Source organism: Pantherophis guttatus, chromosome 9 (genome assembly GCF_059756535.1).
Source record: "Pantherophis guttatus breed Tessera chromosome 9, ASM5975653v1, whole genome shotgun sequence".
NCBI classification, from domain to species: domain Eukaryota; kingdom Metazoa; phylum Chordata; class Lepidosauria; order Squamata; family Colubridae; genus Pantherophis; species Pantherophis guttatus.
The window spans coordinates 8,078,043-8,149,532 of record NC_142071.1 but is presented as its reverse complement, the minus strand read 5'-3'; the positions used below and the strand labels follow the sequence as shown (position 1 = coordinate 8,149,532).

Here is a 71,490-nt window from a genome sequence, read left to right as displayed (position 1 = left end):
TGCCAGCAAATGAGCTTCCTTGGCTGCAGGAGGAAAACAGCCAAAAAGCAGTCAAGGTAAATTGCTTTTTTTTTTTTCCTCCTTCCCCAGGGTGGAAACCTGAAGCTATTATTGTCATCTTCATCAGTGTGCACTTTTTCCAAGGAGCATTTTATTAAAAACCTCAGCAGGTTGCAGAACCTTACTCACCTTGGCTGAGCTTGGATGCCAAGCAGGGACAGGTCTGATGATTAATATTTGGATAGTGGAACCCAGAGGAATTTTCAGAGCTACTGAACTGGGAAGTTAAAAAAGGAAACCTCAGAAAGAAACAAAAGATAAACCCATCCTGAACACGCCAGGAAAAATGGCATGGATGCAGCCATCAGGAATTCAGATCAATTGGAGGGGGGCCCTTTATCTTTATCCCATTAATTAATTAATTCCATTCGATTATTTCCCCCTTTCCATGAAATCCCTAATTTAAAAGCAGAGTGGAATAGGAAATGTTAAGGATATTGTTGTTGTGTTACCAACCAGCAGAGTGTAGAGCACAGAGAAACGTTGCTGAGAGCAATGAATAAGAGATGTGCAAACTGGTTTATCAAAAGTTTACTTTATAGTGAAAAAACTCATAGTCTCATAGTCTTTAAATCAATCCAAGTCTTTGCCAGTTAAATCAGTCCAGTGATACAAAAACTCTTCTTACCACACAAACAGTAGTTGGTTAGAATAACAAACTCACTCTGGTTCACAAACCACGATGGTAGCAGATCCATCCAACCGATGATAGCACAATGATAGCAACTCCGCACACTATGGTAGCTTATCATCAACTGAATACATTACAGTACCTTTCTTAAATACGTTCACAACTAATTACAGCATGACTCAGCATTACAATGAATCAGCAAGAAAACTTTAAAGTCACACAATACATATTCATATTAAAGTCACAGAACACATATATTGCCTGGACAACTTGTTAGGCTCAAAGCATATCCTAAGAGGAATTAAACTGCAGCCAATTTTTTTTTGCCTTCTTGTGGTGCAGGGAAGGAACTCTGCACTTGTTCAGGGTAATGACGCAATCATCTCCCTGTTCCAACATCAGCAGGTTACAATGAATATTTTTTTTACCCAGCTATTCCAAACTGCAAGTTACTCACTGGCAGGAGTTATAAGCAGAGCTTTGGCCTCTGATTGCTTTCTTGGGACTTGAGAATGGCTTGAGAGCTTTGTGGATGACAATTATTCTGACCCAATTCAGTTAACTCTGTTTCCCTTCCTTCTAACAGTTCTTTTTATCTGAAGTTTAAATGCAACAGAAATGCAACCTTGCACCAAAAGCCCATAACCTGCTGGTTACGACTTCTTCTAAGTCTTACAGCAATTCTAGGTCAACAGCCACTTGGTTAGTTTGATGTGATGCAAATCAAATGTTTTTATTTTTAACAGGTTAATCATGGTTAATATTGTCTATTTCCTCCCGCTAAAAGGTAAAGGTTCCCCTCACACATATGTGCTAGTCGTTCCTGACTCTAGGGGGCAGTGCTCATCTCTGTTTCAAAGCCGAAGAGCCAGCGCTGTCCGAAAATGTCTCCGTGGTCAAGTGGCCGGCATGACTCAACGCCAAAGGCGCACGGAACGCTGTTACCTTCCCACCAAAGGTGGTCCCTATTTTTCTACTTGCATTTTTTACCTGCTTTCGAACTGCTAGGTTGGCAGAAGCTGGGACAAGTAACGGGAGCTCACCCCGTTACATGGCACTAGGGATTCGAACTGCTGAACTGCTGACCTTTCAATCAACAAGCTCAGCATCTTAGCCACTGAGCCACTGTGTCTACAAAATATTAAATCCCCCTCCAAAGAATTGTTTAGGTTGCTCAGTTTGCTAGATTACAGTATGATTTACTAGTTTGTGCTTATATACTCCCCACCTATATCTCTTCTATGGGTTTGGCCTACTTAAATTTTCTGCCCAGGTTTACCTGGCTGTGTCTATTCATAGATAATGGTCTGCCAATGTTCTCTTTTAAAATACAAAAGCAATTACAGCTGTATGGTCCATAAGGGAAAAATACACGATATCAACTGATATGAGAACCAAAGTATTTACAATTATTAAACCCAATAAATAAATGGGAGAAAACAGTGTGTAAACTGTCAAGTTCCCCAGAACTGTTTATCAGGACAAACAGGAATGTTACAGACAGAGGAAGTTCCATAAAAGTCTAAAAATGTGGCCAGATGTTTCAGCCGTGAGGTCTGCAGTATTCCCTTAGCCTGATTCAGTCCAAATGACATATTACAGGTAGTCCTCAACTTACAACCACAATTGAGCCCAAAATTTCATTTGCTAAGTGAGACATTTGGTAAGTGAATCATTGCAATTGCTAAGTTAGTAACATAGTTGTTGAGTGAATCTGGCTTTGCTTCTCAGAAGGTCGATCAGAAAAAGTGATCACTTGACCCTGGGACATTGCAACTGTCATAAATACATGCCAGTTGTTAAGCATCTGAATTTTGACCACATGACCAAGGGGATGCTGCAATGGTCATAAGCATGAAAATGGTCATAAGTCATTTTTTTGGGTACCGTTGTAATTTTGAATGGTCACTAAATGGACGTGTCAACCCTGAAGTGAACCTAGCTGAGGCCATCTTAGAGGCTTCAGGGTTGCCACACAACAGAGGGATGGGGGAAATAGTTAGATGGGGTTTGTAGCCAAAACAATAAAGCTTTCCTGTGGGAACCAAGGACATTCTGACAGGTGACTGGCCAGAGGAGGAGTGAAGTAACCAAGCAACCAGCCAGCAACTGGATTGGACAGCGTGACCAGTGACTTGGAGGAAAGGGGAGGGCCAAAAAGCCCTACTAAGCAGGTATATACAAAAGTATGAAGGCTATTGCTTAATGCATTGTAAGCCACCCTGAGTCTCTGAAGAAGGGCGGCATATAAATTGAACCAATAAATAAATAAATAACTTTTATTTTTAATTAGGTGAAAGTCAGGGTAATGAAGATTTAAAGCTGACCAGCTGTTGTAAGGCTGTAAATCAAGATGATGAACTGAGGATGAGTCAGCAGGGTTACTGCCATTTAAGAAGCTGTCTATATAAGGGAGGCCATTAGAGGGCGTCTCTCTTTCCTTGTGTATCACTCTCCTCATTGTGTTCTATCTGCATTGTAGTTCTCCGTGTAGAGTTGAAGATTGATTGCTTGCCAGTTATGTGCCTACCATGTGTGTGTATGTATATAGAAGTCTTGAATATAAACCACTGTTTGTAAGACAAACCTCCATGGCTTGTATTTTGCTCCTGGGTTGTCTCAAAATAGTAGTCACGCTGTAAACACTCTGACACGCGGGAACTTTTAGGGTCGGCTTTCACCAGTTGTGCCAAAATGATCAGTCGTGAGTTGATCCCGGTTTGGACCGGTTCGCTAGAACCGGTAGCAAAACTGGTGGGAGGCTTCGCCCACCGCCCCGGATGTCATCATAGGTGATCTGTGCATGTGCAAAAGCTTCTGCGTGCACGTGAAGCTCAGCGCATGTGCAAAGGTAAGTAGAACCCACCCCTGAATATGATATATCCAATAAATTGTTCCTTGAGAATGTTGCCTGCCTCGGAGTTCTGTTTTTCATGGGTGCATTACTTGGAATGCTGACAGAATGTCTATCAGTCATCTGTATTCATCTCCTATCAGCTTTCGTCCAAGGTTTCGTCTATATAAGATGCCCTATCCCTTGCTAAGAGCTGGCAGCCTGGTTCCATTGGGTGCCCTTAGAGAGTGGAATTGATGCTTTTATCAAACTCAGTCCGGGAATCTCTCAAGCACTTATCTTTCAAGGGGGCCCAGAAGTGCACTTTAATATATACATTTACAAGCTGCCTAGAAAGAGCCAGACACTTCCCATCTCAGCTTTGACAATCGAGCAATCGAGGAAGAAGCTGATCATCCCAGAAATGCATTTGGAAAAAGAGTTGTCCCTGGAGCAATTCTTCATGTGTTTTTTTTTTTCCCACTTATATTGTTGGGCAATCAACCAGATTGTCCTTTGGAAGACAACATTTATTACCATCTGCTCACCGGCAACAACATCCTGTTGAAATGCCAGAGTAATTAAAATGAATGCCTGGTTTCCTTTGGCACATTCAAGGCTGCAATTTTATTTGCTCCAAGAAACAAATTTCCTTCGGGGACACTTCCTGGGGTTGCATGCCATTGGTGGGTGTTACCAGAGCTTTTTCCCCAATCCTGCCTCCTTAAGAAATATTGTGTCTATAAAAGTCTTCTCCTCCATGGGTAGCTCCTGGATCTTTCTAATATAATATCTTTTTAAGTCCATCAAAACTGAGTCCATCAAAAGTCCATCAAAACTGAGTTCATCAAAACTCGGGAACAAACTGAGTTCATCAAAACTGAGTTCATCAAAACTCAGGAACAAGAATACCAATTGGTTCAGTCAAACTTTTCATTTGCCTTAATGAACACCTTAGAGGTAGCCAACTAGTGCTTGGCAGATTAAAAACTGGTGTGTGTTTAGGTGAGGAAACCCAGTAGCAACTTCAGTTTACATTATGTTCTTCTCAATAGGACTATCTAGCATGTCTCCAATGATGTCAGAGATGAGAGAGAGAGGCTGACTTGGTCCTTTCACTACATCACAGTGGCTGCTCTTATATAATTCATATTCATGAATAGAAGCCCACAAGGTGTCTTCAGCCAAGGACCACAGTTTCAATGCTATATTGAACAGCAACAAAGATGATTAGGGGACTGGAGGCTAAAACATATGAAGAATGGTTGCAGGAACTGGGTATGTCTAGTTTAATGAAAATAAAGACTAGGGGAGACATGATAGCAGTGTTCCAATATCTCAGGGGTTGCCACAAAGAAGTGGAAGTCAAACTACTCTTCAAAGCCCCTGAGGGTAGAACAAGAAGCAATGGGTGGAAACTAATCAAGGAGAGAAGCAACTTAGAACTAAGGAGAACTTTCCGGATAGGGAGAACAATTAATAAGTGGAACAACTTGTCCGCAGAAGTTGTGAATGCTCCAACACTGGAAATTTTAAAGAAGATGTTGGATAACCATTTGTCTGAAGTGGTGGAGGGTTTCCTGCCTGGGCAGGGGGTTGGACTAGAAGACCTCCAAGATCCCTTCCAACTCTGTTATTCTATTCTATTCTATTCTATTCTATTCTATTCTATTCTATTCTATTCTGTTCTGTTCTGTTCTGTTCTGTTCTGTTCTGTTCTATTCTATTCTATTCTATTCTATTCTATTCTATTCTATTCTATTCTATTCTATTCTATTCTATTCTATTCTATTCTATTCTTTCCCAAAAGTAAAGGTGGAACTAGGACAAAAACTAAATTTATTTTCAACCTAATATAATTAATGTACGGAATATATTTGAGAGCCAGGCCAGTGCAGTAGTTAAAGGCACTGGACTAGAAAATAGGAGACTGTGAATTCTGGTTCTGCCTTAGGCGTGAAACTAGACAAAAAAAAGATAAGAAGGAAACAAAAAGAACAGAAACATCCTTTCCAGTGACCAGATAAACAGAGATTAAGACCAGACAACAATCAAGTGGAAAACAATATCCTAATCAAGGAACTACCAAGAGGAAAACCATACTCCCACACCAATATTGGCAGGGCAAGCTACTGCATATAAACAGGAAGCAAACCCCACACTAATTCATCTTTCCTAATTGGATCTGCAAGCAAACAACCAAGATGTTTTTGCCCTCCACGGGCTCCGGAGGGTTTCCTCGAGCCTCTGGGAGGGCAAAAATGGCCTCCCCAGGCTCCGGAGGCCCTCCTGAACTTCCGGTAGGCCTGTTTTTCGCCCTCCCCGAATTTCACATGTGCTCTGCACTTATCTGCATCCAAAATGGGCCCCATGGGGACTCCTGGGAGGGGTGGGGTGGGGTGGGTGGGGCCAGCCAGGAATGCGATTTGGGGGTTCTCCGAACTGCACAGAATCTTAGCTAGAGGTTCTCCCGAACCCGTGAACCCCCAGCAGTCCACCCCTGCATCCATCCATCCACCCACCTACTCACCCACCTACCTAATCTATACTATGCATTTACCCTAGCTACCTATCTACCTACCTACTGTTTCAATAGCCGTAGAGATACAAGAGGGGGCTATTAATGTTACAAAGTTGGTAAGATTGGTCATCTTATCTTTTTAAAGTAGATAAAGCTTTCCAGAAAGATTAGCACATCGTTTCCCTTCCTATCAAAGATCGGTGGGAAATCAACTTTCACTACTTTGGTGATTTCCAAAGTGGGTGGGTGATTCTAGGAAGTTCCAAGGAGTCAATAAATACCTGTACCCCAAAGAGCCGCATGCAGGCACCTACCAGGTAATTGCCCATCATGCTAGCTGGATAAATAGCTTAGCGAGGCATTCAGCACCTTCCTAATTCCTTTTTTTTGTGAAAGAATTTGAAGGCCTTGTTAGTTGAGCTAATTAGCAGACTTGTTTGTTTTTCCTACAAAAATATGAGATTTATTACAGCGTGTCAGCCAGGGGTGAAATGTGAATGGGGATTTTGCATTTTTTCTAATGCTTTGAAAAGCCTCTGCCGATCAGGCAACTCAGCTGGGATCGTCAGAGACTTTTCAAAGCATTTTTTTTTAACCACCTCTTCGGCCAAGAGGTTGCAGAAAAAAATGCTTTGAAAAGCCTCTGACGATCCCAGCTGAGCCGCGCGATCATCAGAGGCTTTTTAAAAAAACTTTTAAAAGCATTTTAAAAATGTTTTTAAAAGTAAAAAAAAAAAAAAAGCCTCTGATGATCACGCGGCTCAGCTAGGCATGGGGGTGGGGGGGTGGGGTGCAGGGATTTTTGCTACCGGTTCTCTTAACCACCCGCTGCTATCACTACCGGATCGGTTGATCCAGTCTGAACTGAGAGCATTTCACCCCTGATGTCAGCCACTGTTCTTTGTTAAACTGCTAAAGGAAGACACATTGCACATGGGAAAACAGCAATGTGATAAGTCAGGGGAGCAAAGGAGGATGTTGTTGCAACAGATTTTATCCTCATTTTAACCTGCCTCTTTTCCTAAGCCTAATTAGAATGAGAGCTTTTGGAATGCATCAGAAATGTAATGCCATTTTGTGCTAGTAGATTACAGTCGTCTCATCTTTGATTTGCAATTCATGTTTGCATTTATCTGCTAACACTGCCTCGTAATGATGGCTTTGCATTTATCTCCTCTAGAAGAAAGCAGATCGTAGCAAGATTACAACCTGAAAACTAGTGATCAAGATAAAACTGAAGAGGGCAGGCTTTACACTCTTTTTACAAGATCAGAGTTGAGCTACTTGGTTGAAGGCCTACAATATTCCGTGTTACATTTTTAGCTATTTTCTCTGCTGTTGTATGTTCATGCATTTTTCATTCCTGTTCTACTTAGCTTGCACACTAAGAGGTTTCACGAATAAGCTTGAAGACTGTATTCAGTCCAGTGGTGGGTTCCTCCCGGTCCGGTCCGGTCCGGTTCGGCCGAGCCGGTAGCGGTGACGATATGATGTCACCGAACCGGTTCTCCCCCCCAACCCCACCCACGTTATTCTTACCTTTTATTTGGTCCCACCCCCAATCTATTGCTGCCTCCTGAGTCCCAGCTGATGACTAGAGGGAAGAAAACTGTTTAAACTCTTGCCGCGGGGCTTCAAAGGGCCGTCCTACAGCTGATCAGTGTTAAAAGCAAACAAATGAGTCGGATCGTAAGTGTGAGGACTGGTCGAAAGTGCAAGGACCTTCCAGAAATGACTCTGACCAGCTAGCCATGCCCACCTAGTCACATGACCTCCAAGCCACACCCACAAAATAAGCCACGTGCACAGAACCGGTAGTAAAAAAATTTAGAACCCATCCCTGATTCAGTCCCTTGTCAACGTGTGTGATCACTATAGATAATTCACACGAATGTATAATATCATGCCTGTAAAAGTGTCTCAGAGGAAACACAGCACGTTCTCTTAGCAGCTGCCTACCAGGAATACTTATTTCCTTGCTATTTAAATTGAGGAGGAATGAATCAACTCTTGTTGGAAGTTATGGGAGCTACAGTTCTATGGAAAAAGGTAGACAGGGAGCATCCCAACTTAATATTGATGGAACTCCATTCAAGCCTAACCAGCTGGTGCTTCGAGTTAAATAGGGATGGATAGATGCACGAATGTGTGGGCAAGTAAAGCTTTTAATTCAAAAAGCCAGGAGTGCTATTCAGCAGGTTCTGACAGGTTCTGGAGAACCGGTAGCGGAAATTTGGAGTAGTTCGGAGAACCGGCAAATACCACCTCTGGCTGGTCCCAGAGTGGGGAGGGAATGGAGATTTTGCAATATCCTTCCCCCAGGAGTGGGGAGGGAATGAGGATTTTGCAGTATCCTTGCCCTAGAGTGGGGAGAGAATGGAGATTTTGCAATATCCTTCCCCCAGGAGTGGGGAGGGAATGAGGATTTTGCAGTATCCTTGCCCTAGAGTGGGGAGAGAATTGAGATTTTGCAATATCCTTCCCCTAGGAGTGGGGAGGGAATGGGGATTTTGCAGTATCTTTGCCCTAGAGTGGGGAGAGAATTGAGATTTTGCAATATCCTTCCCCCAGGAGTGGGGAGAGAATGGGGATTTTGCAATATCCTTCCCGCAGGAGTGGGGAGGGAATGGGGATTTTGCAATATCCTTCCCCAGGAGTGGGGAGAGAATGGAGATTTTGCAATATCCTTCCCCAGGAGTGGGGAGAGAATGGGGATTTTGCAATATCCTTCCCCCAGGAGTGGGGAGAGTATGGGGATTTTGCAATATCCTTCCCGCAGGAGTGGGGAGGGAATGGGGATTTTGCAGTATCCTTCCCCTGCCACGCCCACCAAGTCACACCCACAGAATCGGTAGTAAAAAAAATTGACTTCCACCACTGCAAAAAGCAAATACATGTTGTAAATCAGCAGTGGCTCATCTATCTGTGGGAAGACAATAATCTTGAACAGTATTGCTAGGAAGATGGAGATTTGGCTAGTGAGTCAACAAAAGTATTGTGGCTCAAGATCTCAGGAAGACCAGAAGGCAAGACCAGAAACAATGAATGGAAATTAATCAGGGAGAGAAGCAACCTAGAACTAAGGAGAAATTTCCTGACAGTGAGAACAATGAATCAGTGGAACGGCTTACCTTCAGAAGTTGTGAATGCTCCATCACTGGAGGCTTTTAAGAAGAGACTGGACAGCCACTTGTCTGGAATGGTATAAGGTTGAGCAAGGGGTTGGACTAGAAGACCTCCAAGGTCCCTTCAAATTCTGTAATTCTGTTCTGTTCTTCAGATGGAAATACCTTTGAATCAGGGGTGAAATGGTCCCGGTTCAGACCGGATCAGAGGCTTTTTTTTTTTTTAACTTTTCAAAGCATTTTTTCTACAACCTCTTCCGATGAAAAAATGCTTTGAAAAGTTTAAAAAAAAAAAAGCCTCTGATGATCGCGTGGCTCAGCTGGGATCGTCAGAGGCTTTTCAAAGCATTTTTTTCCTGCAACCTCTTGGCCGAAGAGGTGGTAAAAAAAATGCTTTGAAAAGTCTCTGATGATCCCAGCTGAGTTGCCTGATCGGCAGAGAGGCTTTTCAAAGCATTAGAAAAAATGTTTTGAAAAGTTTTTTTTAAAAAAAGTTGGCCACGCCCACCGTCACATTACCCCCCCCACCAAGCCACGCCCACAGAACCGGTAGTAACAAATTTTACATTTCACCCCTGCTTTGCACCATATTTTTTTTTTTAATTTGATTTATATGCCGCCCTTCTCCGGAGACTCAGGGCGGCTTACAATGCATTAAGCAATAGCCTTCATACTTTTGTATATTTTATACAAAGTCAGCTTATTGCCCCCACAAACTGGGTCCTCAATTTACCTACCTTAGAAAGGATGGAAGGATGAGTCAACCTTGAGCCTGGCAAGATTCGAACTTACTTTAATTGCAGACAGCTGGTGTTAAATTACAGTGCCTTGTCTGCAGAGCAATCCAGGCTCCTATGCTAGATTAGGCTCAAATGGAGCTAGATAGTTGGAGGTAGAGCAAGTTGGGCAAAACAGCCACTCAACATTTAGCATGTTGAGTGAATGAGGTCAGCCCATTTCAACTGCATATATGGCCTGTGGGGGCACAGCAGGTTACGTGAGGAGGGCGCTTATGCTTTCATTAATTCAAATTTCATGTTCTTTGTATACCCATTTTTAAAAGAATATGAGGGGAAATAGAAAAATAAAAAACTGAGAGGGACTAATGATGGGGTGGAAGGAAATGAGAACAGGATGCTAGTCAGTCTTGAGAGCTTAATTTTTTTTTTTTAATTTGATTTATATGCCGCCCTTCTCCGGAGACTCAGGGCGGCTTACAGTGTGTTAAGCAATAGCCTTCATCCTTTTGTATATTTATACAAAGTCAGCTTACTGCCCCCACAATCTGGGTCCTCAATTTCTGCTCAACAGTGACCATGAGTTGGGGAAAAGTTTTTTTTCTCAGCCTAAACTTGAGTAAAAAGGAGCAGGGACCAATGCCAATCAGAAAAGATGACTTGCATTTATCCCTTAGTAAAGACCAACAGAGATCGATGCAAATCAGGAAAAAAAAATAACTTGGGTATTTTACAAAGTTGTTCGCCTTTGCCTTTTCATCTTCCACAATTTTCCTGCCTTGAAAAGTTGCACTTTTCAAACCTATGAAAGCAGCCTTGTTACAAGGTCCGTCCTTCTGTCTTGGGACAGATCAATAAGTGGCCATATTGACTCAGGGCGGTGAACAGAATAAGATTTCATATACATATAAAACCTTTAGGTTAGGTTAAAGTCACCTCCAATTTTAGCTTAATAAATCTGAAAGATGGATTGGTATTTACGTCCTTAATACTGGATGGAAAAAAAAGAAAGTTCTGGATGCCAATTGCAAGTCACTTTGATAATGTTACTAAGAAAACTGCAAAGAATTCGGTCATTAGGAACTAAGTTTCAAAAACTTAGAACCTATGAAAGCAGCCTTGTTACAAAGTCCGTCCATCTGTCTTGGGACAGATCAAAAAGTGGCCATATTGACTAAGCTGAGAAGATAAAACATGGGTGCAGCTGGTTGGAAACCTTTAGGTTTGGTTAAAGTCACCTCCAATTTTAGCTTAATAAACCTGAAAGATGGATTGGTATTTACGTCCTTAATACTGGATGGAAAAAAAAGAAAGTTCTGGATGCCAATTGCAAGTCACTTTGACAATGTTACTAAGAAAACTGCCAAGAATTCGGACATTAGGAACTAAGTTCCAACAGAAAAATGCCCTTAATTTCTACCTTCCTAGTTTCAGGCCAACATTCAAACCTGTATCCCACACTGGTTTCATAAACCAAGAGACTCTGTTTGGACTCTGTTCCATTTCCAATGGACATAGAATCATAGTATCAGGTTTCAATGTCATCTCAAATAAATTGCATTTCCAGACAATTAATCTTTGCTGAAATCTTCCATTTATTGAGTACAACAATCTGGCCCCGACTCTGTCGTAGCCGATACTAACCCTCTGACCACCAAACCCTTCCCTTTCCGTTCCCCAATTCTCAGCGTCTCATTGGCCATCTTCCAAGTCAGTCTCCCCCCTTCCTGACTTCAACCCACAGGAATGTCCCCCCTCCCATCCCATCTCCTAGGGGATATTATCTACAGAGAAAATAAGTAGGTGAAAAGTCAAGCCTCTTCGTCTTCTCTTTATGGCAGCATTAGAATGCTGACACATAGATCATAGAATTTTAGGGCTTGAAGGGTCCTTAAGAGGTCTTCTAGTCCAACCTCCTGCCTACATTATGCCATCCCAGACATTGTTCAATATCTCTTCTTGAAAAACCTCCAGCAATGGAGCATCACAACTCCAGCAGGCAAGCGATTTCATTGATTAAATACCCACTATTGGAGAAAAAAAAAAAAGCTATTTCACTGTCACAGCTTGGGACCCCTCTGAATAAGACACCCATATAACTTAGTTAATGAATAGTGACAAAAGAAGGGCCTCCTTCTTCTGGCATGGATCAGAAGCAGCCATGAACTACTGGTAGTCCTTGACTTATGACCCCAATTTGGAACCAGAATTTCTAATTGCTAAACAATGCGGTTGTTAAGGCATCCAGTTTTACAATGTTTATTTGCCACGGTTGTTAAGCGAATCACCCAATTGGTTGAGCACATTTGGCTCCTCCCTGTGATTTTGTGGGTTGGAATCTGGCTGGGAAGGAGGCAAAATGCAATCATGTGACTCCAGGACTCTGCAACCATTCTAAATGTATGCCCATCGCCAAGAACCTGAATTCTGATCACGTGACTGTGGAGATGCTGCAATGGTCATAAGTGCAAGGAATGGTCATACAGTGGCACCTCGGTACACAATGTTAATTAATTAATTAATTAATTAATTACTCCAATTTATATGCCGCCCTTCTCCGAAGACTCAGGGCGGCTTACAATGCATTATAGCAATAGCCTTCATTCTTTTGTATATACCTGCTTATTAGGGCTTTTAGCCCCCCATAAGCGGTGTTTCTACAAAGTCAGCTTATTGCCCCCACGATCCGGGTCCTCAATTTACCTACCTCGGAAGGATGGAAGGCTGAGTCAACCTTGAGCCTGGTGAGAATTGAACTCGCACTAATTACAGGCAGCTGGCAGCTAAGTGCTAGCACTTAACAGCACTTAGTCCGCTGCACCACCGAGGCTCATAATTGGTACCGGGAGGTGTGATGAGTCCTTAAAAGGAAGAGTGCCAAACAAACCACATGACGTAACTGTCTGTCTGTCCCTTTTCCTATGTCATTGATCTTCCCAGCATGGCCAACTTCCTGTCTGTTCTCCATAGCCGTCACCCTCCTACTATTGCAATAGAGTAGAGTAGAGTAGAGTAGAGTAGAGTAGAGTAGAGTAGAGTAGAGTAGAGTAGAGTAGAATAGAATAGAATAGAATAGAATAGAATAGAATAGAATAGAATAGAATAGAATTCTTTATTGGCCAAGTGTGATTGGACACACAAGGAATTTGTCTTGGTGCATAAACTCTCAGTGTACATAAAAGAAAAGATACGTTCATCAAGAATCATAAGGTACAACACTTAATGATAGTCATAGGGTACAAATACAATATGTCAGGTACTAAACAAACACCGGCCTCAAAAAGCGTTGAGTACCAAATTTGACGAATTTTGAAGCAATCAAGTACCGAGGTACCACTGTAATGTCACGTTATTCATGCTGTTGTAACTGTTCACAGTCACTAAATGAATGGTTGTAAATCAAGGACTATTTGTAGAGGGAGGTTCCTGAAAATTTAAGGGGAGCCCTATGAATCTTTGGGGCAAGGAATCCTGGGAAGGAGACTCCAAAGAGTTCAAGGGGGCCGAGTGTGTTCTCTGACCACAGGATGCTAAGTAGGCCTTGGTTTAGGACCCACAACTGAGCCCCGCATTTCTGTTGCTAAATGAGACAGTTCTTAAGTGAGTTTTGCCTCACTTTACAACCTTTCTTGCCACCGTTGTTAAGTGACTCACTGCAGTTGTAAAGTTAGCAAGACGGTCATGTAGCAAATCTGGCTCCCCCATTGACTCTGCGTGTCACAAAAGGTGAACACATGATCCCAGGAGATTGATCAGAAATACATGCCAGTTACCAAGTGCCTGAATTTTGATCACGTGGCCATGGGAACCCTGCAACCGTCGTAAGAGTGAAAAACGGTCATAAGTCACTTTTTTTGTAGTGTCATAACTTTGGTCTCTTAACAAACTGTTGTTTCTTTGGTCTCTTAACGAACTGTTGTTAAGTCGAGGACTACCTGTACCAAGCTTTTGAGCGGAGGGAAGGGAAGAGGGATGGAGAAGGGGCCGGCTGGGAACCCATTTTCCTGGAAGAAAGACAGCTGCCTGGCACAGCTGGCTATAAGGGTTGCCCAGAAAGACGACCGACCCAGTGGTAAAATCCACATTTTTAATACTACCGGTTCTGTGGGCGTGGCTTGGTGGGCGTGGCAGCAGAAGGATACTGCAAAATCCCCATTCCCTCCCCACTCCAGGGGAAGGATACTGCAAAATCCCCATTCCCTCCCCACTCCAGGGGAAGGATACTGCAAAATCCCCATTCCCTTCCCACTCCAGGGGAAGGATACTGCAAAATCCCCATTTGCACCCCACTCCAGGGGGAAGGATATTGCAAAATCTCCGTTCCCTCCCCACTCCAGGGGGAAGGATACTGCAAAATCTCCGTTCCCTCCCCACTCCAGGGGAAAGGATACTGCAAAATCTCCGTTCCCTCCCCACTCCAGGGGGAAGGATACTGCAAAATCTCCGTTCCCTCCCCACTCCAGGGGGAAGGATACTGCAAAATCTCCGTTCCCTCCCCACTCCAGGGGAAAGGATATTGCAAAATCCCCATTTGCACCCCACTCCAGGGGAAGGCTACTGCAAAATCCCCGTTCCCACCCCACTCCAGGGGGAAGGATACTGCAAAATCCCCATTCCCACCCCACTCCTGGGAGAAGGATATTGCAAAATCCCCATTCACACCCCACCCCAGGGAGAAGGATACTGCAAAATCCCCATTCCCTCCCCACTCCCGGGGCCAGCCAGAGGTGGCATTTGCCGGTTCTCCGAACTACTCCAAATCCCCGCTACCGGTTCTTCAGAACCTGCTGGGTTTCACCCCTTTGACCGATCCGATTTGCGGGGGAGTGGAAGTGCATCTTTCACCCTCTAACAAAAAGCCAGGCTGATCGAGGAACGGGCGCAGCTGCTTGATCTAGTGGAGGGGGTGGGTGGGGGGGTGGAGCTGCTTGATCTAGTGGAGGGGGTGGGTGGGGGGGCGGAGCTGCTTGATCTAGTGGAGGGGGTGGGTGGGGGGTGGTGGAGCTGCTTGATCTAGTGGAGGGGGTGCATGGGGGGGTGGAGCTGCTTGATCTAGTGGAGGGGGTGCGTGGGGGGGTGGAGCTGCTTGATCTAGTGGAGGGGGTGCGTGGGGGGGGGGGAAAGGCGTGTGAAGGAGGAAAGGAGAGGATCTTCCAGGAGAGCCAATGACTCCTCCTTCCTTCCTTCCTTCCTTCCTTCCTTGCGCAGCGCTGCTTGGCCAGGGGGCTTGGAAGAGGGGAGGGGGGGGTGGTCTCGTCTGCGTCAGAGGCTCCCCCAGCGGTATAAATAGGAGCAGGCGGCAGTGCCCAGCCGCAGAGCGGTCTCCCTCGGCCAGGTGGCAGCTTCGCTTTCCTCCCTCCTTCCCCTTTCCCCTGCCCAGCAGGACCAGAGCGAGCCGCTGCCATGAGTACCTTCGGCTACGAGACCTACTTCCCGTCCTACAAGCGGCGCTTCGTGGAGAGCAGCCCCCGAGTCCATCTCTCCAGCTCTCTCCGGACCGGCGGAGGTGCCGTCGGGGGCGGCGTCGGCGGCGTCGGCTATGGAGTGGCTCGCTCGACTTACTCCAGCCTCTCGGCGCCCGTCTCCTCCGCCTCGGTCCGGCGTAGCTACACCTCGTCTTCCTCCTCCTTGCTGCTGCCCCCGTCGGTGGAAAGCCTGGACCTGAGCCAGGTGGCGGCCATCAGCAACGACCTGAAGGCCATCCGCAGCCAGGAGAAAGCTCAGCTCCAGGACCTCAACGACCGCTTCGCCTGCTTCATCGAGCGCGTCCACGAGCTGGAGCAGCAGAACAAGGTGCTGGAAGCGGAGCTGATGGTGCTGCGGCAGAAGCACAGCGAGCCTTCCCGCTTCCGCTCCCTCTACGAGCAGGAGATCCGCGAGCTGCGCCTGGCCACCGAGGAAGCCGCCCACGAGAAGCAGGCGCTGCAGGGCGAGCGCGAGAACCTGGAGGAGACCCTGCGCGCCTTGCAGGCGCGCTACGAGGAAGAGGTGCTCAGCCGCGAGGATGCCGAGGGCCGCTTGCTGGAGGTGCGCAAAAGCGCCGACGAGGCGGCCCTGGCCCGGGCCGAGCTGGAGAAGCGCATCGACAGCCTCCTGGACGAGCTGGCTTTCCTCAAGAAGGTCCACGAGGAGGAGCTGGCCGAGCTCCAGGCCCAGATCCAGTACGCTCACCTCTCCGTCGAGATGGACGTCTCGGCCAAGCCCGACCTCTCCTCCGCCCTGCGCGACATCCGCTCCCAGTACGAGAAGCTGGCGGCGCGCAACATGCAGAACGCCGAGGAGTGGTTCCGCAGCCGCTTCACCGTCCTCACCGAGAGCGCCGCCAAGAACACCGACGCCGTCCGAGCCGCCAAGGACGAGGTCTCCGAGAGCCGACGCCTCCTCAAGGCCAGGACCCTGGAGATCGAGGCCACCCGCGGCATGAACGAGGCCCTCGAGAAGCAGCTGCAGGACCTGGAGGAGAAGCAGAACGCCGATCTCGCCGCCCTACAGGTGGGGCCGGCTCGGGGGGATGGGGCTGCTGTCTGTCTGTCTGTCTGTCTGTCTCTCTCCCTCCCTCTCTCTCCCTTTCCCTCTCCCTCCCTCTCCCTCTTCCTCCCTTCCTCTCCCCCTCTCTTTCTCCCTTTCCCTCCCTCTTCTTCTCCCTCTCTCCCTCTCCCTCCCTCTCTCTCTCTCTCCCTCCCTCTCCCTCTTCCTCTCTCTCTCTCTCCCTCCCTCTCTCTCCCTTTCCCTCTCCCTTTCCCTCCCTCTCCCTCTTCCTCCCTTCCTCTCCCCCTCTCTTTCTCCCTTTCCCTCCCTCTTCTTCTCCCTCTCTCTCTCCCTCTCTCCCTCTCCCTCTCTCTCCCTCTCTCTCTCCCTCTCCCTCTCTCTCTCTCTCCCTCCCTCTCTCTCCCTTTCCCTTTCCCTCTCCCTCCCTCTCTCTCTCCCTCTCTTCCTCTCTCTCCCTCCCTCTCTCCCTCTCTCTCTCCCTCCCTCCCTCCGTCTCCCTCTCCCTCCCCCCCTCTCTCAATTTGATTTATATGCCACCCTTCTCCGGAGACTCAGGGCGGCTTACAATGCGTTAAGCAATAGCCTTCATACTTTTTGTATATTTTATACAAAGTCAGCTTATTGCCCCCCACAAACTGGGTCCTCATTTAACCTACCTTAGAAAGGATGGAAGGCTGAGTCAACCTTGACCCTGGCGAGATTTGAACCTGAAGTAATTGCAGGCAGCTGGTCTTAATAACAGGGTGCTTTAGACCACTGTACTACCAAGGCTCCTATTTATTTATTTATTTATTTATTGGTTCGATTTATATGCCGCCCTTCTCCGGAGACTCAGGGCTGCTTACAATGCGTTAAGCAATAGCCTTCATACTTTTGTATATTTATACAAAGTCAGCTTATTGCCCCCACAATCTGGGTCCTCATTTTACCTACCTTAAAAAGGATGGAAGGCTGAGTCAACCTTGAGCCTGGTGAGATTCGAACTTGCAGTAATTGCAGGCAGCTGGTGTTAATCACAATGCTTTTAGTCTGCTGAGCCACCAGGCCTCTCTCCCTCCCTCTCCCTCCCTCCCTCCCCCCTCTCTCTTTTCACGGCCACCGGGTGGTGGTGGGGAAGCTGTTGTCCGAGAGCAAGAGGTTGGACTAGATGACCTCCAAGGTCCCTTCCTTCCAAGTCTGTTACTGTTAAATCTAGAAGCCGCGTCTCCGCGACTGACGCAGCAGTCCCCAGCCGCTCGGTTGCTCTTCAAAAGCCGACGCGGGGGGGGGAGGGGACAATTCCTGAACTTCCCATCCACCTTCCTCCACCTCCCCCCATCCCATTGCTTTCAGATTCCCCCCCCCATCAAAATTTGGGGAATCCCTGCAACCGAAAGCGTGATTGACAGCTGCGCCTTTGTTTCGCTCCCGCGACCGAAGGCGCAGCTTTCATTCCGCTTCGGTGTGTAACTGAGGCAGCAAAAGATAAACCTTGCTTTGGGGGAGGCGCAACCCTTGCTTTGATCCGGTGTTGCGCTGAGATTCCTCCCCTCCCAAGGAATAAGGAATTGTAATCGCCCCATTGCAGCTTTCCATTCTTATTTTTCTTTTCTGACAAAAGGGGAAAAGATGGAATCGCTTGTGCAGCGGTAGCTTTTAGGGAGCTGTCCAAATGGAAGCGCTTGTCTTCTTCCTTTGCATCAGCCTTGATGCAAAAAGCAAGAGAGCAAAAATATGCTCCCTTGTTGGCTAGAAGGACTCCCTTCTGAGTTGTGTCACAGACCACAAGCGAGTTAAACTTGACTGAACTGCCCACCTCTAATCTTAAAGGTGGCGGGGCGAGGTTAAGGAGAGGAGATTTCTAGCCGCTTAGTTCTGAAATCTTTTCAAGCTCTCAGTTTTTGGGAAATGATTGTGATTGTGCAGAAGAATTCATAGAGAGCAGATTTTTCCCAAAACCATTTTTTTAAAATTTGATTTATATGCCGCCCTTCTCCGAAGACTCAGGGCGGCTTACAATGTGCTCAGCAATAGCCTTCATCCTTTTGTATATATTTATACAAAGTCAGCTTATTGCCCCCACAACTGGGTCCTCATTTCACCTACCTTAGAAAGGATGGAAGGCTGAGTCAACCTTGAGCCTTGGCGAGATTCGAACCCTGCAGTAATTGCAGGCAGCTGGTCTTAATAAGCTTAATAACAGGGTGCCTTAAACCCCTGTATTACCAAGGCTCATTTCTGTGTTTTACTGCAGAGCTACATTTTAGAAAATATTTAGTGCAGAGTTGGAATATAGCTGGACTCCTTATAATCCACTGGGCAGAAAAGAAAAAAAAAAAGGAGTTTCACCACGCACATCCAATTAGGTGGCAATATTCACTATGGATAAAATCCTTCAAAAACTTTGTCCTAGGTGACTCGGAGCTGAGAGTTAGTAAAACCAGAGAAAATATGTAGAAGGGTTGATTGTAGTAAAGCTGTTTAGTTGCTTTAAAGTTATCCATATGAGGTCCAACTTGCTGGGGGGTTTCAATAGCTGTGTCACATCCTGGAAAAGCTGTTTTGTGACCTTTGAATGCAACAGACAACAACTGCAGCAGCTTCCAGGCAGGCAATGGTGCAATGCACCAACATGTTCCAGAAGTCTCTGCCCACCTCTGCCACACCCAAATTAACATAGGAGCTGTCCAGCATCCGAGGTGCTGAAATGGATGGCTACTTGTCATTAGCCATGACAGCCATATATGCAGTAGCTGTATCCTTCTAAATGGAAAGGGAACTATTATGCATAAGTCCAACAAAGCTATGTTCTGGAATAGTCGTATACGAATGACAACTATATAACATACTGACAGTTCGTGCCTTTTAATCTATGCAGATTAAGCTCAGTTATAAAACTCACTTCAACTGAAACACCTTTCCAATTCTGATTAATATGAACTTACCAACAGCTCAAATTAGAATATGACTGAGCGGTATGCTTAGCTGTACTCACACATGCTGAACTTTTAATAGCTAGTTTGTACAACTTGCTAAGTTTCAAACATCTAACCAAAATTAATATTAATCAAAATTGGCATATTTTCAAAGTATTACCATTAGGTCTTATATCTTATTTTCTAAGTATATTGTATGGATGTAATTATTAAGAAGAAGTACCTTGTCTTGACAGGGTCTGGTTATAGATATTTTTTTTTTATAAACCTTCAGTATTATAAATACTGATGCGAAAAATTCCGATCAATTTGATAAATGGCACTTTTAAGTGGACATATCTGGCATTAGCTCTGCCTGTCATCTTAAATAATTTATGAGTTTGAATTGAAGGTTAGCTCGATTCTTAACACAGGTATTTTAACAGCCCTGTTAAAGAAAATGATGATTTATGACTATAGATTGGATTCTGGCTTAAAATAGATCCATTACATTCATCGGTGCTTAAGTTAAGAAAGATGAACTCATCTCATTGAATTTGGGAAAATCACTCTGACTATAGCTTAATTTGGGCATATGTTTTGTATAGGAATAAATTGGTATTCTTCTAGCTTGCCTCAATTATTTACCATGTTTTTATTAAATATTTACTAAATACTGAAGTATTTACTAAATACTGAACCAGAAACTATGGCTTTTGAGAAGTATATTTTGGTCTAAGGATCAGAGTCCTTAAGGGAGCTTAAACAGCATATCTAGGAACGAAATCAGTAATATAGGGACACGCGGCTCGGATATTCCAGATGAACCCTTCCACTGAAGTCTTCTATGTGGCTCAGTGGCTAAGACACAGCTTGTTGATCAGAAAGGTTGGCGGTTCGAATCCCTGCTCTCCTGTGTGAGCAGGGGGTTGGACTAGATGACCTCCAAGGTCCCTTCCAACTCTGTTACTGTTAAGTGGAACTAAACTGTTCCTTACCATGGCAAAAACCGGTAAAAAAATATTTGAGCTTTGCAGATCTAAGTGAGATTATACACTTAACCGTTGCATTTTTTCCCCCCAAATAGGATACAGTGAATAAACTAGAAAATGAACTGAGAACCACAAAAAGTGAAATGGCTCGGTATCTGAAGGAATACCAGGATCTCCTGAACGTGAAAATGGCTCTGGATATCGAAATTGCAGCATATAGGTAAATTCCTAAAGAAAGGAATGAGCTGAGAAGCACAAATTCACTTCATTTCACTTTGGGAAAACACACCTTTCCTATTGGCTTCGTTAACTTGTTTCTGAATTCACCCATTTCTTGGGTTCATAAGATTCCTTTAGTTCAGGGGTCTCCAACCTTGGCAACTTTAAGATGGCTGGAGAATTCTGGGAGTTGAAGTCCTCCAGACTTAAAGTTGCCAAGGTTGGAGACCCCTGCTTTAGTTTACCTTTAATTATCCTCGTTAAGCCAGTATGTACTGGGAGTGTAAGTTTTGTTTCCCAGTCTTTTTCTTCCCCAATAGTTTGAAAATAATTTACAAGTCCCATTCAGAGAAATATTTTGATATGCACAGTGTGTAATGACAAGCTGTATATCAGTGCATTGGCCTATGCACTATATGGAATATGACATCAATGCTCAACAGTGACAATATATATAAATATATTGTCGAAACGTCGCCAAGACACTTCCAATTTTACGCGGGAGAAAACCCGAATAACTATATTGCAAATAGTCTCCTGCTCTCGCCAAAGAAAATGCAAAATGTAAGAGGATAGTATTACAGAAGTTTCTTGTTTGACTAACACCCCCATCAGAGTCCAGGCTAACTATGCATTAAACCAGGAAGATCATAACTACCAGCCTTTCTCTTTGTACGCGGTTGATGCATAGATTTGACGCCTTTGATCTTTTTTTCTTGCTCAGATAATTGGAGAAGGGGCTGCCTAACCATTCAAGAGACACGAACAGAATGTCAATCTGTCCTGCACTGTATTGCAAATGTCCCATTTCATTCCCAGAATCAGATTCTTCCATGTCTTTCAGAAAAAGGAATAAAAGGCTATCCTAGGCTCAGAAATTATTCATATTTTGAGCTGAAATCTTAAGATATACTTTTAAATTATTGGTAAATAAGTTTCAAAGAAAGTGTTACTTGGCTTTACTATTAGTCAATTAATTATCACGGCTGATTTATTTATTTATTTATTTATTTATTTATCAAATTTCTATACCGCCCTACTCCCGGAGGACTCAGGGTGGTGAACAGCCAAGATAAAATACAGATAATACAAACATTAAAAGTCCCTTAAAATTATTAAATATTTTGGCCGAAACACAGATTAAAACACCCAATTTATAAAATCAAACGAATTAAAAATTTAAAAAACAAGAGTTAGGCCAGGCCAGCCTGCTAAAATAAAAAAGTTTTGAGAGCACGACGAAACATGCGCAGATCCGGGATCCTCCGTATGTCTGGGGGGAGCTCGTTCCAGAAGGTAGGTGACCCCACAGAGAAGGCTCTCCCCCTGGGGGCCGCCAGTCGACACTGTTTGGCCGACGGCACCCGGAGGAGCCCCTCTCTATGGGAGCGTACTGGTCGGTGAGAGGCTATTGGTAGCAGAAGGCGGTCTCGTAAATACCCCGGTCCGATGCCATGGAGCGCTCTAAAGGTGGTAACCAAAACCTTGAAGCACACCCGGAAGACCACCGGGAGCCAGTGCAGCTCGCGCAGGAGGGGGGTCACATGGGAGTGCTATGCTGCTCCCATAACCACCCACGCGGCCACGTTCTGGACCAGCTGGAGCCTCCGGGTGCTCCTCAAGGGGAGCCCCATGTAGAGAGCATTTCAGTAGTCCAGGCGGGAAGTAACGAGAGCATGAGTGACTTATTTATGCTGTGGATGTTTTGATTGATCCATCATCTTTTAAGTTGTTTTAGAATTGTAAGCCGTTCGGAGTTACTTGGTTGAGTTGGGTGGGTATAGAAAATGAATGAACGATGAACGAAGGAGTGAAATAACGATGGCAGTGAAGAAGTGTGCCTTTTGTCTTCTAGAAAACTGCTGGAAGGTGAAGAGACTCGACTCAGTTTCACAAGCGTGGGAAACATAAGCAGTGGCTACACGCAGAGCGGTTCGACCTTTGGGAGATCGGCCTACAGTGGTTTACAGAGCAGCTCCTACTTAATGTCAGCTCGTTCCTTCCCTGCCTATTATTCAAGCCATGTGCAAGAAGAACAGATAGATGTCGAGGAGACGATTGAAGCAACTAAAATGGAAGAAGCCAAAGAAACTCCCCCTTCAGAAGGAGAGGAAGAGGGGGAAGCCGAGGGGGAAGGTGAAGAAGGAGAAGAAGGAGAGGAAGAAGAAGGTACTTTTGGGCAGGGGAAAAATATATATTCTGAAATTTATTGAGTTACAGTCACACACCAAACAAACTAAATATTTGAAATCAAGGGTGCATAGCGCTAGGGAATTTTACTCATTTATTTTACCGTGTCTACTCTAACTACATGGATGTGGTGGCTCAGTGGCTAAGATGCTGAGCTTGTTGATCGAAAGGTCAGCAGTTCAGCAGTTCGAATCCCTAGTGCCACATACCGGGGTGAGCTCCCGTGACTTGTTCCAGCTTCTGCCAACCTAGCAGTTTGAAAGCACGTAAAAAAATGCAAGTAGAAAAAATAGGGACCACCTTTGGTGGGAAGGTAACAGCATTCTGTGCACCTTTGGTGTTGAGTCATGCTGGCCACATGACCACAGAGACGTCTTCGGACAGCGCTGGCCCTTCGGCTTTGAAACGGAGATGAGCACCGCCCCCTAGAGTTGGGAACGACTAGCACATATGTGCAAGGGGAACCTTTACCTTTACCTTTACTCTAACTACACATATGGTGGGATTAACACTTTCCCCAAACTTTGGGATGGATGAAACTTGAATTCAAGGTTTGGCATCCTCTTTAAGGTTGTAGTCTACTTCTGAATTCAATGATAAATTTCTTAAGGCCATGATCTTTTTTTCTTTCTTTTGCATTTTTATTTGCTAAATCTCTCACGCATTGATTTAAAACAGAAGGTGAGATAATCAAGCAAAAATGCCAAATGATTGAAATCTTTAAATTGGCTATTTTAACGGGTAGTTTTATTTTTCTCTTCAAACTGCCTGCCAAGATTTATTGTGTAGATTGCTATTGATTGGCACGCATAGTCCTGCTCATTTGGCTAGAATTAATCAAAGCAGCAAATGACACAACTATGAATTATTGAAACTATGAGGATAAAAGGGTTTTTTGAAGCCTAAATAAACACTGAGCATCACTTGGATTTGCATATTCTATTTTCCTCCTTCTTCTTTGCTGAATATGTATTTTTTGATCATGTACTACCATTGCTTTGATCAATGAAAGCAAGCATTGAATTAGTCATTTTTTGAAGAATTCTGCTACAGATCAAAGAAGTTTTATTTGTTGATATCTTGCCTTTTCCAAGTACAAATATCCAATGATAGCCAACATTTCTAACTTTGGATTCAAAGATTCTTAAATGGTGTCTCACCTATTCATCTCACCAGGACAAATCCCATTCCACGTAATCTGTGCAGTTTAGAAGCTAGAAAGAATTCTGTGTATTACAACCCAGTTTTAACTTAGATTGTGAACAAAATTGGCTTGAGCGTGTTGATTTTTAAGAGATTCATAAACCTTTTAAAAAGATATTATATTGCATATATTTTCAATGGGTTTGAACCAAGTTTGCTCCCGGCTATTCTCAAATTATTCTATAATGGCAACCAGACCATCACGTGCTGTAATCTTACGTCCCAAACTTTGTCTTTATCTCTCTTTTTATTTAGAAGCTAAAGAAGAAACTGAAGAGGGTGAGGAGGAAGGTGGAGAAGGTGAAGGAGAGGAAGGAGAAGAAGAAGAGGAAGCAGACGAGGGAGATAAAAAGGAAGAGGAAGATGAACAAGAAAAATCTAGTGGAGAGGAAACTCCAAAGCAGCAGAAGAAAGATTGATCTGAATCAACGTGTGTGCTGGTTTCCCAGATAGCGAGCTAGAATTGCTACACCATGTATTTAAATTCCAAATATGTTCTTGTGTTTAAATAATTTAATTATTTATCCAATCTTTTTCTCTTTTCTTTTTTTTGATGCAAAGTAACCCGAATGCTTGCAGAGTGTCAGGCTGGCTTACCGCCAAACCATGCATGGTATATTCTTATGAGTCCCACATCAATGTGCAATTGGGCTGATTTAAAACCTTAATGTCTAAGGGGAAATTAATAAATTAAGAGATATGGAATTTATCAGTGGGGTGGGGGAAAATATGTCTCAGGTTAGACTTGTTCTGGAAACCATGAATGGGAAAAACAATGAAATCTGTGCAATCAAGCTGGTTAATAAAGTTACAGAGCTGCATATACAACTTTCAGTTTTAAGTATTTCTTGACTAATTCCAAAAGGGGTGCCTGAAATATTTCTAATATATTCCATATCAAATGAGGTTGTGATTGAGATACGGACCACATGGTTCCATTGATGGCTTTCCATAAGGGATGAACCAGAAGCAAAGAAAGGCAGGATTCTATTTGTCCACCAAACTTGTGGGAAGAGTTTGGGTCAAGATCTTTCACAGAACCTATCTCGAGAGGATTGGTTAGGATAAATAGATTAAAGGGATGCCCCTTGTTTGCCAACCTGAGCTGGAAAGACAAGATATAAATATTAAAACCCAACTATAATAATTTCCCCAGATACAGTCTTTAGTATCTTCAGAAAAACAAAACTGGGAATAGTCTCCAACAGTGACGTTAACTCAGTCTGAAGTATATTCAGATGAGATATTTGTTGAGTTCACACAATTTATGGTAGTTCATGAAACCATGACATATGAACTACCAAGGACTAATCAGGAAAAGGGTTTGTTTAAATTCTAAAGGACCCCACAGGTTTCTCTTGTCACTTGCGTTGTGCAAACACTAAAATCCGACAGTGATGGGGAAGATCTCCAAACCTTAGTTAGGCTGGCCTTCAAGAAAAAGTTGAAGATACAAGAATGACTGATGAAACAAGTTTCGTCATTATAGAATTCCATGTTCAGCCTTGACAGCTCAACCTGACCCCAGCACATGGCTACTTTTGCCTCTCCACCCAATAGGAAAAAGGCCAATGATATGAAGTTCTCCCAGAATTCTCCTAGTACAAGGGCCGCCCTACAGCTGATCAGTGTTAAAAGCAAACAAATGAGTTGGGTCGTAAGTGCGAGGACTGGTCGTAAGTGCGAGGACCTTCCAGAAATGACTCTGACCAGCTAGCCATGCCCACCTAGTCACATGACCTCCAAGCCACACCCACAAAATAAGCCACGCCCACAGAAGCGGTAGTAAAAAAATTTAGAAAGCACCCCTGGTTGTAACTGTCATATGACCCGTCGTAAATCACTTTTTTTGTAGTGCAACTGTAATTTTGAATGGTCACTAAATGAACAGTTGCAAGTTGAGGACTACCTGTAGGGAAATAGCAATGAGGGAAGAAGGAAAAAAAAGAACAGAGGCCTGGCTTTCTAATGGTCAGCCGCCACTTTCATTAAACATACCCTGTTTTAGGTTTCTTTAACATTTGTTTCTTTAAGGTGACTTGATCGTTTTCACTCATAAGCTTTAAAGTAGGGCTGTCCATCCTTGGCAACTTTAAGACCTGTGGATCAGTGGTGGGATTCCAAAATTTTAGAAACCGGTTCTCTGCCCAGTTGCTGGGTGGGCGTGGCCATGGTGGCCGTGGCCTCCTTGGCCTTCTGCACCACAGCGGCATGGGGGGGAGGCGTTTTCACCCTCCCCAAGCTCTGGAGGCTTTCCTCGAGCCTCCAGGAGGGCGCAAATGGCCTCCCTTGGATTCCGGAGACCCTCTGGAGGCTGGAAATGGGCCCATTTCCAGACTTCCGGAACTTCCGGGAGGCCTGTTTTTCACCCTCCCAGAGCCTCTGTGCAGGTGCTGCATTTACCTGGCATCCAAAACGGGCCTCATGGAGACTCCTGGGAGGGGTGGGGTGGGCGGGGCCGGGTCGGGCCAGCCAGTCCTATCGGTTCGGTGAACCAGATGTAAAATTAGCATCCGGTTAGCCTGAAGCGGACCGAACCGGCTGAATCCCAACCCTTCTGTGGACTTTAGCGCCTAGAATGCTGGAAATTGAAGTACCCAGTTCTTAAGGTTTCCAAGGCCGAACACTTGTGCTCTAAAGTAGAGGAAATCAAATCACATTACCCTGTGAGAAAATCAAGCCAACAGCTTGATTTAAGTTTCGAGTTCGATTATAGTGATGTTTACGTACAGTGCTAGAAGCAAACCAATTATACAGAACTTCCAGATGTCTTATGTTTAACTCAGGGACAGATAATTTAAGGTTCCCCCAATTATTGGACTAGAGCAGTGATGGCGAACCTTTTTAGCACCGAGTGCCCAAACCGGAATGTGCGTCCATATGTGTGTGCCAGAGCACTGGAAATCCAAAGACCAGCCGGCCGGTGCACACATGCCTATTTTTTGGCCATTGTTCGGGCCTGAAAACTGCCCGGAAAAAAGCTCCAAAAAGGCCTGAAAATGGCTTGGAAAACAGCCGAAAAAAGGCCCAGAAACTGCCCGAAAAAAGGCCAGGTTTTTGGCCATTTTAGGCTGTTTTCTGGTGCTCTGGCACCTGTGAAGACCAGCTGGCCAGTGCACCCGTGCCTGTTTTTCGGCCTTTTTTTCAGGCCGTTTTTCGGCCCAGAAACGGCCTGAAAACGATCCAAAAAAATGGCCTGAAAACAGCCCCAAAAACAACCTGAAAAAGGCCTGAAAACAGGTAGAAACCAGAAGAGCAGCTGGGTGATGGCATGTGTGCCCACCTCTGGCATGCATGCCATAGGTTCGCCATCATTGGACTAGAGTGTCAGCCCTGGAGCCATTTTCCCTCGGCACCTTCAGGGCTGCCACAGCGGAGATGAGTCAAGCTGTGGAGATGGGATTTGAGACCAAGTGACCGTTGGATGGTGACCTGATTGGACCATGTGATGGACTACATGGGCAGGAGAAAGAAAACAATACCTTTAACTAGAGGGAAACTTGAGGGAAGTTTAGAGTCGGGTTTTCCCAGATGTGCCAATAAGACATGCCTAATAAATCTATACTTTGAGGAACATGCCTGCCTTGGAGTTTTGATTCTGTTGGGTGCGTTACTTGGAACCCTGATATAGAGATCCTAATGTCTTGCTGTTGGCCATAATGGTTGTGTTTAGTGAGGGCTGAAACAAACACCCAAATGCTTAGCAGAATCTGTTTTTAACCTTTTACTGCTTAAGCTATTGTGTTCTGTCCCCCATCCTCACACAGACAAATACAATATCAAAGACGTCTGCCAATAATTTATTGTATAAACAGACCAGAATTCCTGGCAGATGAGAGTTCTGGCAGCTAACTGTAAAACGCCTGCCAAGTCCAATTAGTACTCGCAAAAAGCAGGAGAGGCCTTATCTGTTTCCAGAGCGACAAATTATCCACAAGAGTTTAGTCCAAATATATCTGAGCCGAAGTGCAGGATTCATGATGTGACTCTTTAGAGTTTAAACTTTTGTCTGTCATAAAGCCTGCCAAGCAATCACGCCCCCTTTTATCCCTTGTGGGGTGTGGCTCAGTGACTCAGCTCAATCCCTGGCCCTCCCACGCCTCTTCCTTTGCTGCGCATGCTTCTCCCTCCGACGCTGCCTGGGATCAAGCCAGGATTCATCATTATCACTCTCTAACAATGGGTGCTCCAAAATGCCCTCCTCCTGGCCTTCAGATGGAACCTGAGGCATTGCCAGAGAGGAGGGTCCTGGAGAGGAAGGCCTTGTCAGTTCCTCCCCCTCACTTTCTGAGTCCTCTTCCTCCATGAGGACAGGCTCGGGAGTCAGAGTCACAACATATTGACCAATCACTGAAAAACAACACTAAATATTGGCTTAGATTAGAAAGTCAATACTGTAAATGCTAACCAATTTTCAATCGACTCTTGTAATTTGTTCATATCTTCCCAAAATCCAGTTCTTGCATTCATTTGCTTGAAAGAACAGATTCTTTATTTAGCAGCATGTTCCCTTGAATTCAGTGCAAATAGTGCATGGGAGAAACCACCTTCCCTGTATCAAATATATTAAAAAATTCTTCCTTCCCTGTTTCATTTTCAAGCTCCCTGTAACTTTTGTGGAATCAGTACTATAAACTGAAGGAAAGCTAAGCATCTCAAACAGAGGATAACCCAGGATTGAGTTTCCCCTGATGCAAGTATTAATCACTAGGAATATCCATCATGTTTTATGAACTCTGGAGTTGGACCAGGTTTCTTTTGACGCATTGCAACAAAAGAGAGGAGGAAACCAGCAACAGCAATTAAAAAAAGGGAACAGAGCATGGGACAACTCTGTTGGCTATTCAGAGGGCTACTTATTTATTTTTATTTATTTATTAGTTAGACTTCTATACCGCTTCAAAGTGCTTTACAGCCCTCTCTAAGCAGTTTACAAAGTTAGCATATAGCATATAACATATTGCATATTAACATATTTCATTAGCATATTGCCCCCAACAATCTGGGTCCTCATTTTACCCACCTCGGAAGGATGGAAGTGTTGTGGCTCCGTTGCCTGAGCCTGGGCTATCGACAGATGCAGACTCTGAGAGTGAGGGAGAGGAGCTGGCATGGCCTCCCTCTCCAGGACCCTCCTCTCTGGCAATGCCTCCGGAGGACATCGAAGGCGAAACGATAGGCTCAGAGCCAAGCACATCCCCGCAGCCACAGGAGGACAGCGACGAGGAAGATAAGTGCTGGCTGGACCCTCAACAGAGGCGCAGGGAGAAGCATGCACAGCAGAGGGGAAGGCATGCCAGAGACTAGCTGAGTCACTGGATCACACCCCACAGGGTATAAATGGGGTGTTCAGTTTGTGACGAGAAAAAACTGGAAATACTCCATGATCTCTGCGTTACTGGACTTTGCCTGCTTTATCGGACTGCATTTGGACTAGTCCTTGTATTATTGACACTCTGCCTGTTTTATCGGAATGCTGCAGTCTAATCTTTGTTTTGTGTGAGTAAAGTCTGAATTGGCAGCTAGCCACTGGGTTGCTGCCAGCTTTATCATCGAAGCATCGCACTTTATCGTGTGGCTTATTAACTCCGGGCCGTCTGTGGGTATGTGTGCGTGGTACGGGGACAGAACAGAAGGCTGAGTCAACCTTGAGGTGATGAGATTTGATCTGCTGATCTGCTGAACTAGCAGTCAGCTGAAGTAGCTGCAGTACTGCACTCTAACCACTGTGCCATCTTGGCTCTGTACTTAGCAAATGGGAGGGGGGGAGGGAGCAAAGCTGGCTGGGGAATTCTGGGAGTTGAAGTCCACCAGGCTTAAATTTGCCAAGATTGGAGACCCCTGATCTAGATGGATTTTAGCTCTTAGACAAAAGCAGGATGAACATCTAACAAGATTGGCTAAATGTCTACGGAGATTCTCAATCATCCAAGTCATGGTTATCCTAAAGGTGCTTTTTCAAAAGGCTTCTTGGATGAGAAGCAAAATGTTTTCAAGGAAAAAAAACAAGAAAGTCCAGTTTTGGAAAAGCACCTTTGGGATCTAGCAAGTTGCATGGTTGTTTGTCACTCAGAGTCAATTGCTGAGATAAGCAGACATACAAATTGAATGAATCAATAACAAATAAAAATGAATTATTTGCTTACTATTCATTTTCTGTTTTCTGAACAATTTTTCCCAAGGACGGCTCAATTGGTATGAAAGATAGTTTAATTTTATTGATTAATGTAGGGGGCAAGATGCAAGGTTGGCATTTCCCCCGATTTTTGTATACCACAGTAGTCAATCAGATTCCTTTTTTTTGGTAGTCCTGACTCTTTCTCAACTGCTGAAAAATAAATGGTGCAGTTTCGAGCTATCTAAAGGCCGATGATATATGAAAACTGCAGAGGAAAAACATATAAGACAGATATTGCCGTAATACCAGAATAACATCTGAAAATTTTAGTTCCAGTGCATTCCATAACTTCTCCCAAAAGTGCTTTTTCAGGAAGCAACTGGACTTTGTTTTTCTTTGAAGATGTTTCGTTTCTCATCCAAGAAGCTTCTTCATCTCTGACTGGATAGTTGGAATGGAAAGATTAATTAATTAAGTAATTAATTAGGAGCCTGGATAGCTCAGCAGACTAATGCATTGTAATTTAACTCCAGCTGTCTGCAATTAGTAAGTTTGACTCTTGCCAGGCTCAAGGTTGACTCAGCCTTCCATCCTTTCTAAGGTAGGTAAATTGAGGACCCAGTTTGTGGGGGCAGTAAGCTGACTTTGTAAAAATATACAAAAGTATGAAGGCTATTGCTTAACGCATTGTAAGCTGCCCTGAGTCTCCAGAGAAGGGCGGCATATAAATCAAATTAAAAAAAAAAATTATGCAGACACACCCATATTTTGTGACTCCTCCCTGTAGAGGTCAAATATTTATTTCTTTTGATTCATAGGTATAAATGTGCGATATTTTTGCAATCAGGGTTTTTTTCCTATGTTGAAAGATGTTAAAATGGCCATGGTGGGATGAAATCTCTCTCTCTCTCTCTCTATATATATATATATTATATTATATTATATTATATTATATTATATTATATTATATTATATTATATTATATTATATTATATTTATTATATTATATAAGATTTATATTCCTTGCAGACAGCTGGTCATTTGCATACTTTTAGAGAGTCATTGAGGCCACTTGGAGGCTTGTCTGTGTCTTCAGGGTCACCGGAGTAGTGCAAATGGGTGTGGAGTCCCCTTCACCATTAAAAGGATTTGGTTCAGGGTGCCTTGCAATCTTATCTATTTTCTAGTGGGCTCAATTATTCACTCCAAGGTGCACCTGTGCTTAAAAAAGAACCAAATTCAGAATCCTTTGTAAAGCAATATTTTGGCTATGGACTCAAATCAGTGGTGGGTTGTCCCCGGTTTGGACCAGTTCTATAGAACCAGTAGTAAAACTAGCAGGAGGCTCCGCCCACTGACCCTGACGTCATCAGAAGCGATCCCGTTGCAAACCGGTAGTAAAGGTAAGTAGAACCCACCCCTGACTCAAATGATTATTTCATTTGTAATTCAATTATTGTGACTTAACAGCAGAAGGAAGAAATCTCTCAGGGCCAAATTATATATTATTTTAGAGCAAACCTCCCATTTATTTGTCCCAAAGGTGCTTTTGTTGTTGATTATTCTGGGAGAACTAAATGGATAGTTTATTTTATTTAATTCCACATGTACAACTACATCCTTGTGCATGTACATATCTGTTGTGGCCAGTCGGCCTCCGGCCCCTCCAGCAGCCTAATCAGAGGAGGAGGAGGCGTGGGAGTCAGGGCAACCTGAGAGCTCCGAGGAGGAAGAGAGAATGTAGCTGTCAGAGAGAGAGAGAGAGACAGAGACGGAGCCTGAGCCATCCGCCAGCCCTCAGATGGAGAGTCAACAGCCCCCAAATCTGAAGGTGGCTGATGAGGAAGAGGAGGAACAGATGGGTCCAGTGCCTGACAGGCAGATGCACAGAAGGCAGAGGAGAGGAGAGCAATGGAAATCAATGGGCCGGTTCTTGGGATGGAAGAGCCACTGCTGCTAGCAAAGCCCCACCCTAGCTCTGGTGATAAAAGGCAAGGGGAAGAGATGAATAGATGTGGCAAACAACTATTCATCTTCTGACTGGACGGACTTGTTATTTATTTATTTTTATTTTATTATTCATATTTCTATGCCGCCCACTCTCCGAGGACTCTGGGCGGCTTACACCAAAGACAGTATACTAAATAGCACATTGCCCCCAACAGTCTGGGTCCTCATTTTACCCACCTCGGAAGGATGGAAGGCTGAGTCAACCTTGAGCCGGTGAGATTTGATCCGCTGATCTCCTGAACTAGCAGTCAGCTGAAGTAGCTGCAGTACTGCACTCTAACCACTGCGCCACCTCGGCTCATATTAGCCGATGTTGAGAGAGAAACTTTTTGCCGGGGCTGCTGGTGCTCCTAATAAAGGAATTTTTGAGTTAACTTGAGAGGGTTTGCCGTGTTTGGAAAGCTGGGTCAGAAAAAAATATCCCTAATATTTGGGCCGGGTTGAGGACAAGCAGAGAATTACATTTCCTGTTGCAGGGATTTCCTTCCCATTTATGAACCCCAAAACTCCAAGTTGCAATGAAGACATTTAATTCCAAGAGCTACTGGGTTGTGTTACTTTTACTTTTACTTTGGGTTTTTGTCGCTGCAAAATGCCAGTGAGTTGAGCACTAAATATTCCTGCAGATGTGTGTGAATTGGGAGGGTGCAATTTTGAACATACTTCTGCAGTTTAGTTTTTCAAGTTCTCTGCTCTTAGATAACCGCAAAGACCTTACCGAGCCAGTTTTAAGTGGCCAGTTTTAAGTTTCTGGGTGTTATCATAAAAGAGGACCTGACCCGGGGCATTCACATTGCAGCATTGGTCAAAAGGGCCCAACAGAGTTTATACTATCCGAGACTTCTCAGGAAACAACAACTGAATGGAAAACTCCCGGTGACCTTCTACCGCTGCACCATAGAGAGTATTTTAACTTACTGCACCTGTGTATGGATTGCCAATTGCTCAGTGGCAGATAGGATAGCACTGCAGAGGGTCAATGTCATTGCCTAGAGGATCATTGGTTGCTCTTTCCCCTCTTTGGAAGAGCTTTATAGCTCCCGCTGCCTTAAGAAAGTTCAAAACATTCTTAAAGATCCATCTCATCCTGGGCACTTTTTTTTTTGAACTATTACCATCTGGCAGACGGTACAGGATAATAAAAACAAGGGCAAATAGGCTGAAAAACAGCTTCTCTCCCAGGGCAATAACGATATTGAATTCTACGGTATAGTGCAATATCGGGTTTTCAATTTCAATTATATAGAATGCAAATGTTTGTTTGTTTGTATGTTTGTGTTTTTATTTTTATAGTTATAACGTACACTGAAGACGGCATTTAATTTCGTCGTACCATGTGCAACGACGCTAAGCTAAACTAAGCTAAGCTAAGCTAAGATAAGCTAATAAAAGCTAAGATAAACTAAGCTAAGCTAAGCTAAGCTAAACTAAGCTAAACCCTTAAAATGTTTTGACCTCGGAGAGAAAGCAAAGATTCTAGCCAACCAATTTCATTTCCAATATGACCTTTATTGAGCACAAACGGCTGTGACTGCTTAACATCAAACAACAAAAGGCTGCATACTGTGCATGTCAACGTAGGCTCTCTCATGGACAGAAGTCCATCTTAATTGCACCAGTGAGGTAAACATAATTGTTAAGTAGCTTAAGGCTAGGAGAAATTCAGGGTATTTTTTTTTTTTAAATTCATTCTTTTGTTATTGTTTATTTGGCTCAGTTTATTCTTTGCATAATACATCTGAAGACATTCCTCAGAAGCGTCCAAACAGCAGCTTAGGAAAAATTCAGCAACTTCCCCTGGAAGAGTAAACAGCTCATGCATGATTTTCAAAATAAATAAATCAATAAATCCCCAAAGTTCTGCAGAGGGAGTGCACCGGGCTTACATGCATCCCCCTCCCCAACCCCTGGGTCTGGTATGGCACAGAAATCATAAGTATATCAGAAGAAAGGAAAACCAACAGTCCTTTTGGAGATGCCATGAGAGAACTCGTTCTGCTGAGAAGCCGCCACTTTCATGCATTTTTTTTTTTGCAGCTGTCGTATGGCTTAACCTTTTGCACCGATCCAAGCTCTTTAGAGAAGGGAGAAATGATTGATTTTAGTCACCGTTTTCCTTGATTTCTTTGACTATGGCGTGTGAAGAAGTCACCTTCTCCACCGTCTTGGTGGACACCAGTTTCTCGGCCATGGTGTCGTCGTGTTCTTCCGTCTTCTGGGTGACGGTGACAGACTTGGTGATGTAGGTGGTGGTGCCGTCATCCTCGCTGGTGATCTTCTCGACTTTTTTTGTCACCACGACTTTCTCTTCACTCTTCCCCTTCTTCTCCTCCTCCTCAGAGGGGCTCACATCCAGACCGTTGGTGATGACGCCTTTATCTTCTTCTTGCTTTGAGTCGTCTTCTTCCTCCCCCTTATCGTCAACCTCCCCGTTGACTGCTATGTCTTCTTTAGTGGATTCCTTGGAAGCTTTTTCTTTTGATTCTTTTTCTGCACCAACGGTGGCTGCCTTGGTGGTGGAGATGACCTCTTCCACATCTTTCACTGGTGAGCTTGGCTTTTCAGGAGAGGCAGCCTTCTCTGGAATCCCTGCCTTCTCTGGAGTCCCTGCTTTCTCTGGAGATGAAGCCTTCTCTGGAGTCCCTGCTTTCTCTGGAGATGCAGCCTTCTCTGGAGTCCCTGCTTTTTCTGGAGTTCCAGCCTTCTCTGGAGTCCCTGCTTTTTCTGGAGAGGCTGCCTTCTCTGGAGTCCCTGCTTTTTCTGGAGTTCCAACCTTCTCTGGAGTCCCTGCCTTCTCTGGTGAGGCTGCCTTCTCTGGAGTCCCTGCTTTTTCTGGAGTTCCAGCCTTCTCTGGAGTCCCTGCTTTTTCTGGAGAGGCTGCCTTCTCTGGAGTCCCTGCTTTTTCTGGAGTTCCAGCCTTCTCTGGAGTCCCTGCTTTTTCTGGAGTCCCTGCTTTCACTGGAGAGGCTGCCTTCTCTGGAGTCCCTGCCTTCTCTGGAGAAGCTGCCTTCTCTGGAGTCCCTGCTTTCTCTGGAGTCCCAGCCTTTTCTGGGCTTCCTGCTTTTTCTGGAGATCCTTTGTCTGGAGTGCTCGGTTTTTCAGGAGATGCTATTTTTGCTGGGGATTCTGCTTTTTCTGTTTCTTCTTCTTCTGCTGCCTTGCCCTCTTGATCACCCCCTTCGTCTTCTTTACTTTCTTCTGTCACAGGTGATTTGGGGGGTGATTTGGGAGGAGATGTTTTCACCTTTTCTACCTTCTCTGGTGCAATGACTTCTTCTACATCTCCTTCAGCCTCTTCTGCTACTTCAGGTTCAGCTTCCTCAGCTTCTCCTTCACCTGCTTCTTCTTCACCTTCTTCCTCACCTTCTCCCTTTTCACTTTTTTCTTCTTCTTTTTCTGATCCTTCTTGTGCCTCATCAGATTTTGCACCTTCATCATCTTCTTCCCCTTCTTCTTCTTCTTCTTCCCCTTCCTCTTCTGGGGCTGCAGCTGCAACTTCAGCCTTTTCCTCTGCTATAATTTCCTCTTCTAGAATTTCTTCCTCTTTTTCTTCACCTGCTAGAGTTTCTGCAGCCAGTTCTTCAGCCATGGCTTCAAGAGCTTCATCCAGTTCAGTTTTCTCATCTTCTACTTTGGTCTCTTCAATTATTTCTTCTACAAACTTGTGTTGGACCTTTAATTTTGGTGGTTCAGCTTTTGATTTCTGTATTTTGGTGGTTGATATTGTTATGGAAGGTTGCCTATGTGTGAATGTTGGCCCAGTGATGCTTCCAGAAAAGGCACTGAATCTTGTTTCTTCACCCTCAAGAAGTTTCCTACAGAAATAAGAGGGAAACTGTGAATAGGCATCACTAATATCTCAAGGCAAAGGTGTGCATGCATATGTGTGCATATAGCAACAGCACTTAGATTTATATACCACTTCACACTCACTTTACAGCCCTCTCTAAGTGGTTTACAGAGTCAGTATATTGACCCCAACAATGTATTTTACCAACATCAGAAGGATGGAAGGCTGAGTCAACCTTGAGCCGGTGAGAATCGAAGCCTTGGCAGTCAGCAGAATTAGCCTGCAATACTGCATTCTAACCACTGCGCCACCATTGCTCCTTGTATACACCCAAAGACAGATGGACATCTCTGTAAGAAGCTGAAATGGGTATTCTCTCTTTAATAAAGAGAGCAGTGGCATTTTACGCTCCTTAATATTCTCTTTCTGAACCACTTTGCTGATATGAGTGGAAGAGATACGATTGGTCATTAACTTCCAATTCACATCCTCCTCTCAGGATTAAGAAATATAGAGGAAACAACCACCAGTTTACATCTGCATAATTTATATCTCCATTTTCCAGATTAGGTATATTTCTGAGAGATCATTCACAAATATAAAGAGGAGTCTACTTTTAGAAGTAGTGAGTATTTTAGAAGTATTGTATAGCCTTTAAAGAACCTTGCATTGGTTTAAAAAGCTGTTGCATGAACTGGAATGCAGATTAGGCCCAATGACCAATCTACAGTTTTTTTATATCAGTGACAGTATGCTTAAAATATGGCTGAATTGTGCCCTTTACACATTTTTTTTCCTTTTTGTAGTAAACTAATAATACCTACAATTGTTGCTATTTTCCTCCTGAACAGTTAGTTAGCAACTTTGAATGCCAAGACAAATGACCACTGGAATTTCTAACTATTGTTTGCAAATAGTACTCCATGTACTAAATTAATCCTTTTGCCATTGAAGTGAACAAAAAAATTGAATCATTTAAGATGAAAGGTATGATTTTTCTTAAGAGCAATTTCCTTTGCATACATGCACATTAGCACATTCTAACACTTTCAAAACAGATCTATGTTGGAAACATTTAAACTCAAGGAAGTTGCTCAAGGAATTTTAATTCTATAACAATAAGTCATTATAATAAATATTTATTTATTATAATGACTTATTGTTATAGAATTAAAATCTCTTCTTGGATAAAAAAAATACAGGCATACAGTATCCAGTAGCAGCATCCAACAAACAAAATAAAAAAAAAATCTTTTATTTGTAATCAGATATAAATGTTTAATGCAGACAACAAGGGCCAATTGCACTATTTATTTGGAAACTTGTGATCAAAATAGTCTCCTAGATTAACAATCTCCTGGAGCTTGTTTATCTGATTTTTGGAAAAATCCCAAATAATCCTAATAATAATAATAATAATAATCCTAATAATAATAATCCTAATCCTAATAACAATAGATCAATAGCAATGACATAATGATAGCTATGATACCGTGAAATATAAAATGAAAACAAAAAAAAAACTTTGAAAGTTTAATATAATTTTTCCTTTGGGGGTTTCTAAAGGTGTTTAAAAGAAGAAAACTTTCCATTCTGGGTTGCAGCAGCTACATTTTGTAGGCAACAAAATGAGAAAGGGAAAAAATGAACTTCAAGAAACAGCAGCCACTACGAGTCTACTCATTTCAGCAAGGACTGTGTTAATATGGTAGTTCCATAGCATGACGCTGCTACCCAAATATAATTTTGGTTGATTTCAGCAGGAAATAATTAATAATTACACTTAGGACAAAAGCATAGTCCATTGAAAATCACAGTTGATCTCTTTCAAGCCAAGAAATGTTCCATCAAAGGAATTGGGTAGCTTTCTACTTACACAGAAAACAAAGTTACTTAAGAAGGCAAAAATCATGATTACTTGGCCAGGTATCAATTCAAAGAGTGCTAAACTCTTTGAAAACTCCCTGCTAGCAGCCACAGTGCCTCCTCTGTTGCAATCGAGTTGTGCTGCAGCTAAAAATGTCAGCCATAGAAATGCCTGTCTGGTTACATCTGCATTGCGTTTTCCATACCTGTAAGCAGCAATTTCAATATCGAGAGCCATCTTGACATTCAGGAGGTCTTGGTATTCCCTCAAATGACGGGCCATCTCCCACTTGGTACCCCTCAGCTCATTTTCAAGCTGTTGGATGGTATCCTGCAACCAAGACATAGATGGTTCTTGAGGATGGGTACAAAAATCTCAGGCACAGTTGGATACGGGGGGGCGGGAGAATTGAAGGAGAAGATGAAGTGGGGAAGATGACAAACTAGAAACAGAGATAAAAACAACCAGATTGAAAGTAGAATTAAAGGATAATGAATTCACAATCTTGACCAGAATTACTCTTAAGAATTTTTTTTTTTTAACAGCTGAGATTCTCAAAGTTAAGCAGCAATAGATTGAAGAAAATCCTAGGATGCTATTATTCGTTTGTAGAAAAAAAATCCTTACTGGAGTATCCCTTTTATTAAAAATTTTTTAAGAACTATTTCTAAAAATCGAAAAGTTCTTTTCCAACCTGGCACTCTCTAAATGCTTGGAGGACAATTCCCATCAAGTCCCGTAGTTGGCCAAGCTGGCTAAGGCAGATGGGAAATGCGGTCCGTTGAAGGCTCCAGGCTTAAAAAAAAAAGGCTGAACTTAAAAATATCAACATTCTGATGGTTATCTGGATTTAGTTTTCTTTTATAAATCATGCCATTTTTGGGGAAATAAATGTTGGCGGTTTGAGAATTAGAATCATCTCATTTGGGCAAGAAAGTGGCCTAAATCTTCCCCCTTTTAATGTGGAAATTTTAAATTTGTTTTAATTATAGGGTTATGGATAAGGCATTTTAAATTGGATTTAATTTTGGATTTAAATGTATTTTAATGTTTATATTGTATGTTTTTTAAATCTTGGCTGTTCACTGCCCCAAGTCCTTCGGGAGAGGGGGCGGTATAAAAATTTAATAATAAATAAAAAAAAGTGGCATCTTGAAAAAACTATATCTTTTCTAACAACAAAAATGCCTGTAACTTATTTGTACTGTGTACAGTATATACACTTCTCTGAGTCAGCACTGACTTGCCTAGTTTAATCCCTGAAGTTTTGTTGGCAAAATTTTGGAAGTGGTTTGCCATTGCCTGCCTCCTGGGGTTGAGAGTGAGTAACTGGCCCATAGTCACCCATTTCTGCCTGGTCTCTAGCTGGGTGACTTAACCACTAGACCAAACTGATGTTCTGCAGCAAAGTATTTAAGATTATTTATGTGCTGCAGCTAAAATGCTTAGCCAAGATGCTTTTTCAAAAAAACAAAACAAAACAAAACAAACAAACAAACAAAACAGTCAGCTTTGACCTGAATAGTGAGAAGTTACTCTTTTTCCAATATTCGTTCAGCTTTCTGAAAAGGATCTTTATCCAAAGATCCCCTGGAATAGCATTTCAATGACAGCAAGAAAAGGTAATTGAGCAGAGTGGATATCACCAGCAATCTTTCCTTCTGCTCTCTGCAGTTCAGTTTTGGCAAGCTGGATGATGCAGCAGAAGTAGTAATTATATCCTAATCAAATCCCAAGGAATTTAATACAGGTTAATATTAAGTCTTCAGAACTCATGCAAACAATACGGTACTTAACGCACGAGACAGATTTTCCATGTCTCTAAGATTTTCACTAGAAAAACATTTGGGCAAATAGTTTGGGAAATCTCTGCAACCAGGCTCTTCATGGTGTTCAGATAATTCCAGCAGTGCAAGAGATTTTCCCTGGGAAATCCCCGATGAACGTGACATGGCTTTCAAGTTTGCATTACAAAATGAATTTTCGGCATATAAAGAAAGCTGGTGCTATTAAGTGTTGAAACCTTTGCTCTGCATTGGACTCTGCAGGCATACATTCCGTCACTGTTTCTATTAGGCACTTCTGCAATGACCAATTTTGCAGCTGCAAGGGAGATGACACTGCATCAATTTCTAAAATACCGGTAAGCCGGATGTTAAACTATCCCCAGAAACAGAGCCTATCTGATCTGCTTGCTGACTGAAGTTTAGCCTAAGTTTAAAAGATTACATTTCTTTTTGTAATGCTCAATGTCACCCAAGAGGAATTTAAAAAAAGAAAAGAAAAAAGCTTCCTTCTGATGCCAGCCAGACAACTTTATGACTTTTGATGCCGGAAAGTTCTGCATTGCAGAACCTTGGAGTGGGTTGGACAGGATAAGACCGATGGACTTCTTTCTGGATTTTTCTTTTTATCTTCTTCCTACAAGTTAATTCAGGGAAAAGTCATTGAGATTTGCAGAGTCTGCTTTCCAAACGGCCTGACTGGAGATGATTAACTGGATCTGAAATAAAAATAGCAACATGGATTTTTTTCACTGAGTCTGCTTAGAGATTGGCTGAGCAGGTATACCTTCTGCATTGCAGGCAGTTGCCTTCTAAAAGAAAATGTTACACTTTCGTTCAAAAAAGAACACCCACTGCACAGCACAATGACTGTCATTTTCTGGTCGTAATGAGCTATCTTGCAACTGTCTCTTCCGATTCCTGCTGAGTCATCAGCCTGCAGATGGATTTTTGGGAAGCAATAAGGAAGATAACTCTGCCACTCTAGAAATGTTGGTTTTTCTATGGCAGGTATGCTTAAAGCAAAGCTTTACAATGCAAATTGTTCCCTCCAATCCTTTTATTTCCCCCTTTCCCCATTTTATAGCCTCTTTGGGTCTGTAGAAAAAATAAATAAATACAAGAATAGAGCATTCTTGATTTGTTGCTTATTTCAACTCTTCCTTCCTTTAAAACTGTTGATGCAGTTTTTTTTAAAAAAAACCCCACCTTGTAGGACATGGCTTACAACCCAGATGATTTATAACTCCGACACAGAATCATATTTGATGCCCAAGCATAAAACATGAAGTAATTATCAGTGCTGACAACTTAAAAGAACACCATTCACAAGTGCTTTTCTTTTTCTCCCCAAATGGACAAAAAATGTCCATTTTTTGGATACTGTTAGAGAGGCAGGCTTGATTAAGCTTATTAGCAATTAAGGAGATCCACTGAACATTATTAAATTTTATTCCTTTTGCATAATGAATCTCTCCTATTTTGCCTTTTTAAAACTGATCCTGTGGAGGCTGGAGCTTGGCTCAATATTAGTAACCCTTAGAAAGAAATAGGAAGTTGAATTAACTTTGAAGTCAGTTCCACAGCTTTCTCCCCATACATTTTTCCCTCTGGGCTAATAGTATTTGGAAATGGATTGCTGGAACTCTGTACAGAACCAATTTTCGTTCACCAATCCCTTTTTAGCAGCTGCATTTTGAGAGAGAAAACCCCAAGAATTGCAATTCTTTTTATCCCAAGTATCTTCTGATCCAGCACGAATTCTATTTGGACGGAGATCACTTGCATATTCTTCTCAACGTGTGCATTGTTGAATGGCCTGAAATAAAAGTATGACTTTTTTTTTTTAAAAAAAGGACTCGTGCACCTTATTTTTTGTCATGAGGTTTGAAGTGCCATTTCCTGTTCCAATCGCCCCATTCTCGGTTACAAGAAGAGCATCTCTTGAGGTTCTACATAATACAAGAATGTCTTCTTCCTCCTTGCTCCATTTCCCCCCTCCCTTTTGTGGCATCCCTCAAGAAGCTGTGCAAGGACCCCTTCTCTCTGCACCACTGGCAGAAATTCTTGGGCTGGCACACTCACACTTCCTATTGGTGGAAACTGCCCCCCCCAAAAAAAAGACATTGGAAGGAGGCCAGGAAGAATGGAAAAGCAAGAGGCATCTCACAGAAGTGTTGTGACCCGTGATCTATTCCCAAATTTCCCTAAAGAAATTTTTTTGTCTGGTCACTCCCATTTTATAAATGGATTTTCCTTGGAGCTATACACTTATGGATTCCACTTTGGCTCAAACTGCCAAGTCTCAGACTTGCAACTGGGACGTCATAAGGGCTCTCCCATTTAGTAGGGATGGTTGAGCTAATGAGGGAGGGAGAGAGAGCTTACCCTCCCCCTCCTTGCCTGCCCCTCCCAATTCCATTATGCCTGAAAGCTGGCAAAATCCCCATTTGACTGTAGGGGGTGGGGCCTCTTCCTGCCCTAGATCCACTCCCAAAGCCCTAACGTTAAAGCTGAACCCCCCCCATGTTAACTTCTTTCTCATGAAGGTGGGTCCATCGGTCCATTATCACAGTTTCATATCATCATAGTTTAACGTAGACAGGATGGGATCTTTCTTCTCCTCCAGTTGACGTAGAGACCTACTGCTTTGTCATTTCCCAGTTCCACTCCCTATCCCGCCACACCACGCCCCCTTTGATCTAATCTTCATTTATCCACGCATAGGAGGATCCCTCCTCCTTCATTCCACCCCTCCCCCTTGTGGCAATCCCCAGCGGGGTTCTACAAGCTCCAAAGAACCCGATCCAGGAAGAGTCTCCCCTCCCCTCCCCGCCTCCCTGAGATCATCTATCCGAGCCCCCTGCTTACGTGGTAAGAGGAGAGATCCTGGTTGTGGCGGTCCTCAATGTCGTTCAGCTGGCGCTCCAAGGACTCCTTCGTGCCCCGGACGGATTCCAGTTCGATGCTCTTGACCTGGAGCTGCCGCCGGTACTCGGAGATCTCTTCCTTGGCCGAGCGGATGGCTTCTTTGTTCTGCTCGGCGGCTTCGGTGAGCTTGGAGTAGCGGCACTTGAACCATTCCTCGGCCTGGAGCATGTTCTGGTCGGAGTGGCACTCGAGCTGGGAGCGGATCTCCTTGAGGGCTGCCGAGAGGTCGGTCTTCAGGTAGTCCTTGCGCTCGACGGGGACGTGCGAGGCTTGGATCTGGGCCAGCAGATCGCCCACCTCTTCCTCGTGGTTGCCCCGCAGGAAGGCCACCTCGTCCAGCAGAGACTGCACCTTCTTGTCCAGCTCGACCTTGACCATGGACGCCTCCTCCATGTCCTTCCGCAGGGCGCGGGTGATGGCCTCGGCATCCTCGTGGAGCCGCGCCTCGTCCTCGAAGCGCTCCTTCAGGCGCTGGATGTCCTCCTCCAAGTGCTCCGAGTCGAGCTGCAGAGCCGCCTTCTCGTGGTTGACTTGCTCCAAGGCAACGCGGAGCTCGCGGAGCTCGTGCTCCAGGGCGACGCCCAGCTGCGAACGGCCCACCTGCTTCTGCCGCAGGGCGGCCAACTCGGCCTCCAGCTCCTTGTTCTGCTGCTCCAGGGAGTGCACCTTCTCGATGTAGCCGGCGAAGCGGTCGTTGAGCCCCTGCAGCTGCTCCTTCTCGTTGGAGCGGCTCAACTTCAGCTCCACCGTCCCGCCTCCTCCTCCTCCTCCTCCTCCGCCTCCTCCGCCGTTGAAGAGCGACGACTGGCTCAGCTCGAGGCTCTCGGTGGAGCTCAGCACCGTCGAGCCGTAGGAAGTCCGCCCCGGCCCTACATTGCGCTTATAAGCCGACGAGGCCGGGCTGGGCGAGCTCCGGGACCAGGACTGAGAACGGAAGCCGCTCGACGGGGACCCGCTGGCCCGGCTGAAGGTGGTGCGGCTCTCGGCCATCCGCCGGTAAGACGGGTTGCTCAGCGGCTCCAGCGTGTAGCTCATCTTGGAAGACTTGAAGGAGAGGCGCCTTGGGCGGGTTTTCCCGGCAGCGGACGGCTCTGGAAAAGCGGCGCCTTTTATACCGGAGCCGCACATTGGCTCCGGAGGGGGCGGGCTGGCCGGTATCGCGCGTGCTGGGGAAGGCGTGGCCAAGGGCCTCCAAGTCCCACCCTCCGCGGCCAAGCCACGCCTTTCCCCTCTCGCTTTCTCCCCGGCCAAGAATTTCAGCCCGGTTCCAGATATCCATGTCTGCCCCATTCATATAAGCCTCCTTTCTTTCTTTCTCTTTCTTTCTTTCTTTCTTTCTTTCTTTCTTTCTTTCTTTCTTTCTTTCTTTCTTTCTTTCTTTCTTTCTTTCTTTCTTTCCTTCCTTCCTTCCTTCCTTCCTTCCTTCCTTCCTTCCTTCCTTCCTTTCCTTCCTTCCTTCCTTCCTTCCTTCCTTCCTTCCTTCCTTCCTTTCTTTCTTTCTTTTAATTTTTTTTATTTTGATTTATATGCCGCCCTTCTCCGGAGACTCAGGAACTTACTCTTTCTTTCTTTCTTTCTTTCTTTCTTTCTTTCTTTCTTTCTTTCTTTCTTTCTTTCTTTCTTTCCTTCCTTCCTTCCTTCCTTCCTTCCTTCCTTCCTTCCTTCCTTCCTTTCTTTCCTTCCTTCCTTCCTTCCTTCCTTCCTTCCTTCCTTCCTTCCTTCCTTTCTTTCTTTCTTTCTTTTAATTTTTTTTATTTTGATTTATATGCCGCCCTTCTCCGGAGACTCAGGAACTTACTCTTTCTTTCTTTCTTTCTTTCTTTCTTTCTTTCTTTCTTTCTTTCTTTCCTTCCTTCCTTCCTTTCCTTCCTTTCCTTCCTTTCCTTCCTTCCTTCCTTTCTTTCTTTTTTATTTTAATTTGATTTATATGCCACCCTTCTCCGGAGACTCAGGAACTAACTTTCTTTCTTTCTTTCTTTCTTTCTTTCTTTCTTTCTTTCTTTCTTTCTTTCTTTCTTTCCTTCCTTCCTTCCTTCCTTCCTTCCTTCCTTCCTTCCTTCCTTCCTTCCTTCCTTTCTTTCTTTCTTATTATTTTAATTTGATTTATATGCCGCCCTTCTCCGGAGACTCAGGAACTTACTCTTTCTTTCTTTCTTTCTTTCCTTCCTTCCTTCCTTCCTTCCTTCCTTCCTTCCTTCCTTCCTTCCTTCCTTTCTTTTTATTTTAATTTGATTTATATGCCGCCCTTCTCCGGAGACTCAGGAACTTACTCACTCTTTCTTTCTTTCTTTCTTTCTTTCTTTCTTTCTTTCTTTCTTTCTTTCTTTTTATTTATTTATTGAATTTCTATACCGCCCTTCTCCCAAAGGACTCAGGGCGGTGAACAGATTAATATTTCATATACATATAATGATTTTTTTTTTATAAACAGTAAATAATAAATTGAGTCAACTTGGTGTATCTGCTAAGACCTTGGCATAGAATTTAGACTTCCAGCCCCCACCCCCCACTTCGGCCTGTATTTTCTCTCTCCTCTCTTGAATGGCGCTTACAGCTTTAATGGCCCAGTTTTTGTTTTTGTTTTTAATTTGATTTATATGCCGCCCTTCTCCGGGGACTCAGGGTGGTTTACAGTGCGTTAAGCAATAGCCTTCATACTTTTGTATATTTATACAAAGTCAGCTTATTGCCCCCACAAACTGGGTCCTCAATTTACCTACCTTAGAAAGGATGGAAGGCTGAGTCAACCTTGAGCCTGGCAAGATTCGAACTTACTTTAATGGCAGACAGCTGGTGTTAAATTACAGTGCCTTGTCTGCAGAGCTATCCAGGCTTGCAATACGAAGTCACCTTCCTTCCAAAGTTTCGTGGCTTTATGCTTTATTATCCCACCAGGGGCCTGGTGGTGCAGTGGACTAAACTACTGTTAAAGTAGTATTTAGCTGCCAGCTGCCTGCAATTACTGCGAGTTCAATTCTCACCAGGCTCAAGGTTGACTCAGCCTTCCATCCTTCCGAGGTAGGTAAAATGAGGACCCGGTTTGTTGGGGGCAATAAGCTGACTTTGTATAAAATAGAACACCGCTTGGGGGGGGGGGCGGCAAAAGCCCCTACTAAGCAGGTATATACAAATTTTTAACTTTTGTGTATAAATGTTTTTTATCTTGGCTGCTCACCGCCTTGAGTCCGAAAGGAGAAGGGCGGTATAGAAGTTTGAAAAATAAATAAATAAATAAAGAAAAGTATGAAGGCTATTGCTTAAAAGCATTGTAAGCCGCCCGGAGTCTCCGGAGAAGGGCGGCATATAACTCAAACTAATAAATAAATAAATCCCAGTATGCACACGGGGCTGCATTCATAACCCAAGCCTTCCTCTTTCGCCCCTCTTCCCGTTGCTTTTATCACTATTATTATTATCCCCATGGTTAATTTTTTTTTAAAATGCTTTTTTCTTGATTCTTCCTCGGCCTTTCACCTCCTCCCCTCCCCTCTCGCTTTCCCGTAGGCGCCGCAGCTGCAGCAGCGGAGCTCTATGGAGCAGCTGGCCCAGTTCGCAGCCTTCCCCCTCCTCCCAAGGCTCTGGAGGTGGCGGGATGGGCGATTCGCTGCGGCTCAACCTCCTCCCAAGGAGAACATCCCGGCAAGCAGGCCTCTGGGGCTTAGGTTTTGGGGAAAGGGTCTGGCTCGGATGAGTTCAGGTAAGGCGCGTGTGGGTGTCGCTTTGGGGCAGCCATGGCGGTTTCAGCACCAAGGCCAGCTCCGCGAGAAGAAAGGACCGCGCGTCGGCCGGTGGAAAAAGCAGAAAGTGAAAGAATATTCGCGTGTCTATGGTGCGTGTGAAAAGGCGTGATTTCGGGCCTCTGGACAGGAGCTCTTGCCGGGTGTCTGCGAATATCTGCAGGACTGGAGTTACTTTTCCATCTGCAATGCAGCGCTTGAGAGATAGCAGGAGACGGGAACCTTCTGAGTCCCAGTTAAGATTTTTTTTTTTCCCCCCCTGAACCCCATAATAGATTCTTTAAAAGAAAAAAAAAAGCTGTAAAAGAAATCCTTGACAGTTAAAGGTGTTGTTTCTCAAGGACTTGACATTGAAAGGTCAAGCATTCTGTCCGTTGGGGGAGGGGAATTCAAAAGGAGTGGCTGCTTTATGATAACACAAACCACTCAGGGGAACCACGGTGGCTTAAGGAGAGAGAAAGAAGGGAGTAATTCAGCACAGCAGGTTGCACATTTGACAGGATAATAATACTTGGGGAAAAAAAATGCTGAATCATTTTTATATCTGTCCCCACCTGTTCCATGAATGCCATCTATGCATCAATCACCTGTCCACATTTTTTAGTCATATACAAACATCTTCCCCCATTTGGGTTGGAAATTTTATCCATGCTCCCTCTGATAGTAAGTTTCACTAAATTTAAGTAGGGTTTATTTTTTTCCTCCCTGCAGAAGTTGTCTGCAGCACTTGCAAATGGTAGTAAGTTAAGCAAAAATCAGCACTCAGTTTTTTTCAGAGTCATTTCTTTGCATTCGATGGAATCATTCTCCAGAGTTTTTTTTTAAAAAATGGAGTGACAATCTAAACATAAGCTATATCTAGGGGAAGAAGATGGCTATCACCATCTTGAAACAAATTAAAAGGTTTTGTTAACCTCCAAAAGGCTCAAAGGAGAAAACAATTTCACATGTTGAAATGATTCAGGTATTTTTTATTATGAAGTAAGTTCTACTGCATACAAGAAGTCCCACTCCCAACTAAATGCACAACAGAATGCAGCTAACCCCCCCCCCCCCAAAAAAACCCTTCTGTTCTGGGTTTAATACAGCCAATAAACTTGCTATATGATTGTGAACTTTGCTAATTGTCACCACCACTTTTACTTGATGCAAAGCAAAAAAAAAAAAAAGACTTTTTTTTTTGCTTTATAGTGTCATTCCTCACCTTATCCAGGGTTGGAAGAGCAAGAGACAACTTTGAAAGCCATGGGCAAAGATATCAGACCATTATTGGCTCATAAATATGGCGGTGCCATAGAACTGCAGCACTGCAGTCTTTGTAAAAGGAAAACTGGGGCAGGAGACACTGAGAGGTTTTCTGAGAAGATACCTCTGCATGTTTAGACTTCTGGTTTAACCTCCTGGACTGTGTGTGACCAGAAGAAATTATTTTAAGAAAGCATCCAGCCTTTCTCATTCATTCAATGTTCATCATCTTTTCCAGCTTCTTTTGCAATGCATTGGTTCCTCCTGCCATGCAGCAGGGGAAAACAACCTCCCTAAAGGTTACTCAGGGAGGGAGGACAAGCGATCAAAGACAAAAAAATTGAATGCCAGGGAGATGTAGCAAGATTTCTCAAAGTGTTAACCTAAATAAAAGAGGCAGAGAACTGCCTCTGATAATTTGAATTTTGCTCTAGGCAGAAGGGTGTCTTGTTCTAGCACCAAGTGGGAAAACCTAACTCTTTAACTTGCCTTTCTCTCTTTCTATTTCTGTCTTTGCTTTGCACGACACAGAAGATCAAGCATAATGCTGCCTCAGTTTACAATCCCATCCCATTAAAACACTTGCTATTTACCCTGGTGTAAGCACACATTCTTTGGGATAGGACAGGTGCTATATGCAAGTTTATTATAGCATTAAATTCCACTAAATAAAAATGTATGGGTACAGTATGAATTTTTATTAAGGCAAAGTTCTTATTAAAATCACCATTCTTCATCAAATCTCATTTAAGGCAACAATAATACCAGATATTTACTTGCTAGAATATTTAGAATTAGATGTAATTTTCATGTTAATAACAACCCCCCCCTCCCCAGTGAGTGTGGATTTTAGGCTTCCTGAGCTTATAATATTAGTTCAAAGTGACATAAAACATAATATTTTTGGTTTAGATAAATGCACCTTTTCTTTAAAAAAATGTTGCAGTTAGTTTTATGATTAGGCCTAAGTTGTTTTAGGTAATTAAAAAATGTCATGATTTTGAACAATGGATTGTTATTCTGGACAGTAGTTAGTCTAAAAATGCAGAAGAAGCAGCATTGTATAGCAATAGAGGGTGGACCCTTAATAGTAGATTATGGAAAGCAATATTGTAAGATTTTCTTTTTTCATTAATTAGTGTGAGGTCTGTATTCCTCAGCATCTATCCAGCTTATTCATTAAATAATGCTTATCTAACATGGTTTTATTTAATTAATACCTGAAGCCTTTTCTTGTCTAATGATTTCAATGCAAATATTCTGGCATTCCATCTCTCCTTTAAAAAAAAACCACATTATTTGAAAATATCACTGCCTGCTGTTTCTATTCTTCCTTCTTTAGAGTGATGTTACGGAAAGCAATAAAGCTGCTTCCAAGTAAGTGAATTATGATTTATTAGTAAAGGGGAATGTATGTGTGCAATTGAACTGTTTCAATGGAAAAAAATAATAATAACCAGACATTCATTTCCAAGGATTTAATTCTCAAGAATTCTGGCAACTGAATGGACAAATATTTCTGGTTCTTACATTTCAATGAAGGTGATGTGTAGATTAAAATAAATTAGTAGTAAATAAATTGGTAGTCAGTGTTCACATATCTTTTAACTTTCTTCTCCATTCTGTTTCATCTCATCTTATCTCTGCTTCTGCATACAGTCGAGCTGCAGATATTCCATTGACTACAATGGGACTTTAAAAAAACTATGCAGGTTTGCAGAAAATTCCTCTTGAAGATCGAGAATATTTTATAGTTGACTATTACTTCAACTGTGTTTAATAAAATATTATTTAAAGGAAGGCTGCTGAACTTAATAAGATGAAAGTTAATCATGATCAAGACGCATTGATTTCTACGGAGCTATTTTAACCATGAATAATTCTGCAGACTCACATCTCAAAAATAAAACTCACTTAACTCAGAAGGATCTACTTGAGATGTATAGGACTGAACTGTTAAAATGGATCCAATCTATCAATCCAGAAGAAGCCATCTTGGTTTCATTTTCCCATTTTCTTTTAACAACTTTCCTCAACCTCTGGATGTATTAGAATACAATTCCAATGTTTCTCCAGGTAATATGGTCACTTTTCATTGCACAATGACAAGGGGAACAAAATTCTCCTAAAATATGCTTCCTTTGTGCACATTTTTCCTTAAAAATAAACTATTTTTAGTTGGATGCATTTTCAAAACTCCCAAAGTGTAGAATTTTGTGTACAAAGGCATTAATTTCTTTGAGAACTTGGGTAAGTCCACACAAAAAAAGTGACATTTCAAAATTCCCCTCATCCTTTGAATTAGTCAACTCAAACTTCTACATAATTGTTTTCCAATACTCATGCAGTTGAGTTGTTCCTTCAACTCCTTCATGCTACTCCAAGACTTGCTATGGAAGGGATTGTAACATTTCTCTCTGCAGTCATTGCCCATGTCAACTTTAGAATATTGGCAGGATTATGTATTTCTGTGCTCAGGGTCCACCTCAATTATTTGATCATATAAAAATCAAAGAAGGGATAATGGGATAAGGGATTGTAGGGCCATTATTTTGAAAATCAAAAGCTCTTTTGTGCAGTCAAATTGTGATACACATATGTACTGACATGCTACTTTAATATTTGAAAATAAATTTCTCCACTCTGATGCTGTCTAGTATAATAATATTGCATCAGTCATTGCAGTACATTCTACAGACCCCACCAAAGAAGCACATTATAATTATATATAAAAAAGGTGGTTTAGATTGTGATTGTGGCTGTTTTCTTAATTAATTTGTTTGACTGACTTGCAGACAGTGTACAGTAACAGACCCGGGGACCGCCAAGTTGAAAAAAGTGGAGCTAAATAAATAGTAAATAAAGATTAAAAATTATAATTGCAACAGTAAAAATTAATACAAATTTTAAAAGGTATTAGAATATAAAGATAAAATAGAAGATGCAGGAAAGGAAGGAAAAAAGAGAGAGAGAGAAAGAAAAGTAAAAAAATAAAGAGAACAAAAGAAATATATAGAAGTGATTTCTCACATTCAGCAAAAGTGTAAATAATTATAGTAACTATTTATTTATTTATTTATTTATTTGCATCCTGCCTTTATCACCTGTTCTTAAATACAGCAGATATCTTCTTCCCATAATCCATCTCTAACCTATAAACAAATCTATAAAATAATCATTTCAGTCTTCAGTCAACAAAAGACTGTTAAAGGTTAGCCTTTAGTCCAATCAAATAAAGTTGCAGAACATTTCCTCTTGGTTCCTTCTCACAAGATTCTTCATAACTTTAACAAGTCCCTTTTGTAAACTCAATATAAGAAAATTATTTAGGTCACACTCTTGGTTTATTGTTCGTATATCCCCTTTAATTCTCAAAGTTGCTTTTTCAAAAGGCAACTGGCAACCCAACCATCCAATCAGAACTGATGAAGCTTCTTGGATGAGAAGAGAAACATCTTCAACGGTAAAAACATAGTCCAGTTGCCTTTTGAAAAAGCACCGTTGAGGCAATCATGCCCTGGATAACTGAGAATCTCCATAGACATTCCTTTTAATCATTAAGTCATCAGTCGATTGCTTTTGTATATTCAATGTAACATCTTTTTCCATGTTATTCTTGTAGCCGGTCCTTTGTAAATTCACTTTCAACTCAATCTTGAACTTGTCAGATAAAACTTGCTCCTCTTCCATAACGTCTTTTACACAGTCTCTCCATCAAGACAGATGTCACTGTTGACACTTTTAAAATTAACTTCTGAATTCATTATTCAAAAATATCCTTAATTATATTCAGCATTAGAAGATTTTGCTTCGCTCTGTAATTGTAACTTGAAATTATGTGTTCTTCTCCTTGTAATCTTTACTTCCCTCTACTATCCAATTTTAAAGCCTTATCTTATTACGTTTATCTGGAGCCTTAGTCCATGTTTAACTTTCTAACATCAAAGGTTTAACTGTTTATTCCTCCGAACATTTTAATAAAGTTTTTGTAGTTAAAACTAAATTTAATTAAGAACTGAAGGAGACTCACCCAGTGTTATCAAATTTGTTGATACAGAGGTTTTTAATAGAGGAAATGCAGCTAACAAGCAATTTCCGAAAGTGATTAGAAAAAGGAAGAATGCAAACTTAATGTCCTTTCATCAAGATGGCTATATCCTTGTATCCCAAATCTCTAAATGTAGACTGCTGTCTTGTAGTCTCCACACAAGGAACAACTGTCTGGAGCACTTGTGGGTGATCTCAAACTCTCTCCTTGTCCAGAGAGGAATCATCAAATAGCTAGTCTACTTGCCAGCTCTTTGTTCCTCCATGATTGCCAGTTCCACTTTTTGTGGAGATGTCTTCTGCCATTTCTTCTTCTGGAAGTCTATAGCAGTGGTGAAATCTAAAATTTATTATTACCGGTTCTGTGGGCGTCGCTTGGTGGTGGTCGGTAATGTGACTGGGTGGGCGTGGCCAATTTTTTTTTACTTTTAAAACCATTTTTTCTACAACCTCTTTGGCGAAGAGGTTGTAAAAAATGCTTTCAAAAGGCTCTGACGATCCCAGCTGAGTTGCCTGATCGGCAGAGGCTTTTTTTCTTTTAAAAGCCTCTGCCGATCAGGCAACTCAGCTGGGATCGTCAGAGGCCTTTAAAAGAAAAAAAGCCTCTGCCGATTAGGCAACTCAGCTGGGATCGTCAGAGGCCTTTAAAAGAAAAAAAGCCTCTGCCGATTAGGCAACTCAGCTGGGATCGTCAGAGGCATTTAAAAGAAAAAAAGCCTCTGCTGATTAGGTAACTCAGCTGGGATCGTCAGAGGCATTTAAAAGAAAAAAAGCCTCTGCTGATCAGGCAATTCAGCTGGGATCGTCAGAGGCCTTTAAAAGAAAAAAAGCCTCTGCTGATTAGGTAACTCAGCTGGGATCGTCAGAGGCTTTTAAAACCATTTTTTCTACAACCTCTGAACCAGCTGAGCCGCACGATCATCAGAGGCTTTTTTTTTTTACTTTTAAAAGCATTTTTTCGGCTGAAGAGGTTGTAGAAAAAATGCTTTAAAATTTTTTTTTTTTAAAAAGCCTCTGATGATTGTGCGGCTCAGCTGGGCATGGGTGGGGTGGGGTGGGGTGCAGGAATTTTTTCTACCAGTTCTCCGAACCACCCACCGCCATCGCTACCGATCGGGCGATCCGGTCCGAACCGGGAGCATTTCACCCCTGGTCTATAGTCACCAATACTGAGATCCTAAATTTGGTATCCTTTTCTGTTTAAAGAATACAGACAAAATAATTAAACTTGTAGATCTATCTATGGAGGTTCTCGGTTCTCCAGGTCATGGTTGTCCCAAAGGTGCTTTGTTTTCAAGAGGCAACTGGACTTTCTGGAGAAAGTCCTTCCAGAAAGTCCAGTTGCCTCTTGAAAAAAAAAAGCACCTTTGCATATCTACCCTAATTATAGAGGTTTTAAGATAGGGTAGGTGAATGTCGAACCCCAAACTTTTTAGACAATGAAACGGTTTATTTGACCAAGTTTAAACAAATGGAATAGGATCAAAACTGATTTTGTCTCCTGAGACCTCTGGGTACATAAAATACTAAGTGATCCAAATTTTATGCCCCCTAGCCCCCATTAGCCTATCATAAGAATACCACAAACAGCAGAAAAGAAATGAAATCAAATTTCCAAAGAGCTTTCAAGTCATGCAAATCATTTTGGTCTTCAAAAGGTTCCTGCTCATTTCATGAGCTTGCTTCAATGAGATGATTCCATCAAACCCCATGTTGAATTGACTTCCTCCATTGATGTCTGCACAGTCCTAGCATCAACGTTTTATCCTCTGATTTGTGGTTGATCTTGTGCAGTTGTTATTATGTTGACTTATTTGGGACTAGAATATATATATTTTTACTTCTGCTATTTATCTGAGCAGGTCTTCGTGTGCAGCCATGTAATTGTGAAGACGCTGAAGAGACCGGGGAGATTCTGGTGCAGGTATCCCCAGTGATGGAAACTCAATGAATATCTGCCTTGAGCTCCTGAAGAAAAATTGAAATATATATAATATATATTTAACATAAAAAAATATGAAAAAAAAGAATGAAAAATATATGTTGGGCAAATATTGTACAAGTCGATGCTGTAAGGAAGCAGAACTATAGTTTAGAAAAACTTTCCCCAACACAGAGTCCTTCAATCAATCAGAATAGAGCTGGAAGGGACTTTGGAGGTCTTCTAGTCCAGCCCCCTGCTGAAGCAGGAGAACCTATATCAGGGGTCTGCAACCTGAAACACTCAAAGAGCCATTTGGACCTCTTTCCCACAGAAAAGAAAACACTGGGAGCCACAAAACTGTGTGTGATATTTCATGAGTGGCCACAAAACTAGCATATGTAGTTGAATTAAATCTTCTATTTTCTTCTGAAACTTTTCTTTTCTTGGATTTATCTATGGTTGGCCTACCAGGGATTGAAAAGCTCAATAAATCACATGCCAGTGGGTGTCGCACATTGGCATATTGACGCAAATTTTGAGTGACAGGGAGCCACAGCAGAGAGGTGAAAGAGCCACATGCGGCTCAAGAGCCGCAGGTTGCTGACCTCTGACCTATACCATAGGACCTCCTAATCTGTTACAGCAGAGCCCTCATTATCTGTTGGTATCCTGTCAATCATATTTGCTGGCTTCGAATAGTGATAGACATAATCCGATACATTGGTGAGCCCCACATTGGAGAAGCTGGCAGAGGAAGGGTGTTCTGTCCCCGTTCCACTCACGCACCCCCCACAGATGGCCCGGAGTTAATAAGCCACACGACAAAACTCTTTGATGATAAAGCTGGCAGCAACCCAGTGGCTAGCTGCCAATTCAGACTTTACTCACACAAAACAAAGATTAGACTGCCAGCATTCCGATAAAACAGGCAGAGTGTCAACAATACAAGGATTAATCCAAATGCAGTCCGATAAAGCAGGCAAAATCCAGTAACGCAGAGATCATGGAGTATTTCCAGTTTTTGCTCATCACAAAGTGAACTGGCCACCACACTCACATTTATACCCTGTGGGGTGTGGTCCAGTGACTCAGCTAATCTCTGGCACGCCTTCCCTTCTGCTGTGCACGCTTCTCCCTGTGCCTCTGTCGCGGGTCCAGCCAGCACTTATCTTCTTCATTGCTGTCCACCTGTGGCTGTGGGGACGTGCTTGGCTCTGAGCCTATCGTTTGGCCTTTGGTGTCCTCTGGAGGCATTGCCAGAGAGGAGGGTCCTGGAGAGGGAGGCCTTGCCAACTCCTCTCCCTCACTCTCAGAGTCTGCATCTGTCGATAGCCCAGGCTCAGGCAACGGAGCCACAACAAAGGGAGACTTAGTTAAGCAGTAAAAATTGCTCTATAAGTAGAACAATCCAGGTTCAATCCCCATATGTCCATTTTCATTTACTGAATAGTGTGAAGGACTTGCTTTGAAATTCCTTAACTGTTGGTGGAGGTAGTGTTGAAACCGATGGGCAAGCAATCTGACATTGTATAAACCAGAAACTTGTGTTAAGTTGCTGTAGGCCAACAGCATGAAGATTGGGTGAGTTATCTGAAGCTTAAGATCATCACATCTAGACTGCTGATGGTGAAAATATAGTGACCAAACACTACGCTATTGGCTGACAACTTGTGGACATTGGGATTCTTGCAGCCAAGTTCTTGTAAGTCTTCTGAAGTCGGTTGCTACTTCAAGTAAGTGAAATTTGGAACAAGAAATTCAAATTCAGTTCAGACATCGGTCAGTAGAAAATATCTCCCTATCCATATGCTTCCTTATCTCTAACCTATTATATTTGAAACCAGCTATTCCACAAAACATGATTTTCCTTTTTTTATCTTTACAACAACGGTTTGCGGTAAGTTTGACCTCTTGTATTGTTCTAAAATGCAAAATGTTCTTATCATGCCTCAGAGATATATTAGGGTTATTAATATAACCCTTGGAGCATTGCCAAGATTGGATTCACCTAATCAAATTGATTATGATGCTTTCGTTTGATGCAGAAATCTAAGGAGCTTTCTAGCTAGGCTTGCTCTCCCTCCTTCCCCCTGGTATGCTTGTTTTGCATTTGCAGGTATTTGTCCATTTGCAAAATGAAAAAAAAAGGGAGTAATCAAGATCGTGGGACAGCATGCATCTGAAATGATCTAAAATCGACGATGTCAGGGCAGATTAAACTACTGTCTGGTACCAAAAACTGAAGGAGCTGAACTGAAAAGAATTCTCGTCCTTGCAAAGATGTATCTAAAGTGTCCTCTGGTGGTGAAGACATGCAACATATAGTGTTTAGCAAAAAAACTGCACAATTTAATAAGGGGGGAAGGGAAGGGAAGAGAAGGAAACAGCATTGGAGAGAGAGAGAGAGAGGGAGAGAGGGGGAGGGAAATGGGGGAAAAAGAGAGAGGGAGAGGGAAAGGGAGGGAGGGAAATGGGGGAAGAGAGAGAGGGAGAGGGGGAGGGACATGGGGGAAAAAGAGAGAGGGAGAGGGAAAGGGAGGGAGGGAAATGGGGGAAGAGAGAGGGGGAGGGAAATGGGGGGAAAGGGAGGGAGAGGGAGGGAGAGAAATGGGGGAAGAGAGAGGGAGAGAGGGGGAGGGAAATGGGGGAAAAAGAGAGGGAGAGGGGGAGGGAGGGAGGGAAGGAAATGGGGAAAGAGAGGGAGAGAGAGGGAGGGAAATGGGGAAAAGAGAGAGAGGGAGAAAGGGAGAAAGAGAGGGGGGAGAGGGGGGGAAACACACAGAGCGGGCCTCCTCAGGGTGCCGTCAGCCAGACAATGTCGGCTGGCGGCCCCCAGGGGGAGAGCGTTCTCTGTGGGAGCATCGACCCTCTGGAATGGGCTGCCCACCGGCCTCAGGACAGCCCCTGACCTCCTCTCCTTCCGCCGCGAATTGAAGACGTAGCTTTTTCACCAAATGGGCTGAATCCGTAGAGGTGATTTTTAATTAATTTTTTAATTAATTGTAACTAATTTTAAATTGACTTTGATGTTTATGTAATTTTTTTGTCTCCTTTCTTGTAAGCCACCCTGAGTCCTTTGGAAGAAGGGCGGCATATAAATTACATACATACATACATACATACATACATACATACATACATACCTGCATACATACGTAAATGGGGGAAAAGAGAGAGAGAAGGAGAAAGAGAGGGAGAGAGAAGTTTGCAAATTCATTGCTTGGTTCAGGACAGTTTTCCGCTTCTTTCTCATGCTCCAAGCTAGTCCTACTATGAAGAAGAAGAAGAATAGAGTCATCTTTGATGCACAGAAAAAATGCACTTTTTACTCAGATTGATAGAACTGTCTGCATTCCCCATCCATTCTAAAGGGGGAAAGCAACAGAACACAATTTTGATGGGGGATTCTGCTGATGATGCCCTGCGTGAAGTAGCCATTTGGGCAACTTCTAATTCACTGCACAGTTATCTCTCCGTCAATCCACGTATGCCTTACCCTCCCACATTTCAATGGAATCTGAGTGAAAGACCGAATGTATTTTCTCCCATATGGCTCTTAAAAAAAAAAGAGAGAGAGAGAGAGAGAGAGAGATCAGGAATATTTGCTGCTAGGGAAAGTGAATAAGCGTGAAGGAGGAATAGTGCCGCCTGCCATATCACTGTCATTAAATCATTTCAGAGTTAAAAATAAAGGCTCCTGCAACAGAGCTGTCCATTACTAGCCACCACGATGCCAAAAGGATGATATTGTGATTCCAGAACACAAGTTTATCCTTTCATACTTGAGTTGAAATGTTGCATGCAAGTACATGCATGGAGTTTTCATTGGAAAACAGGGCTGCTGTCAGGGGCAATAAATCGGGAACAGGAGTTGAGTTCAAAGCATTAAGAGTTTATTCAACCACCTAGACACAAGAATCTGGTCTTCTAATGGTCAAGTCAAAGTAAAATAGAAAAAAGTCAGCGGAATTCACAGGAGGCTGGACTCTCTTCTTGTTGTGCAATGATTCTAAACTGATGAGGCATTTAATTCCACCCTCAGGCTTAGCCTGCTCATCTCCTATAGCAGGGATCGGCAACCTTAAACCCTCAAAGAACCACAAAGGTCTTAACCGGAACCCCCACCCCGTTCAATTCTGGAGCTGACCGGAAGTCCGGTTCCCCCACCATAGAGTCTCCTCCTAGTGGTGTCCTTTTTCCTCTACTTGTCCTAACCAAAAGCCCTATCAATTGTGGAGCTGACCAGAAAACCCACCCCTTCCCATAGAGTCTCCTCCTGGAATGCCATGCTTTCCTCCCCTTAACCGGAAGCTCCTCTCCAAATTGTGGCACCGACCAGCAACAGAGAGCCGCAGCAGAAGGATGAAAGAGCCACATGCGGCTCCAGAGCCGCAGGTTGCTGACCACTGTCATATAGCTATATCCACAGGGAGGTCATGTGCATCACGATGTCTTCATGCAAATGTAATTCACACAAGTTGACTTGATGTAATTTTTGGCAGTTGAGTGATGGTGCTCTGATGCTCCTGACCTCAGTGTGGCTTGTACCAGATGTTTCATTTAAGACGTCCAGGAAATACACTTAACCAAATTATTGAAGTAACTCATTTTCTGGGTTCAGTCGATACGTTGGGCAAACGGTCACCAAGGTTTGTTCACAATGCCCTCTTTCCTTTTGGAGATGGTAGAGGGCCATTCATTGCCTTCCGTTCCATAGTGATGGAGCAATGAGGATCCAGCTGAAACAATAACATTAAGTCTAATGCTCTCTTTCCCCCTTTCTCATACTGAAACCAATTACCATGATGACTGAAGGATTATTTAATATTGGGAATGAAAAGACATTGTCAAGGAGGCGAGGCATTTCTTTTGGCAGAGCTTCAGTAAGAGGCCACCTCTGCCTGACCTTGGCTGATCAAAAGTGCTAAGCAGAAGGACTGCCTGGTACTCGGATCAAAAATTGCCAGACTGTAAATTAAAATAGGAAAGTTGAGACTGTAAGAAGGCAATGGGAACTCACTTCCTTTTAATTAAAAGACAATGATATCCTGTTTCCCCGAAAATAAGACATCCCCTGATAATAAGCCCAATCAGGCTTTTGAGCGCATGCGTTAAAATAAGCCTCGCCCCCCGAAAATAAGCCCTCCCTGAAAATATTTAAACGCAGAGCTGGAAATCGGGTAAGACGGCAAGAGGAGCCCCATCTTCCTCCACGCGCCCCAAAAGAAGAGCCTTGGTGGTGCAGCAGACTAAGTGCTGTTATGAGGCACTTAGCTGCCAGCTGCCTGCAATTAGTGCAAGTTCAAATCTCACCAGGCTCAAGGTTGACTCAGCCTTCCATCCTTCTGAGGTAGGTAAATTGAGGACCCGGATCGTGGGGGCAATAAGCTGACTTTGTAGAAACACCGCTTATGGGGGGCCAAAAGCCCTAATAAGCAGGTATATACAAAAGAGTGAAGGCTATTGCTATAAGTGCATTGTAAGCTGCCCTGAGTCTTCGGAGGAGGGCGGCATATAAATTGAATAAATAAATAAACAAACAAACAAATAAATAAAATAAAATAAAATAAAATAAATAAAATAATAAAATAAAATAAAATAATAAGACCTCCCCAAAAATAAGGCCTAGCACTTATTTCAGGGTTCAAAAAAATATAAGACAGGGTCTTATTTTTGGGGAAACACAGTATGGATGTATCCATGAAGTCTTCAATAATCAAGATCAATTCAAGGGTGTTTAATTCTTTGGCTGGATTCATGCAACATGCTATGATTGACTTGAGCAAACACAATTGTGGCACATTCATTAAGACGTGTGCCATGTCAAACCTCGTTATGGCTTAACATGAATCCTTCTTCTTACAACATGCTGAGTCACAAATTACCTCACTTCCATTTTTGTCTGATGTAGCCAGCTGCGAAAACCCAGGCTGCCTATTTAAATTTTTTTTGTCTAACACAGATTTGGAACTCTCTTGCATATGGTATGTGTCAGAATGCTGGCCATGTTACTTGAAACGATAAATCAGGTAACCTTCTCCCATTTCTTCCTATCCGTAATCTCAAGAGTGGCAAAGGATCTTGCAGTCACCATAAGAGGCCTTGCCTTACGGCTGAGGATGACCTTGGCAGGTGCTGCATGAAAATGCTGAGATAGTCATTAATTCACCAACATCAGTCAGCAAGAAAAAATTGGCTTTGTTAATATTGGCAGTAAGACAAGTAATATTGACAGGATCATTTGAAAGACAGAGAACTGTCCATTCATTTTTAGATTGATGCAACTTACTATGTGCCTATTTATCATCCCCTCCTCTCTCTCCCTCTCCCTCTCCCTCTCCCTCTCCCTCCCTCCCACCCTCCTATCTATCTATCTATCTATCTATCTATCTATCTATCTATCTATCTATCTATCTATCTATCATCTATTTATCATCTACTGTCTCTCCCCTCCCTCTCTCCTTCATATCTATTTATTATCTCTCTCTCTCTCTCCCTCCCACCCTTCTATCTATCTATCTATCTATCTATCTATCTATCTATCTATCTATCATCTATTTATCATCTACTGTCTCTCCCCTCCCTCCCTCCTTCATATCTATTTATTATCTCTCTCTCTCTCTCCCTCCCACCCTCCTATCTATCTATCTATCTATCTATCTATCTATCTATCTATCTATCTATCTATCATCTATCTATCTATCATCTATCTATCTATCTATCTATCTATCTATCTATCTATCTATCTATCTATCATGTCTATCTATCATCTACTCTCTCTCCCCTCCCTCCCTCCTTCATATCTATTTATTATCTCTCTCTCTCTCTCTCCCTCCCTCCCTTCCTCCTATCTATCTATCTATCTATCTATCTATCTATCTATCTATCTATCTATCTATCTATCTATCTATCATCTATCTATCTGTCTATCTATCATCTATCAATCATCTATCATCTTTGTTATCTATCTATCTATCTATCTATCTATCTATCTATCATCTATCTGTCTATCTATCTATCATCTATCAATCATCTATCATCTATTTGTTATCTATCTATCTATCTATTTATCTATCTATCTATCTATCTATCTATCTATCTATCTATCATCTACTCTCTCTTCCCTCCCTCCCTCCTTCATATCTATTTATTATCTGTCTCTGTCTCTCTGTCTCCCTCTCCCTCCCTCTCTCCCTCTCCCTCTCTCTCTCTCTCTCTCTCTCTCTCTCTCTCTCTCTCTCTCTCTCTCTCTCTCTCTCTCTCTCTCTCTCTCTCTCTCATCTTGCGGAGATATTTTTGAAGGTTTTTAAAGACATCTTAAATGCTTTAGCTGTTAATTCAAAGGTGCATTATGTAACCTTCCAAAATGTCAATGGTTCTCCCAACTTGGGATGGTGCCACTGAATCTTAATGTAATAAAAAAAAGGAGAGAACGTATATAAATACATATAAATTTAGTGCCTTCAAGCCAAAATTGACTCCTGACTCAATGTGCACCTACCATTTTCTCCTAAATGGCTTGCTATTGCCTGCTTCCTAAGGCTGGCAGAGAGTGACTGGCCCAAGATCCTGGCTTCATGCCTAAAATGGGACTAGAACTCAGAGTCTCCTGGCTTCTAGTCTGATGCCTTAATCATTACAGCTTCTTATACATTATATAAGTTTATATAAGTGCAGAAGGGATAAGCTGCACATTGCAACAACTGAGGCTACAATAGGACTGCGTTTGGGAGTTTTTGAAACCTAATTGATCTCTTTGCAAATAGAGTGAATTATAAGATTAAACCATAATATAGTTTGATGTTTCAGCTGCTTTTATGGTTTTCTATCTTATGTGAGTCCAACCAGTAGGGAATCAATATAATCAATGTAAATAATTATTTTATTTCAAATGTACTTTGATTGCAGTGCTACCAAGTACAGCCCTTGACTGAACAAAGTTATGCGTTCTCTTTTTGCCCCTCCGTTTTATTATGTGGTTATAAATCTTTTTTATTATGTGGTTATTAATCTTTTTTATTACGTGGTTATAAATCTTTTCATATTGTATTGTTTTGGTCCAATGATATTTAAACAGCATTAATAGAAAATGATAGGCATTCTATTATTTAAATAAGTTAAGAGTGTAGAAGTAGGACAACCCTTTTACAAGCTTTCCTAATTCTGGATTCATATCCAAATCAGAAACCTCTCCTCTCTCTCCTATTCACCCTGATCATTACTTTTGTAGAAGTTTTCCCCACTAATCTACCAATCCATTCTCCTCTTTGTAACTAGTCTCAAAAGAAGGAGTAGGCAAGTTGTAGCCAACAAATCCTTTTTGTATGTGCTGTTTAAGATCATTCATCATTCATTCATCTCCTTTTTAATGACCCCATAATCCCTTGCGGAGTGGAATCTGGTCAACTGAATGGAGCTGAGTATTTACTGGCCGGATGCCCTTCCTGTTGCCGTGTGCTGTTTCAGATCCCCTTTCCTAAACTGTTAGATCTTAGTTTTCACTGATTCAGACAGGGAGCACCAGAAATTGGTAGCATAAATATCAATGTAGGAAAAGAGCAAGCAGAGCTGGTGGGTGGAGTTAAGTGCATCATCAGTTTAGAGTCCTTACATTGCCACAAATGGTCCAAGCCCAATCCTCTTGAATTCTATTGACCCTCATCTGGTGTCAATTTAGTACTGAACTTAATTAACTAGATTCTTCTTACAGGTTTGAGCAATAAATCTTTCTGAACTGCATATGGTCCTGATCCTTTGTGCCTGACAGTTAAATGGTTTAGGCCCGGGATATTTGGGGGACCATCTGCAGCCAGCAACAGCTTCCCATCGCCCGGTGCGTTCCCACAGAGAGGGCCTTCTCAGGGTGCCGTCGGCCAGACAGTGTCGGCTGGCGACCCTCAGGGGGAGGGCTTTCTCTGTGGGCGCACCTACCCTTTGGAATCAACTGTCTCTGGAGCTCCGGGTGGACCCCGACCTCCGCTCTTTCCGCTGCGACCTGAAAACATGGCTGTTTCGTTTGGCCGGCCTGGACTGATGGGGTTTTAATTCTAATTTAATTTTAACTTGTTAGTCTTAATTGTACTTTTAACTGTTAAATTATGAGAGTTGGATTTAATTTTTTAACTTTTTATTAGATGTTTCTTAACTGTTGTGAGCTGCCCTGAGTCCGGCTGGAGATAGGGCGGCATATAAATCTAATAAATAAATAAATAAATAAATAAATAAATAAATAAATAAATAAATAAATAATATAAATTATTTATATTATTATAAATAATTGGAAATTGGAAATTGGAAATTAAATTAAATTAAATTAAATTAAATTAAATTAATAAGTTTAATGTAGTAAAGAAACCAGGGAGGAGACCTCCCAAAGTTAGAAAAAACAAAACAAAAAAACTAGCTGTCCTCTATGCATAATATTGCCCATCAAACCACTGTGGCCTTCGCCATCCTAATCCATTTCTTTACAGTCCCCAGCTACTAATACTTTGCAGTTTCCCTATGGTTGCACAGACAAATTAAGTGGCGATTGGTAGAGGAGACCTACTAAAGGTGCAGTTCTCCTAGTTGAAGGTAACAGCTCCTATTACAAGGGAAAACAGAATTTCAGGAGAAGTCAAGAGGCTGGAGAGATAAAATGGAATGCTGATCTCTGTTTAAAAAAAAATCATATTTCTTTTTTTTTAAGTTTTATTGGATTTTTATTTTTAAATATACATCAATATCAATACATAAACTGTGTGGCCTCTGGGTATAATTCATTTTGATACAAACAGCAATGATAATAATAATAATAATACCCTGTTTCCCTGAAAATAAGACATCCCCTAATAATAAGCCGAATTATTAGGGGCTTTTGCGCACATGCCCTAAAATAAGCCCCCCCTGAAAATAAACCCTCCCCCAAAATATTTAAATGCATGTGCAGCTGGTCCTCGCCATTTCCTCTGGTTTCCTCCATGCGCCCCAAAATAATAAGACCTCCCCGAAAATAAGGCCAAGTGCTTATTTTGGGGTTCAAAATAATATAAGGGAAAACATGGTAGTTGTTACATTAATCAGTTTTATATAATCCCAGTATTGATATACATGATTGTTTTAGAGTAGTTATTCAATATTTCAATGTTCATTTTAATGCCAATGATATTATTAAGCATACATAGTAATACCATCTTTCAATCTCTAATCTTTCCATCTAATTTTATTTATTTATTTAATTAATTAATAAATTAAGTTATTATATTTATATAAGTAATTAATCACTTATTATATTTTATTATATAAAAATATATCTACTAATATTCTCCCTATTTCTGATTTCTACCTCTATTCTAACTTCTAGTCAGGCCACCATTACTAATCCTAGAGTTAATACACTTGTTTATATTAAGGCATAAAAGGTGCTAGCCATTCCCGACTCTAGGGGGCGGTGCTCATCTCCGTTTCAAAGCCGAAGAGCCAGCGCTGTCTGAAGACGTCTCCGTGGTCATGTCGCCAGCATGACTAAATGCCAAAGGCGCATGGAACGCTGTTACCTTCCCACCAAAGGTGGTCCCTATTTTTTTACTTGCATTTTTTATGTGCTTTTGAACTGCTAGGTTGGCAGAAGCTGGGACAAGTCACGGGAGCTCACTCCGTTACGCGGCACTAGGGATTCGAACCGCTGAACTGCCGACTTTCATTATTTGGTTGTTCAAAGTCACATGTCATATGTGACTTTGAATATATCATTCAAGTACCAGTCATCTAATAATACCTAATAATACCATCTTTCAACCTCCAATCTCTCCATCTAACTATTGCCTTATATATGGAAAAAAAAATCATATCTCTTAAAGATAGACCCAGGCTAGGAAATATAGCCTCCTTCAGATTTCATTTATATCTAGGTTAATTGCGCTTCCAGAGGAAGTGTCTAATTGATTTGTGGAAAATGAATGAATCTGACTGTCCATTAGTGGGCAGTGATACTATAGAAATGAATCTTTGTTCCTGGCACCAGACTGCTGAACATCTTTCTAATTAAGGCCATATTTCCACCCGAGAGCCAAGACTTATTACAGTCAGGGACCAGTAACCGTGTGCAGCTGGAGCCCAACTATAAACCATGAAATCAGCCTTGTAGTTATGAAATCATAAATTTTACTCTTTTACATTTCATTTTCTTCTCCTTCATGGAGGGAGGGAGGGAGGGAAGAAGAATTGAAGGAAGGCAGGAGATGGGAATAGGATAGATGGAAGGAAGGAAGGAAGGGAGAAAGATGGGAATAGAAAGGAAAGAAGTGGAAGGGAAGGAGGGAGGGAGGGAAGAAGAATTGAAGGAAGGAAGGAGATGGGAATAGGATAGATGGAAGGAAGGAAGGGAGAAAGATGGGAATAGAAAGGAAGGAAATGGGAGGGAAGGAGGGAGGGATGAAGAAAGGAAAGAGAAGGAGTTGGGAGAAGGAAGGAAGGAAGGAAGGAAGGAAGGGCAGAGAGAGAAAATTGGGAACAGGAAGGAAGGAAGTGGGAGGGAAGGAGGGAGAGAGGGAGGGAGGGAGGGAGGGAGGGAGGGAGGAAGGAAGGAAGGAAGGAAGGAAGGAAGGAAGGAAGGAAGGAAGGAAGGAAGGGGTTGGGAATAGGAAGGAAGGAAGTGGGAGGGAAGGAGGGAGAGAGGGAGGGAGGGAGGAAGGAAGGGGTTGGGAATAGGAAGGAAGGAAGAACAGAGAGAGAAAAATGGGAACAGGAAGGAAGGAAGTGGGAGGGAAGGAGGGAGAGAAGGAGGAAGGAAGGAGATGGGAATAGGAAGGGTGGGATATCGCATCACCTTTATTTAATAATAGCTTTTCTTTTCTTTCTTTTTCTTTTCTTCCTCGGAGCTGCTTAAACCAGTTTGTTCTGCTATTTTGCCTTTCTACTACTCCATCACTGCCTGAAGGTCTCTTGGGTTTATAATTCAAGCCTGCAATAGAGGGAAAAAATACTTGCTTTTGAATAAGCTGATGACCTACAGTCTGGCTGGTAATTCATAAGATTTAGTTCACAAGGGGAGAACTCTTAGCAAGGCTAGCAAACGAAAGGCTGTTTTTCATCTCAATTGAAAATGTTGTCTTTTTTTTTTTTAATTTGATTTATATGTCACCCTTCTCCGGAGACTCAGGGTGGCTTATAGTGCATTAAGCAATAGCCTTCATACTTTTGTATATTTATACAAAGTCAGCTTATTGCCCCCACAAACTGGGTCCTCAATTTACCTACCTTAGAAAGGATGGAAGGCTGAGTCAACCGTGAGCCTGGGGAGATTTGATCTTACTTTAATTGCAGACAGCTGGTGTTAAATTACAGTGCTTCTGTCTGCTGAGCTAAACCAGGCATTTTTAATAGTTTTTTTAAATTTTGAATACAAATAATACAAATATAATATATATAAATCTAAATAGAAAAAAAGGAAAAAAATACAAATATTACAGCACCGCCCCCTCAAAACCATTTTTCCCCTTATATTTCTTCTCCTATAACAACTAAAAAATATACAATATATTTCAATTGTGCCCTTATCCCCTCCAAAACAACACATATTTTTGAGTAGGTTTATTCCCTTTGCCTTCCACCAATACTGTTTTTATAAACTCCCCCTCCATATTTCTTTATAATTGTTTATTTTAATTATTCCTTTTAAAAATTTAATTTATGTTTTTAATTTATCATTTGTTGTCATACTCCAAATTTCATTATACCACTTATTTCTTTGAATATCCCAATTTCATCCCCAATATTTAGCTATCGCTAATCTAGCTGCCATTATCAAATTTACAACCAATTCCTTTTATTGTTTCATTTATATCCTGTTTTTCCACCAGCAATAGTAATGCAATTCAAAAGTGCTCTAATTTCCCCTAACACCATGTCCAATATTTTTGTGCACTATCACAATCCCACCACATATATATATATATATATATATATATATGTTCAACCTCTTTCTCGCACCTCCAACAAATATTTGTATATTTAACATCTATTTGATTTAATTTATGTGGTGTTAGGTACCACCTTCATATCATTTTATATCCTTTTTCCTTAACTCTAACTGACATATTCTTATATACTGTTCTATTCCAAATATTTTTCCAGTCATTATCATTTATTTCTCCTAAATCTGATTCCCAAATTAATTTTAAACCTTTTGCCCCCTCTTCTAATTCAGTTAATTTTCTATATATTTTCCTTTACATATATATTCTTCATTCATCTCACATTCTTTTATAATCATTTCAAATTTTGTTAATTTCTATATTTCTCCTCAAATCTTTCTTTCATTTTATCCATTTTTCTAATTGTATTAAATTCAACCAATTTAATTTAATATCTGAGAAAATGTTCTTTAGTTGTGTTATATTCTTTATCTTGTTCTTCCAATCTTCCCATTTATATATCTGATTTTCTTTCAGTTTACTGATCCATTCTTCCAATTCAATCTTAGGGAATTTCTCCACTTCCACCACTGATGTTAAAGGAGAAATTCCTGGCATTAACTGGTATCTCCATTTATTCCGTAGTTCTATCAATTTTTTAAAAAAGGGATTTTGAATCCTCTTAGCAACTTTTTAAATATCCTTTTAAAACCAATATTTTTCTATAGGATCACCTATTTCCCTTAATTCTTTCAACTCTATATCCCTCCATATTAAATCTCTAGTTAATGCTATAATATCTGGGACCACCTTTATCAATTGAAAATGTTGTCAAAGGTTCTATGAAGATCTTAAAACCAATATGTTTCTATAGGATCACCTATTTTCCTTAATTCTTTCAACTCTATATCCCTCCATATTAAATCTCTAGTTAATGTTATAATATCTGGGACCACCTTTATCAATTGAAAATGTTGTCACAGGCTCTATGAAGATCTTTCAGGCACATGTACATATTTTGGTTCAGAAATCTTCAAGCGGTCCTCATATAAAAATAATAATACCAGTCATCACTATGGCTCCATGAAAGTCAGAATGGAGTGGCAGTTTTAGGAACCAAATTCTATTCTGAAATTTAATTGTGTTGGAATCAAACCATTTAAATATTTTCACAGGCCTAATGTGTAAATATTTCTATTCCTCTTCCAAGTTTTGATACTATAACTATATAATATTTTATTAAAATATGGACATTTTGGACATGTGCATGATACCACAAATCTGGGTTGTATGTTTGAAAAGCTGCTAAGTTTCGATATTTAAAAACAAAAAAAATCACTGGCCTTTTGCTATCTGAAGAGCCATGATGACGTAGTGGTTAGAATGAAGTATTGCAGGCTAATTCTGCCCATAGTGTGGAGTTCGATTCTGACCAGCTCAAGGTTGACTCAGCCTTCCATCTGATGAATTCAGTCAAACAGACCTTGTGAGATACCATTAATAGGTTGAGGAATTCATTTGCATACCACGTACATTCATATTAGAGGTTTTTAAGAAGAGTCTGGACAGTCATTTATCTGAGATGGTATAGGCTCTCCTGTTTGAGCAAGGGGCTGGACTAGAAGACCTCCAAGGTCCCTTCCAGCTCTATTCTATTCTAAATTCTAAATATATGGACAAAGGAAAGGTATCTGCAGTGAATAATTATCCTCAAAAGAATGTAAAAGCAAGCTTCTTATGACTGATATTTGTTGATGCTACTTGAATGTATCATTGCTTTCTTGTGTCGAGTTCTGGAATTGATCTCTAGAGATGAAAAGCAAATTCAGCTGACGGTATATTTAGCATTTGAACTTACACCCACCTGCATGAATGCCAAATAGGGAGCCATCCCTGCAGCACTGACATTTAGAATACTCTACAGAAATTGACGACATGGTCTATTGACATCTCAAGAAAAATAAAACTTAAATATGAATTGTGAGGCACAGGGCAAGTTTCTTTGTATGTGGGAAGTGAATAATTTGTTGGACTCACCTGTTGGAAACATAGGAGTACATGGGGCTAAAATCACGAGAAATTTGAATCATGAGTAGATGGACATCGTAAAACGTGGACGTTTGACTATGAGATGCTGCAAACAGCTGTAAATGCAGGTTTGCCAAGTGCCTAACATGCAGAGGGAGGTGTTGTGGCTCCGTTACCTGAGCCGATGTCATCGTCAGGAGAGGACTCCGAGAGTGAAGGAGAGGAGTTGGCAAGGCCTCCCTCTCCAGGATCCTCCTCTCTGGCAATGCCTTCGGTGTCCGCCGAAGGGCAAGAGATAGGGCCAGGGCCAAGCACGTCCACACAGCCACAGATGGACAGTGATGAGAGTCTTGGCTGGATCCACGCCAGCGTCACAGAGGTAAGTGCGCGCAACAGAAGAAAAGGCGTGCCTAAGATTAGGCTGAGTCACTGGACCACACCCCACAGGATATAAAAGGGAACGTGGTGGCCAGTCAAACCTTGTGACGAACAAAGCTGAAAGCTTCCACGCCATTCTGCATTGCCGGACTTTTGCTATAGACTTTGCTGGATTATATCTGGACTTGATTAACTCGGTAATTATTGAGCTGTTTCTTTTGATGTATCAGAAGTGGGGAGAAGTTATCTCTCCTCTTTGTAAATAATAAACTCTTGGCAGGCAGCCACTAGGTTGTTGCCAAGTTCCGTTATCATAAGGAAAAGGATTTTGCTGGCTGGTTTGGTCTTTAACTCTTGAACGTCTGTTGGTGTGTGTGCGTGTGGTTGGGGACAGAACAGGAGGGTGGAATCCCAGGTCATAAATAACCCTGGGGAGGTCTATGCTACCTGTCAAAGAGCCACAATGGTGCAGTGGTTAGAATGCAGTACTGCAGGCTACTTCTGCTGCCAGCAGTTTGGCAGATTGAATCTCACAGGGCTCAAGGTTGACTCAGCCTTCCATCCTTCCGAGGTGGGTTAAATGAGGACCCAGATTGTTGGGGATAATAGGCTGACTCTGTAAACTGCTTAGAGAGGGCTGTAAAGCACTTTAAAGCGGTATATAAGTCTAAGTGCTATTGCTATCTTCAAAAGAATTTTTATAAAACGCTATGTCATTGGAATATGTCACTGGAGAAATTGTCTACAATGTATAAAGGTACTTTGAGGTTATGTTGAAAAGGTGAACAAGAAGAGGGGACATGTTATCATGCTGGATGGACATGTGAGAAAGCTGAAAAAGTTTTTAACCATATACATTAATCCAGAAAAGTATACAATTGAAACCAGAGGCTCTTCCACTGGGATTGATCGATAAACAGTTGGGGAGAAAATCATGGTACTTTGTTTTTATACTGTACATAATAATCGCAGTGAGATTATTATGTGCACAAAGGGGGAAATACTTGATATTACACAATAAGGAATGGATGATGGAGACAATGGGATTTATTGAGGTGGCCAAATGGATCACAGGAAAGACATTAAGTAAGTTTAATGCTGTCTGGAGACCCCTTATAGACTTTTTGCATGAAACAGAAGCAAAGTGAACTTATGATATGTGGTTTTGATCATCATCATCATCTTCTTCTTTTAATGACCCCATAATCCGTTGCGGAGTGGAGTCTGGGCAACTGAATGGAGCTGAGTGTTTACTGGCTGGATGCCCTTCCTGTCACCAATGCAGAGTTATATTCAGCAGATATATTCTGATCGTGCCCAGAGAGAGAGAAATATCTGCCTCTACCTAGGATCGAACTCACAGCCTCCTGAGTGTGAGGCGAGAGCGCCACCTCTAGGCCACCGCACCACTCATGATATATGGCTTTGATGATTAGACAAAAATAGACTACAGAAAAAATGGAAGCCCTGCTGTAACCATAGAACAAGAGTTGAATTTATAATTGCTTCTATTTAAAAATGGAAGTTACTTATTTATATTTTCTTTCTTTTTTTCTGCACTTTTGTCTTTCTTTCTTTCTTTTTATTCCAAAACATTAATTTATTAATTTTTATTTTTCTTGTTTAAAATTTTAATGAAGTTATTTCTAAAAAAAAATGATCCCATAAAATTGACATCAGTTTTATTACTGATTACTGATTTATTACAACGAATAGCTTTGGAAAGAAGAGCAAATCTAGGAATGTAAATTTGCACTCTTTATTCACTTTTGCTCAATAAAATTGCTGTTGCTGTTGCCACTGTAGCCATAAATGCTTAAAAAGGCATTTGTACAACCTGCTGATATGGCTTTTCCTGTTCCAGCTTTAAACTTCTTTAATAAGGCAAAAGCTGGCCCTGTTTTTCTCAGCCCCCTCAGTTTCTCTTCAAAATAACATAATTATTCAAGGAAAGGCTTCAACAAAGAGCCAATTGTTGAGGGACTCTAGGTTAATGCTAAACCTAAGGTTAACAAATGCAATTACTGAATTCACGTAACATGTTATGCTCAAACAAATAAATCTTATTATAGCTTTTGTTTATACAACATGCAAAGACAATAGTTTCATGGCTATTTTACACAGAGCCAGAAATTACTCAATTGCATTTTATTCTGGTCCACCAAAGCGAAGGCAGGCATGCAGAGTTCCCTCTAAGCAGATTCCTTATTAAGAAATCTTGGCAAACTAAAGCAACTATGTTAAAGATATACTCTCAGAGTTGTATGGAAGAGCTATGTTGACTCTCTTCTGCTCAACTAAACTATCTAAACTTCTATGTCTCTTGGTCCTCTGGAATGGAGCCCCTCCCTCCTGGAAATCCAGACTACATTTAAATTACACAAAATAGATTATGTTTCTCAATCTGACATCCATCTGATCTGATGGATTTTACTTTCATTGTTTCTATGATGTCTTCAAATCCATCCGAAGGCAATCTTTGAAGGTGGCTATTTATCCTTCCTTCCTTCCTTCCTTCCTTCCTTCCTTCCTTCCTTCCTTCCTTCCTTCCTTCCTCCCTCCCTCCCTCCCTCCCTCCCTCCCTTCCTTGATATTACATACTGATCTGCTCATTTTCTCAAATGGAGAAATTCAAAATGTCTTCTTCTCACTACAGTGTGAAGAAGTTGTTGGCAAAGTTGATTGTGTAGTACCTCCTTTTGCTTCCTTCCAACTTCTTTCTCAAAAAGCAGGCATATGTATAATGTTACAGTAACCTACAACTTTTCTTGGCACTGTCTGTGGACTAAAAATGAAGTGATCCTTTGACTTGTTCTCCTCTAAAAATAAATTAGCTTCCCA

The 71,490-nt window shown here is 42.2% G+C and overlaps 2 protein-coding genes and 1 long non-coding RNA gene across 3 annotated transcripts; 2 read left to right on the top strand and 1 right to left on the bottom strand.

Annotated features, from left to right (window-relative positions):
* The first annotated feature begins 14,856 nt into the window (after positions 1–14,856).
* Positions 14,857–24,722, top strand: NEFL (neurofilament light chain). The gene is made up of 4 exons (XM_060693499.2): positions 14,857–16,399; positions 20,378–20,502; positions 22,357–22,670; positions 24,150–24,722. The coding sequence occupies exons 1-4, from the start codon at positions 15,311–15,313 to the stop codon at positions 24,311–24,313; spliced, it is 1,692 nt and encodes a 563-aa protein (XP_060549482.2). The 5' UTR covers positions 14,857–15,310; the 3' UTR covers positions 24,314–24,722.
* Positions 24,723–33,510: 8,788 nt separating this feature from the next.
* NEFM (neurofilament medium chain) lies at positions 33,511–43,497 on the bottom strand. The gene is made up of 3 exons (XM_060693498.2): positions 42,335–43,497; positions 37,885–38,009; positions 33,511–35,837 (listed from the first exon to the last, which is right to left on the bottom strand). The coding sequence occupies exons 1-3, from the start codon at positions 43,427–43,429 to the stop codon at positions 34,124–34,126; spliced, it is 2,934 nt and encodes a 977-aa protein (XP_060549481.2). The 5' UTR covers positions 43,430–43,497; the 3' UTR covers positions 33,511–34,123.
* A 2,408-nt stretch (positions 43,498–45,905) lies between these two features.
* Positions 45,906–53,779, top strand: LOC117676954 (uncharacterized). The gene is made up of 3 exons (XR_004594582.3): positions 45,906–46,091; positions 48,719–48,753; positions 53,286–53,779. It is a non-coding gene; the product is annotated as an uncharacterized LOC117676954 (long non-coding RNA).
* Positions 53,780–71,490: the final 17,711 nt, after the last annotated feature.

Excerpts from the sequence above, each read along its gene's own strand:
- NEFL (XM_060693499.2), top strand. The coding sequence starts at position 15,311 with ATGAGTACCTTCGGCTACGAGACCTACTTCCCGTCCTACAAGCGGCGC. Across the intron at positions 20,503-22,356 it reads ATCGAAATTGCAGCATATAG|AAAACTGCTGGAAGGTGAAG; the intron begins GTAAATTCCTAA and ends TTTGTCTTCTAG. Across the intron at positions 22,671-24,149 it reads AGAAGGAGAGGAAGAAGAAG|AAGCTAAAGAAGAAACTGAA; the intron begins GTACTTTTGGGC and ends CTTTTTATTTAG.
- NEFM (XM_060693498.2), bottom strand. The coding sequence starts at position 43,429 with ATGAGCTACACGCTGGAGCCGCTGAGCAACCCGTCTTACCGGCGGATG. Across the intron at positions 38,010-42,334 it reads AGGATCTCTCCTCTTACCAC|GATACCATCCAACAGCTTGA; the intron begins GTAAGCAGGGGG and ends TCTTGGTTGCAG. Across the intron at positions 35,838-37,884 it reads ATTGAAATTGCTGCTTACAG|GAAACTTCTTGAGGGTGAAG; the intron begins GTATGGAAAACG and ends TTATTTCTGTAG.